We start from the raw sequence: 72,089 nt of genomic DNA, 5'->3' as shown, positions 1-72,089 counted from the left end.
TATTCAAAAGTTAAACTGCAGGGTACTTTTCCGTTTGTGAAGATTGAGATAAGGTGTGTGGCTCAGGCTATATGAAGACAGACTATCATCACCACTATTTTGGCGCAGCAGCCATTTTGAGTGTTTGCTTGTATGTATATCTGTTTATTTGTGTATGTTTGATATGTTGCAGAGCATCGCTTCTGGGATAGACTAAGCCCTTGCATAATTCCTACTAGTCATGAAATTGAAATAATTGCATTTGTAAGAGTTTTTCCAGCAAAGTCATATATTGCTGACCTTAGTTTCTCTTATCTGGTAGCTGCACCCAAAGGGCTAAGAGGTTTACTCCTTAAAGTCAAGCGGTTAAGAGGCCCACTGTGAGGTGGAATAGTGACCACTGCGCGTGTTGAACGCGGTCTTCCACTCGTCGCCACTGCGGATGCGAATCTGGTTATAGGCCCCCCGTAAATCAAGTTTAGAAAAAATCGTCGAGCCTTGCAGCCTTTCGAAGAGCTCGGGGATAAGAGGCAAAGGGTAGCGATTTTTGATGGTAATTTTATTTAGGCCACGGAAATCGATGCACGGTTGAAGTGTTCCATCCTTCTTTTTTACAAAAAAGAATCCTGCTCCGGCGGGAGAGGTGGATTTCCGGATGAAGCCTTTTTGAAGGTTCTCTGCGATATACTCGGCCATGGCCTACGTCTCAGACAAAGATAATGGATAAGACCTGGCTTTAGGAAAAGGGGCAACCGGAATTAAGTCAATCGGGCAGTCGATAGGGCGATGAGGGGGAAGCTCCTCGGATTTGGTCTTACTGAAGACGTCCAGGAACTCCGAATAAACGTCCGGCAGGGTGGTGTCTTGCGGGGGAAAGGTTTCCAAGATCGCCAATACCGCAGCGGACGGAGGAGGCAATTCCACATGGGGTAATCTCCATTGAACGGGGAACTCGGCAGTCCAATCGATAATAGGATTGTGAAGTTGTAGCCATGGTAAGCCCAGAATCAGTTGAACCGAAGGGGAATGGATGACATCAAAAGAAATGAGTTCCAAATGTCCATCCTTCATATAAAGTTCAATGGGAAGAGTCTGCAAGGAAATAAAGGCTGGCTGAAGAGGTCGACCATCGATAGCCTCCAACCCGACCGGAATGGCCTTCTCCCGGAGAGGAATGTTGTACTGGATAGCAAAAGCATGATTCATTAAATTCCCTCCGGATCCAGAATCGAGGAAGGCCAGAGCAGGGATTTGAACGCTTGCGTACTTAAGGAGGACAGGAAGTAAGATGCGCTTGGGGAGATCCTGTGTGGGAGAGGGGAAAGAAGAGATGGTACCCAGTGAGATCCCCTCATACCTCACTGGGTGTTGGTGTTTCCTGGCCTCAAGGGACAACGCGGCAAGATGTGCCCAGGAGATCCGCAATAGAAGCACAGGCCCTCGTTCCTCCGATGTAGTCGCTCCGTAGAAGAAAGTTGATGGCTGCCCAGTTGCATGGGTTCAGGAGCGTCCAATGCTAGTAAAGCAGGAGCAGGAGACCTGGAAGCAGAAGGCATAGAAACAGAAGTACGAGGACGTTGACGTTCAGCCCGCCTCTCCAAAAGTCATTGATCCACCCTGATGCATAAGGCGATTAAGGCCTCCAATGAGGATGGCCTCTCACGAGCTGCCAGTTAGTCCTTTAAGGATTCCAAAAGTCCCTGCCAGAAAGCCGTGGAAAGTGCCCCATCGTTCAAGTCAGTTTCAGCTGCGATTGTCCGGTACTCCAGAGCGTATCGTGCCACTGATCTCCAACCCTGCGAAATGTGGAACAAGGAGGAAGCAGCCATATCACTACGTCCAGATGTATCAAAGACTAAACGAAATTCTCTCCTAAAGTTGGGGAAGCTGTAAGTGAGTTCAGGTTTTAGCTCCCAGATTGGTGAAATCCAGACCAGGGCGTCCCCGGTGAGAAGGGAGAAAACATAAGTTACCTTGGTTTGGTCCATGGGGAAGCGAGAAGGTGACAGTTCAAATTGTATCTCGCACTGATTTAAAAACCCACGGCATGCAAGCGGGTCTCCAGCGTATTTACTAGGTGTAGTGATTAGCAACTCCGAAGAGCCTCTTCCTTCACAGGAGACACTAGGAGGGATAACGGAACTGGAGACATTAACCTGGGGAATCTGAGAGGTTAAGGTAGCAACCTGTTTGTTAAGAGCGGTAACCTGGTTGTCCAAAAAGGTAAAGTGTTTGGAGATAGTGGTTAGGGTATCTTCCACCTCAGGGGGTTCTGGGTCTGATGGGCTCTGCATAATGTTACGCTCGGCCTGCCCACAAGCCAGACGAGACCCCGGGACTGAGGTGAAAAGGAGAAATACCACACACCTAACAGTAAACGGGGGCACGGCCGGAGTGTTGAAGTCGCGTAGCTGGTCCAGGGAACAAAAATAGAAAAAGTTCAGTACTTGCCAACTCCAGCGTAGAAGGGTAAAGTCCGTAAGCCAATGGTCAAGGTGTAGGAAGAGCAGCATGGTAGAGTGTCCGTAAGCCTGGGTCGTGGAGCGGAGAAAGTAGCGTAGTAGGGGTCCGTAAGCCGAGTCCAAGGGATATAGAAGACTGCAAGGTAGAGAGTCCAAAGCCAAATCCAAGTGGGTCCAGAGAGCAGCGTGATCAAAGTCCAAAGCCAAAGGTCAAAATCCAGGGAGGTCAGCAGAGAATTCAGGGACAGGAACAGGAACTGAAACACAAGAGAGCCAAGCAGAAGCAGACAGCACCAAGGTACAGAAGCTATGCAGAGCAATGTGGTAATGGTGAGGGGAGACTAAATAGTGGGCTGGGACCTATCAGGGGAAAGGGAGGAGCGGAGGTGCGGCCCAAGGGAAGCCCTGATAGGGGAGAAGAGCCCGGGGGCAGACCTGGTGGAGCAGGGGCAGGAAAGCGCGCCGATCCGCGCGCCGCACTGGAGGAGGTGGTGTCAGGCTCCTGGCTCCAGAAAAGGGAAGTTTGGGTCCGCACGCGCCCGTAAGGGTGTCGAGTGCGACCCGGAAGTGCGGGAGCAGCCACGGGGGAGACACCGAGGACCGGGGAATGCCGCCGGGGACCAGAGGCAGCGGGGAGAAGAGGTAAGGAAGAGCTGGTAGCGGGAGTTCCTGCAGCGCGAGTCCTTATAACCTGACCCCGGCACTGAGGTGGGAAGGACTATGCCACACACCCACAGTAGTGGGGCGAGCCCAGAAGGTGGTTTGCAGCGTTGCTGGGTCTGGGTATGTAGAAAGGGTTAATTCAATACTTGCCGGGGTCCTTGGGTTGGAGAGGTACATATAGTTGAAGTCCTTAAGCCTGTGGTCTGGAGTTGGAGAGGTTCTCGTAGTCGTTATCCGTAAGTCAGGGGTCAAGAGCCAGAGATAATCCAAATGCAAAGCCAGGTCGGTACACGAGAGGTTAACTGCAGAGAACAAGACAAGACTGGGCTGGATAAGACAGGCACATGCAAAGGCAACGCAAGGTTATGTTCAGAAAGGTATGACAGGTATATCTTTTATAGGAGATAGGAACCAGTATGAGAGGGGGCGGAGCGGAGGCGGGGCCTCCGCAGATGCCAAGGATAGGCTGCAGGAGACAAGGGCTCATAGCTAAACTTGCCACACAGCTGGGGCTCGTTGCGCACCGTCATGCACGTGCACAGCGGAGGTGCGGTGCGTCCAAGGGGGCGGAGCTTTGCTCGGTGACCGTGCATAGAAGGTGCAGGTGCGCACGTGCTCTGTAACAGGAGCGGTGATGCGCGCATCAGCGGGGGGGCGGATCTTCGGCAGCTGCCGCTGCAGTACTATAGGTAAGTGAGGAGTGAGCGCGCCGCAAGGGACGCATTCCCCGATTCCTCACAGTACCCCCCCCCCCCTCTTGAGGATGGGACACCGGACGATCCAAGTACGGCTTCTGCGGATACCTGGCGTGGAACCGTCTAAGTAAGCCGGGAGCGTGGATCTGGTCAAATGGCACCCAAGAGCGCTCCTTCGGACCGAAGCCTTTCCAGTGCACTAGGAATTGTATCCTTCCTCTGCAATATCTGGTACAAAAAAATTAGAGAGGGATAGGGAGTGATCAACTAAGGTCCATACTAATTTAATGGAAATTCGGTAATTATCAAATGGGTGCAAAACTGTGAACTGAAGTGAATCAGGAAAAGTGGCGAGCACACAAGGCAGTGCACTCAAAGTAGAATTCACTTAGATGCACACCACATACATATAAAATATAACCTTTATTGACATTACATAAAACATATATTACCGATAATGTAGGTGTAACCAAGAATAAAATTAATTTGACGACTGTCTGTCATCTGATCTAGATATTTAGCCACTGAATAGCACGTTAAGCTAATAATCTAGGAGATACAAGGCAGATACAGCAGTGGTATAGGTAAACCACCTAGGACCAAAACCTAGTTTGCACCTAAGAATCCCATAAAATGATAGTACCAGGTAGGTGCATAAAGTTACAATCATAGGTAGGGAGCTCCCTTACTAAACAAATAGGGTATGGAAAGTCCTAATAACAGAACACTGCTCCTAATATGATGGTGATACTAGGTCAGATACACATAGTGAAGCAGAAAAGGTGAACTCCCTAATAGAGTAGAGTAGTCAAATCCAAAGCAGAGTTCAAGTTCAAGCCAGGGGAATCTAAACAAGAGCAGGGACTGGAAACAAAGCTGCAACAGACAAAGGAGCTAAGCATAGAGACTGCACACACAGGAGCTACAGGAAAGCTTTGCAGAGCAATGACTGAAGGGACAGAGTGGGGTTATAAAGGAAGGAGGACCAATGGGGATGAGGGGAGGAGCAGAGGGTTGAGTGAGAGTTTGCAGGGATAGGTCAGAGAGAGCAGGGGAGGAGACAGGGAGATAGTTAAGAGAAATGGCCTGTAATCCACGGGGGGCGGAGCTGATGTTCGGCGGAGGCCTATAACTGGATCGGGTGTGCACGCCTTCTGTAAGGCTGCCAGCAGGAACGTGTGCGCATCATGCAGAAGACGCGCACGTGACCCGAACGCGCGTCAGAGCGCGCAGACCGCGCCGCAGAGGAATGGCTGCGAGATGAGGCAGGGAAGGGGCAGGAGTGTATGGAAGAGGGGAAAAGAGGTGTCGTGGGAACAGGGGTGACGGGGACATGCTGAGAAGCACGAGTCCCCCGATCCGTTACAGTTTCCCCCACTTGAGGATCGGACTCCGGACGATCTTCCCAAGGTTTATGAGGGAATTTCCGACAGAACTGTGTGAGGAGCGTAGGGGCATGAATGTGGTGAGACGATATCCAAGAGCGTTCCTCCGGCCCATAACCTTTCCAATGTACAAGGAATTGTAATCTGCCTCTGGACCAGCGAGAGTCGAGTATGGAGTGGACTTCGTATTCTTGTTGTCCTTGGATGACGACAGGATTGGGTCTTTGATGGTGGTCTGGAAAGTGGGCATTTTGGATCACCGGTTTAAGCAAAGACACATGGAACACTGAAGGAATCCTCATGGTAGAAGGAAGTACAAGACGGTAGGTGACCGGGTTTATCCTCTCGAGGACCTTGAAAGGACCTAAGAATCTCTGGGCCAGTTTCTGGGATGGAGTCTTGAGCCTGATATTCTTAGAAGACAGCCACACTCTGTCTCTGGGTTTGAATACTGGGCCCGCCTGACGTCGCCGATCTGCTTTAGTTTTTTGTCTTTGCACAGAACCTTGCAAGGTTTTAGGATCTTTCTCCAAGAGTTCTGAAGACTGGAAACATGAGAATCCGCTGTGGGAACACCAGAAGGGAGGGAAGAAAGGGGAAGACTGCTGGGATGCAATCCGAAATTAATGAAAAACGGCGATTCTTGTGTGGACTCGTTTTTCAAGGAGTTAATAGCAAACTCAGCCCAGGGTAATTGATCCACCCAGTTGTCTTGAGATTCAGACACAAAGCATCTGAGATACTGTTCCAGGGTTTGATTCATTCTTTCCGTCTGCCCGTTGGTCTGAGGGTGATAACCCGAGGAAAACAGGGGGGATATCCCAAGTCTCTGAGAAAAAGCACGCCAAAACTTAGAAATGAATTGAGTACCTCTGTCCGAAACAATTGAAATAGGTACACCGTGTAATCTAAAAATGTCCTTAGAAAAAATGTCGGCCAAAGTAGCTGAATTAGGAAGACCCTTGAGGGGTATAAAGTGTGAATGCTTGGAAAATATATCTACTACAACGAGGATAGTATTCATCCCTTTAGAATTGGGAAGTTCCACAAAAAAGTCCATAGAGATACTGTATGCTTCCAAAGTTGCTCCGGAATAGGGAGAAGCATGAGGAGACTGGAAGGTTTGTGTCGGGCGGATTTGCTTTGGGCATAGACCGGACAAGCTCTGGTGAAATCGAAAATGTCCTTGTTCATCTTAAGCCACCAAAAAGTCAGTTTTATAATGTCTACTGTCCTCTTGAAGCCTGGATGACCGGCAGATCTTTAAGAATGTCCCCATAGAAGTATCTTATGGCGAAAACGCGGAGCTGCGTACAAGCGACCTTCTGGCACCCTAAATTTCCTGGGAATGTGAATCGGAGCTTTGTTAATTTCGTCCAAGATATCAAAGTTATTGGTGGAAATTACACATTTAGCGGGAAGGATTGTCTCTGAGGATGTGTTAGAGTCGTTTTCCGTAGAGAACTGGCGAGAAAGAGCGTCGGCCTTGATATTTTTGGTGCCAGGAATATAAGAAATAGTATAATTGAATCGAGAGAAGAACAGTGCCCATCGAGCCTAACGGGATCCTAAGCGACGCGCCCCCTCAATGTACAATACGTTTTTGTGATCGGGGAGGATGGCGATAGGTTCCTTGGTACCCTCAAGGATATGTCTCCATTCCTGGAGGGGCAATTTGATGGCCAGAAGTTCACGGTTCCCGACATCGTAATTTCTCTCAGCCGAAGAGAATTTCCGAGAGAAAAATCCACAAGGATAGAGTTTCTCCTGGGGGAGGATCTCTGAGACAGCACTGTACCAGCTCCTACATCAGAGGCACCTACTTCTAACGTAAAAGGAAGGGAAGTATCTGGATGCCATAGGATGGGTGCGGACACGAAGGCTTTTTTGAGGAATTCGAAGGCTTCGATGGCTTCGGGAGACCAAACAGTTGGATACGCACCTTTCTTGGTCAAAGCAGTGATTGGTAGTGCAATGGTAGAGAAGTTACGGATGAATTTCCGATAGTAATTGGCAAAGCCAAGGAAGCATTGTACGGCCTTGAGTGAATTCGGTAAGGGCCAGTCGAGTACAGACTTCAATTTCTCGGGATCCATGGTAAAGACTTTGTCAGAGATAATATAGCCCAGGAAGGCTGTGGAAGCCTGATGGAACAAACATTTCTCCCTTTTTGCGTAGAGGCGATTAGCACGAAGCCGAGAGAGAACCAGTTTGGTATGGCTAATGTGCTCCTCTACGTTTTTAGAGGAAATGAGGATGTCATCCAAATATACGATGATGAATGTTCCCAAAATGTCCCGGAAGAGATCATTCATGAGCTCTTGGAAAACAGCAGGGGCATTGCACAGGCCGAACGGCATCACTAAATATTCATAATGTCCCGAACGCGTGTTAAACACGGTTTTCCATTCGTCCCCTTCTCTTATTCGAATAAGATTGTAAGCTCCTCTTAAATCTAGTTTGGAGAGGCTCCTGGTAGACGGTCGAAGAGTTCAGAAATTAACGGGAGAGGGTATCGTTTTTTTACCGTAATTTTGTTCAGCCCAAGAAAGTCAATACAGGGTCTTAAAGAGCCATCCTTCTTCTTCACGAAGAAGAAGCCTGCCCCGGCGGGAGAGGTAGAGTTGCGGATGAACCCCTTTTCAAGATTCTCCTGGATATAAGACATAATCGCCTCTGTCTCAGGCACAGATAAGGGATACGACTTAGACTTAGGAAGTATAGTCCCAGGAATTAAATCAATAGGACAATCGTAAGGGCGATGGGGAGGTAATACCTCAGCCTTTACCTTATTGAAGACATGTAGGTACTCGTGATACACCGTCGGTAAAGCAGAGTGGTCAAATGAGGTGGTGTCCAGGCCAGCGAGCACCGCAACAGGAGGAGTAGCTGTCTTTTCAGAGGTAGCCGACCATTGGAGGGGTAACACATTGGTCCAATCAATACGTGGGTTGTGGAGTTGGAGCCATGGCAATCCCAGAATAACCTGGACAGTGGGGGAGTGGAAAACCTCGAAGACCATTACCTTGGTATGACCATCCGCGGTGGTCAAGGTAAGTGGGATAGACTCCCAAATGATGAAGGCTGATTGGAGCGGTCGACCGTCGATAGCCTCCAGGCCGATGGGCGACTTTTTCTTGACTAATGGGATTTGTTTTTTGTCAGCGAAGGTGTGATCAAGAAAATTACCCCCAGACCCGGAGTCGATGAACACTTCCACTTCTATTTGAAGACCAGGACCCGTCAGAGTTACAGGGAGCAATAATTTCTTCGGTAGTTCCATAGGGAGAGAGGGGCAAGGAGAGATAGGGCCCAGTAAAAGCCCCTCTACCTTTACTGGGCGTTCCCGTTTCCCGGTTTCAGACGGCAGTGACGTAGTCGGTGTTCTGAGGAGCCGCAATAATAGCAGAGACCTTCCTCACAACGTCGTGCTTTCTCAGCCACCTGAAGTTGCTGGCTAACGATTTGCATTGGTTCAGGGGCATCCAACGCAGGGAAGGAAAAAGGAGGAGACCTAGGAGAAACAAACGGAGACGGGAGAGAATGGGAACAGCGATGCTCGTGGCGTCTTTCTTGAGTGCGCTGATCCATCCGGATACTGAGAGCAATTATTTCCTCATGGGAAGACGGTCGAGCGTGGGCTGCTAGGTCGTCCTTAAGAGTCTCGGACAAAACGTGCCACTATGCTGCTGCGAGAGCTACATCGTTCCACTGGGTCTCTGCTGCGATGGTGCGGAACTCCACCGCGTATCTTGCAGCTGACCTACGAGCTTGAGAGAGATGGAACAAGGAAAAAGCAGCAGTCTCCGTACGCGCTGGTGTGTCAAACACTTGTTGAAACTTGCGCCGTAATTTGGGGTAATCTTGGGTTAGTTCAGGTTTGTGCTCCCAGAGAGGAGAAGCCCAAGCGAGTGCGTCACCAGTGAGTAGGGCATAGATGTAAGCCACCTTGGTACGACCAGTAGGGAAGAGGGACGGGGACATCTCGAATTGCACTTCGCACTGATTCAAGAAACCCCTGCACGCGAGGGGGTCCCCATCATACCGGTTGGGAGGTGGTATATGTGATCCCGGATTATTTATAGCTACTGGAGCCGGGGGTGACAGGGGTACTGGGGATTCCCGGAGAGATAATTTGGAAAGTTGCTGTGTAACAGTGGTAAATTGATTGCTTAAGAATTGCAAGTTTTCCACGGAAACACCTTGGCCCACCTAAGGGGAGTCTGCATTTGTTGGGCTCTGCATAATGTAATGCCTGTATGCCCGCAGACCTGGCCAGTCCCCAGTACTGAGGTGGGTAAGGGTATAACACGTACCCACAGCAGTGAGGGCGTGCCCGGAGTGTGGTAATGCGTTGCCGGGCCTGGTAAGAAAGGGTTAACGTATACATGCTGAGTCCGGGGTGCCAGAGGTCGGAGTGTGATGTCCAAGTGCCTGAGTTCAAGGATTGGAGAGAGCAGCGTAGTGATGTCCATAAGCCAGAGTTCAAGGGCAGGAGAAGGTAGAGTAGTGAAATCCAAAGCAGAGTTCAAGTTCAAGCCAGGGGAATCCAAACAAGAGCAGGGACAGGAAAGGGACAGAGGGGGTTATAAAAGAAGGAGGACCAATGGGGATGAGGGGAGGAGCAGAGGGTTGAGTGAGAATTTGCAGGGATCGGTCAGAGAGAGCAGGGGAGGAGACAGGGAGATAGTTAAGAGAAATGGCCTGTAAGCCACGGGGGGCGGAGCTGACGTTTGGGGGAGGCCTATAACTGGAGCGGGTGCACGCGCCTTCTGTAAGGCTGCCAGGCACGCGCACCGCGCGTGTCACAGGGCGTGAGCGGCGTACCGCCGGGGAGACGCTTGGCAGTGGAGGCGGAAGGGAAGGAGAGGCGGAGGAGCCAGGTAAGACAAGGGCTGGGGTCATAGAGGCACGCCGAGTAATGCGCGCAACAAGGGGAGTAAGGAGTGAGCGGGAACGTGTGCGCACCGTGTGGGAGACGCGCACGTGACCCGCACGCGCATCAGAGCGCGCAGACCGCGCAACAGAGGAACGGCTACGAGCGGGGGCAGGGAAGGGGCAGGAGTGTATGGAAGAGGGTAAGTGTTTAGGATACAAATCCAAATGGCAGTGCTCAGCATGAAGGATGCATTGTCAGGACGAGCTCACCACAAACGAGGCGGGACCGCGGTGCTGAGGTGGGATAGGATAAAACGCCACCCGCAGCCACGAGGGCGCGTCTTGAGTGTAGAGTGGTCTGGGAGTCCGAGTCGGGGAAGGAGAGGTTCGGATGGTCGAGGGTACTGTTCGCCAAGTCCGGGGTTAGAGAGAGGGACGTAATCATTTTACCGTTGCCGGGTTCGGGGTGCCAGAGGTGCGGAGAGTCGTATTGCCGTATGACGAGTTCGGGATGCCAGAGGTGCGGATAGTCATAGAGGACGCCGGTTCGGTACACGAGGAAGACTGCAAAACAAGACAGGACAAGACAGGACTACGGAGGCAGAGAGTGATGAGAACAACTGGTTCTATGCTCAGCCGACGAGTTAATGAAGCTGCAGGGTATATATATGCAAGAGGGTCCAATGGCAGAGTAGCAAGGTGGGGGTGTGTGAATGGGCCAGGCTGAGGCACGGATAGGTCTAGATGAGTTCCTGGAGGAGGGGCTATAGATCTTGGGTGACACAACGAGACTGTTAAAGACTAGGATAGCTGAGCATGTGAGACTCATTAAAAGGCAAGATAAAATACATCCGGTATCTAAACACTTTAGTCTCTGCCCGAACGGAGGTATAGCCAATTTTACTTTTTCAGCAATTGAGCATGTAGCGTGTCACCCAAGAGGAGGAGATAGGGTTAATAAACTTAATAGACAAGAAATATTTTGGATCCATACCCTGAACACATTTCAACCATCTGGTATAAACTTAGACTGGGAGCTAAAACATTTTTTGTCTACCTAGTTTCCCATATATATTCATTGTGTTCGAGACATGGATCTTTGCATTTAGATTGGTTATGTATATCCTATTACATCTCTAATAAATTGTTTATGTGGATATCAATGCATTAAGTTGTAACATTATTATAATTATAGAAGATGTGTTTTCATATCATTATTTTGGTATGTAACAATCATGAGATACTGTTCAATATCAGCGTCACCATTGTTGTGTGCATTCATTGAAGTTTTATAATAAGATATCAATGTATATATTATGTTGCAATATGGATTTTTTCTGTACACGCTCTCTAAAATATCAATGGGTTATTGTTGTGATTATTGAGTAGTTGCATATATAAAAACATCATTCTAAGATTATGTAGCTGCTTTAATGTTATAATGATTGGGATTCTGTGTGTTATACTTATGCAAGATATTTGGGATGAGCCAACAGAATGGTTATATGTTGCTTTAGTTCCACATGTATTTGTTTTTAAACTCTCTCTTTTTTTTGTATTATCAGTTTGTGTTGTAACAATATTCAGTTTTAATGTTGCTATTTTGTGACACATTGTGCTCGTTGTACACACTCATGAGCACCTCCTTCTGTCTCTAGATACAAGCCGATTTTTCTTGATTCTGATTGGTTCTCAGTCTATTGGCTGAGAACAGTCATGTGATGATTTATAGCCAATAGATATTAAGTCTATACTACTGCACTGTGATTGGGTCTCAGCCTATTGGCCGAGACTGGTCATGTGAGATATTCTGACCAATGTGGTGAGGGCTTTGTGTATTTAGAGTGAGAAGGAAGCAGAGAGTGATACTCTTTGATAAAGTTCTAGTATAGAACGAAATGCATCAGAGGTACACTATCATGTGGTAGCTCTTTTTTGTTTTTGACTATTAAAATTATTTAGTTTTTACGCGCCTGGTTGAAGTATTTTTTGTGGAGCAGCAGTGACCGCCGTTTCTTTTCACCATACCTGTGCCTTTAAGAGGCTGGTACGCCTCCGTGTGGCCGTGCCTCCGTGTGGCCGTGCCTGTGGATGCGTGAGCGTGCACACGCACCGAGCCGAAGGCAGAAGAAGAGGACTGACGTGCGCGCGCGCGCACAGGGGAAACGGAGCTCGGCGTCCTGGAGGAGAGATCCGTGTGAGATGCGGGAAGCCCTGGCAGGGCTGCAGGTAAGTGGGGAGCACGCCGAGAGCGGCGTGACTCCCCATTCGTTACAGTACCCCCCCCCTTCAGGGGCGACACCGGGCGTCCATGACATGGCTTGGAGGGATTCCTATGATGGAAAGCCTGGATGATTCGAGGTGCGTGAAGATCCCGGTGGTGAATCCATGAATGTTTCTCTGGTCCGAACCCCCTCCAGTGGACCAGGTATTGTACTCCTCCTCTGGAAATCCTAGAATCCAGGATAGACTGGACCTCGTACTCCTGTTGGCCTTGGATCAGAAGAGGAAGTGGAGGAGAAGTGGTCTTAGGAAAGCGAGGACTCTGAAATGCTGGTTTAAGCAAAGATACATGGAAGACTGAAGGAATCTTCATAGAGGGTGGAAGGCGCAGGCGATAATCCACAGGATTAATCCTCCTGACCACGGAAAAGGGACCGTGAACTTGGGTGCTAGCTTCATGGTAGGAACCTTTAGTCGTATATTCTTGGAAGAAAGCCAGACCCTGTCTCCTGGAGTGAACTCCGGGACCTGGCGTCGAAGGCGGTCTGCCTGGAGTTTCTGTCTCCCTGTGGCCACCTTTAAGTTCTCCTGAATCCTCCTCCATAAGTCTTTCAGCCGGGAGATGCGCTTGTCAACCGCTGATACTCCTGAGGATAGAGGGGAGAAGGGTAAACGAGAAGGATGAAAGCCACAATTTATAAAGAAGGGAGATTCTTGGGTGGAGTCATTGCGAAGGGAGTTAAGAGCAAACTCGGCCCAAGGAAGCAGATCCACCCAGTCATCCTGTGTATCGGTAATAAAACATCGAAGGTATTGTTCCAGGTTTTGGTTGGCCCTCTCCGTCTGCCCATTGGTCTGTGGGTGGTATCCCGAGAAGAATTGTAGTGAAATACCCAATTTTCGGGAAAAAGCTCGCCAAAATCTAGACACAAATTGGGACCCTCGATCAGAGACGATGGTTGAAGGCACTCCGTGAAGACGAAAAATCTCCTGGATAAAAACATCCGCAAGCCTGGAGAAATTCGGAAGACCCCTCAAGGGAACAAGGTGCGTCTGTTTGGAAAAACGATCAATTACGCAAGAATCGTATTCATCCCTTTGGAGTTTGGGAGCTCTACGATGAAGTCCATAGAAATATGGTTCCAGGGACGGTCTGGAATGGGTAAAGGAGGGGTACTTTGTTGCGAGCGCATATGCCACATGCTTTAACAAACTCCTCCACATCCTTAGCCCTCTCTGGCCACCAGAAGGTACGTTGAACAAGGTCATTGGTTTTCCGTATCCCTGGATGTCCTGCCGATTTAGAGGAATGGCACCACTCGAGAACCCTCTTGCGGTGTTGGGGTGCCGTGTAGAGTCTTCCCTCCGGAACCTTGAACACCATCGGAGCCTGTGATTGCTCGGATTGAATCTTGTCCATGATATCAAATGAGTTGGCGGACAGAATACATCTAGAGGGAATTATTGTCTCTAGCTGTTCTTCAGACTTGTCCTCTGCAAGGAACTGTCGAGACAGGGCGTCCGCCTTCAGATTTTTGGAGCCAGGAATGAAGGAGATGAGGAAATTGAACCGTGAAAAGAATAGTGCCCAGCGGGCCTGTCGAGAGCTCAAACGACGTGCCCCTTCTAAGTAGAGAAGGTTCTTATGGTCTGTGAGTATGGTTATGAGTGTCTCCGTTGCTCTCTAAGAAGTGTCTCCACTCTTCTAATGCCAATTTGATAGCCAAAAGCTCCCGGTTCCCGACATCGTAATTCCGTTCTGCGGACGAGAATTTCTTCGAAACGAAGGCACATGGGTGTAGTCTGGCTAAGGGAGAAGTCCTTTGGGACAGGACAGCCCCAGCCCCGATGTCAGAGGCATCTACCTCCAGGGTAAATGGAAGTTTAGGATCTAGGTGGGTGAGGATAGGGGCAGACACAAAAGCTTTTTTTAGAAGATTGAATGCCCGTATGGCGGTTTCAGACCATGATGAAGGATCTGCACCTTTCTTGGTGAGAGCAGTTATGGGAGATACCATAGAAGAAAAATTGCGAATAAAGCGCCGGTAATAGTTGGCAAAACCTAGAAAGCGTTGCACGGCTTTGAGGGTGGTCGGACGGGGCCAGTCCAAAATAGCCTTAAGTTTTTCTGGATCCATATTGAAGCCGGAGTCAGAGATAACGTATCCCAGAAATGCCACGGACGTGAGATGAAACTGGCATTTCTACAATTTCGCAAAGAGATGGTTCTCTCGGAGGCGTAACAGCACCTGTTGGACGTGTTTGATGTGTTCTTGAGTGGATTTAGAAAAAATTAGGATGTCATCTAGGTAGACGATAAGAAATTTGTTAAGAATGTCCCGAAAAATCTCATTGACGAAATCCTGAAAGACTGCGGGTGCGTTGCACAGACCGAACGGCATGACCAGGTATTCATAGTGGCCGTCATGGGTATTGTATTGTATTGTATTGTATGTCTTTATTTATATAGCGCCATTAGTGTACATAACGCTTCACAGTAGTAATACATGTGGTAATCAAATAAATAACAGATAATATAAATAACAGATCATGGGAATAAGTGCTTTAGACATAAAAGTAACATTTCGGAAGAGGAGTCCCTGCCCCGAGGAGCTTACAGTCTAATTGGTAGGTAGGGAGAACGTACAGAGACAGGAGGAGGGAGTTCTGGTAAGTGCGTCTGCAGGGGGCCAAGCATTATGTATCGTGTTTAGAATATCCACAGTGCTATTCATATGCTTCTTTAAGCAAGTGTGTCTTAAGGTGGGTCTTAAAGGTGGATAGAGAGGGTGCTAGTCGGGTACTGAGGGGAAGGGCATTCCAGAGGTGTGGGGCAGTTAGTGAAAAAGGTTTAAGGCGGGAGAGGGCTTTAGATACAAAGGGGGTAGAAAGAAGACATCCTTGAGAAGAACGCAAGAGTCTGGATGGTGCATACCGAGAAATTAGGGATGAGATGTAAGGAGGGGCAGAAGAATGTAAAGATTTAAAAGTGAGGAGAAGAATGGAGTGTGAGATGCGGGATTTGATCGGAAGCCAGGAGAGGGATTTCATGAGGGGAGATGCTGAGACAGATCTAGGAAAGAGTAGAGTGATTCTGGCAGCAGCATTTAGGATAGATTGTAGGGGAGACAGGTGAGAAGCAGGAAGGCCAGACAGCAGGAGGTTACAGTAATCAAGACGGGAGAGAATGAGGGCCTGAGTCAGAGTTTTAGCAGTCGAACAACAGAGGAAAGGGCGTATCTTAGTTATATTGCGGAGGAAAAAGCGACAAGTTTTAGAAATGTTTTGAATGTGAGGGGCGAATGTGAGAGAGGAGTCGAATGTGACCCCTAGGCAGCGTGCTTGGGCTACTGGGTGAATGATTGTAGTTCCAACAGTAATGTGGAAGGAGGTAGTAGGGCCAGGTTTGGGAGGAAGTATGAGGAGCTCTGTTTTAGCCATGTTGAGTTTAAGGCGTCGGAGGGCCATCCAGGATGATATAGCAGAGAGACATTCAGAAACTTTGGTTTGTACAGCAGGTGTAAGGTCAGGTGTTGAAAAGTATATTTGTGTGTCGTCGGCATACAGGTGATAATTAAACCCAAAAGACGTTATTAGGTCACCTAGAGAGAGTGTGTACAGAGAAAAGAGAAGAGGTCCCAGGACATTGACTGTCGACCCCTACAACCGGTGTTAAAAGCAGTCTTCCACTCGTCCCCCTCACGTATCCTTACTAAATTGTAGGCACCTCTTAAATCCAGTTTAGAAAAGATAGTAGCTCCCTGAAGACGGTCGAAGAGTTCCGGTATCAAGGGCAGCGGGTAGCGGTTCTTGCGCGTGATGTTATTCAAACCCCGGTAATCGATGCATGGACGAAGAGAACCGTCCTTCTTTTTTACGAAAAAGAAGCCTGCTCCGACTGGGGAGTAAGACTTTCGGATTAAACCCCTCTCTAAATTCTCTGCAATATAAGTGTTCATGGCATTTAGTCTCTGGGAGAGAGAGAGGATAGGATCGTCCTCTGGGAAGAGGTGCCCCAGGTAGTAGGTCAATCGGGCAGTCGAAAGGACGGTGCGGAGGTAGAACCTCGGAACGTGCTTTGTCGAACACATCGCGGAATTCCAAATACACAGAAGGTAGGGAGTCAACCTTCTCTGGCAGGGTAGACAACCCACCAATCTTCTGGAAAATCCTGGTACATGTCTTGGCACATGGAGCACCCCACTGGATGGGTTCCCGATCCGTCCAGTCGATGCGAGGATTATGGACTTGCAGCCAAGGAAGACCCAAAATCAGCTAAAGAGAGGGAGTGTGGATAACATTGAGGGTAATGATCTCCGCATGAACGTCGGCGACCTGTAGTAGAAGAGGCACCGTCTGTAGCGTGATGAATGCCGGTTGTAGGGGTCGACAGTCAATGGCCTCCAAACCTACTGGCGTCCTTCTACTGATAAGTCGAATATTGTTCCGTCTAGCAAAGCTTTGATCTATGAAATTGCTTGCAGAACCGGAGTCTATAAATGCCCGTGCTTGAGTCTGAAACCCTTCTCCAGACAGTGTTACTGGCAACTGTATCTGGATGGGAAGGACGTCTTTGATGATGGGAGAAAGGGTCAGTATTCCCAACGAGACTCTCCGGGATCTCATTGGGAGTTGGCGTTTCCCGGCTTGTGGGGACACTGGAGTAGTACGTGACCGGAATTGCCACAATACATGCAGAGACCGGCATTGCGCCGACGTTGTTTCTCGGCAGAAGACAGCTTGTTACCTCCCAACTGCATTAGTTCCGGGGCGCCCCCGGATGGGGGTGTTGGAGACACGAACGATGGAGCAAGAGGCCTTGAAACCCGTTGACGGTAACGAGAACGTTCAGTCCTCCGCTCCTGCAGACGCTGATCCACCCGAACGCACAGATCGATCAAATCCTCTAGGTCAGTGGGACGTTCCCGCGCCCCGAGCTCATCCTTTAGGGATTCGGACAGGCCTTGCCAAAACGCTGAAGATAGTGCTTCATTGTTCCATCCTGTCTCAGCAGCAAGTGTGCGGAACTCCACAGTGTACCGGGCGACGGAACGATCTGCCTGGGTTATGTGATGAAGAGAGGATGCTGCCGTTAATTGCCGTGCAGGGGTGTCGAAGACTCTTCGGAACTCATGGACGAAGAGGTCGATGTCCTGTGTGATGGGTCCTTGTTGTTCCCAGATGGGAGAAGCCCATGCCAGCGCCTCGTCGGTGAGAAGAGCCACGATATAGCCGACCCTAGAGACGGAATAGACAAAAACGAGAGGGCGAGAGTCGGAATTGGATGAGGCATTGATTAAGGAAGCCCCTACATCCTTGGGTATCCCCAGCATAGTGTTTGGGAGCAGGAATACGGGGTTCCAAAGCAAACGGAGGTGCTGGAAAGGCTGTTGCGAAGGCTGTGGAAGCCGTGGGTGAAGGTTCCCGACTGGAAGCTCGGACTTGAACGATAAGGGAATGAAGGCTCTGCTGAAACATATCCATCCGCCTATCAGCTTGTTCCAGATAAGTCTCTAGCCTGGTGAAGAGATTCGTGTGGGAATTTAAAGTACGCTCCACCTCAGCGGGGTCCATGTTTGTAGGGCTGAGCATAATGTCAGGACGAGCTCACCACAAACGAGGCGGGACCGCGGTGCTGAGGTGGGATAGGATAAACCGCCACCCACAGCCACGAGGGCGCGTCTTGAGTGTAGAGTGGTCTGGGAGTCCGAGTCAGGGCAGGAGAGGTTCGGATGGTCGAGGGTACTGTTCGCCAAGTCCGGGGTTAGAGAGAGGGACGTAATCATTTTACCGTTGCCGGGTTCGGGGTGCCAGAGGTGCGGAGAGTCGTATTGCCGTATGACGAGTTCGGGATGCCAGAGGTGCGGATAGTCGTAGAGGACGCCGGTTCAGTACACGAGGAAGACTGCAAAACAAGACAGGACAAGACAGGACTACGGAGGCAGAGAGTGATGAGAACAACTGGTTCTATGCTCAGCCGACGAGTTAATGAAGCTGCAGGGTATATATAGGCAAGAGGGTCCAATGGCAGAGTAGCAAGGTGTGGGTGTGTGAATGGGCCAGGCTGAGGCACGGATAGGTCTAGATGAGTTCCTGGAGGAGGGGCTATAGATCCTAGAAGAACTGGTATATTGGATTGCAGCATTAGAAATAGATACTGTGCCCTTAAGAGGCTGGTACGCCTCCGTGTGGCCGTGCCTGTGGATGCGTGAGCGTGCACACGCCCCGAGCCGAAGGCAGAAGAATAGGACTGACGTGCGTGCGTGCGCGCACAGGGGAAACGGAGCTTGGCGTCCTGGAGGAGAGATCCGTGTGAGACGCGGGAAGCCCTGGCAGGGCTGCAGGTAAGTGGGGAGCACGCGACTCCCCATTCGTTACATGCATATAGTAACAATGGATTTTTTGAAGATGACACATATCGCGTGATTAAAAAGCGAAATAATGCTGAGAGAGATATTGGACCCAGTGCAATAGAAAACAATGAGACTTCAATGATTCATAATTGTCCATAAGGTGGAGACAAATATCAGCATAAGCATAAAGCAGTCTCGTGCAATCTCGTGCAGTACTCCACCAGACAGAGTTTCTCACCTGTAGCACTGTTTCTGGTCAGCAACTCTCCCTGTATTATGGGGGAGAAACAATACTCACATGCAGCCACTTCTTGTGTGTGCGTGCATCACGCAGTGGGGTATAAGGAGAAGAGAAATCCTAGGATCGATGCGGAGCACAGCTGAAGGAGGGGACCAGCAGCAACGTATGGAGTTAAAACAAACATTTATTTGAACATGGTAAACAGGGAAAAGAAACACCTCTGACGCGTTTCAGGCAAAAGCACCCTTTATCATTATCATCTTTGATAAAGGGCGCTTTTGCCTGAAACGCATCAGAGGTGTTTCTTTTCCCTGTTTACCATGTTCAAATAAATTTTTGTTTTAACTCCATACGTTGGTGCTGGTCCCCTCCTTCAGCTGTGCTCCGCATCGATCCTAGGATTTCTCTTCTGTGTATGGAAGAGGGGAATAGAGGTGTCGTGGGAACAGGGGTGACGGGGACACGCTGAGAAATGCGAGTCCCCCGATCCGTTACACCAGCAATGTTAGATGATAAAGGAAGAGAATTAGGGGTAGCCATAATTGATGAAAAAGGGCGACTCTTGGGTGGACTCATTCCTGAGAGAATTGTGTGCAAACTCAGCCCAGGGTAATAGATCAGCCCAATTGTCTTGAGTCTCGGAAACAAAATATCTAAGATACTGTTCCAGTGATTGGTTTACCCTTTCTGTCTGTCCATTCGTTAGCAGGGGGTACCCAGAAGAAAAAAAGATGTGAAATATTGAGTCTTTGAGAAAACGCCCGCCAAAATTTTGACACAAATTGTGATACCCGGTCAGATACGATAGAAATTGGAACCCCATGTACACGAAATATCTCCTTGATATAGACCTCAGCAAGAGTAGCAGAATTGGGAAGACCCTTGAGGGGTATAAAATGGGCCTGCTTTGAAAAACAATCCACGATGACCAGGATGGTATTCATACCATTTGAAATAGGTACAGTGGCGGCCGCCTTTAGTCTAAATCAGATAGATCCGTGATTTTCAGATTATCCCGGTTATGTGCGGTTTTGTGTCGTTTTCGCCCGGAGTGAACTGCGTTATTTTCACGCTCGTGATATTAGCATTTTATTCTCGCTGTCTGCAATACTGCAATGCCGTGTAAAAACTCAGGGGGGCGTTTGGGAGCTGTTGTTTTGGAGGTCTAATACCTTCACGGTTCAACCTACATCAGTACACAGTCTGTGTGTGCGCGCGTGCAGTAATTGTAAATTTGCATATTTAAAGTATACATGCATTTGCAGTGCTGTTCTTCAGTACAGTATGTCTCATTTGAAATTTGTTGAAACGCATAGGCGTGTACTGTACTGTAACAGTGTCACATTTCAGCATATACAGCGCTCTCCCCTCGCTCAGGATAATTACACTGGCGACACACTTTATTCGAGCTCGGCTAGTCCCACGAATTCGGGTATACCCGGGTGTATTGAGGTTTGTGACTGTTTTCTACCCGAGTGCATTGAGGTTTTTTCCAGGCAGGGATTGAAGCATTTTATTCCCGCTGGCTGCAATACTGCACAGTATATATATATATACTGCATTACAATTCATGAATTTATGCCATCTGGTAGACACGCGATGCATTGCAGCCTATTAAATCCTAATCATTATCATTTAACAGATCAGCCGCCTGTCAGCCAGGCATGAACCCAGGCTGGGAAGGCAAACGCAACGGGGCTTGTCAGAGGTGAGGAGCGGCGCATTCCAGGTATCTGCCAGGTACATACTGGGTATTTGCTCGAATAAAGTGTGTCGGTGCAGTAACTGCACTGCAGGGTATTTAAACTTCTTATCTTCTGTGCAATGCAGTACATCTCTCCCACACCATTCCTTGGAACGTGTGTCTGGTTTCAATCACATTCCTGCTTGACAGCAGGAATTTACTGCGCATGCGCCTGTAACTTCGCCCGCGCCTGTAACTTCGCCCACCACTTGAGTGAGAATTTTTTTTTATTGAAATTTTTTTTTTTTTTTTCTCCACAAGCCTGCAAAAACCATCTTACTGTATTACGATATTCAATCTGTGCTGTACAGTAGCTTTTGTCTGCGACCCTGTGCGTTTGACTGCACATGGTTGATTTGTGTGCTTTTTACGTACTGTATTTGGGGGTGTATTATTATGATGAACTGCATTTTGAAATTAAAGTATGTCTTTAACTTTGAACTTCATGCGGCTGTCTTTAATTTTTGGAATCTTGCCATTGTGTTTTTAATCCGTCCATAGCCGAGCTTCAAAGCCTCACTGCGCCTGCGTGTAATCCTTGTTCATATGGGAGCTATTTAGCTGCTTAGCTGCTTACTGCGCATGAGTCACCCAACCCCCCTCTCCACAGAGTCATTCGACAGACACCTGCACAGAGTCATTCATTTTCTGAAGTTAGTCATTGTGTTTTTAATCCGTCCCTAGTCGATCATCAATTGACTCACTGCGTCTGCGTGTACTCTAAGCCTCTTTGAGATGGGAGCTAGATGCTTACTGCGCATGAGTCACCCAACCCCCCCTCTCCACAGAGTCATTCATTTTCTGAAGTTAGTCATTGTGTTTTTAATCCGTCCCTGGCCAAGCGTCAATCACCTCACTGCGCCTGCGTGTACTCTAAGCCTCTTTGAGATGGGAGCTAGCTGCTTACTGCGCATGAGTCAATCTCCACAGAGTCATTCATTTTCTGAAGTTAGTCATTGTGTTTTTAATCCGTCCCTGGCCGAGCATCAATCGCCTCACTGCGCCTGCGTGTACTCTAAGCCTCTTTGAGATGGGAGCTAGCTGATTACTGCACATGACTCACCCAACCCCCCCCCCCAACCCTTTGAGGCTTTGTTTATGGTAACGCTTTGGAAAATCCCTTCTCGAATTTGAAATGTAAATCTGATTTGCAAAGCATTGTGAGAATTGAGAGTAAAAAAAAACAATTAACTGATTCATGTTGTTTTGTCATTCATTCTTATACTGTAGGGGTTGGGGGGGCGGGGGTGTGGTTGTTGTCAATGATTATGATTACCAGGAATGTGAATAAATATTTAATTTATTTCATCAGGAAAAAAAAAAATACAAATATAAAAATAATCATGAATAATACATAATGCAGTCTTTATTAAGTTCTTCTGGCAGATTGAAATTGGATAAACATTTAGAAAACATTTGTAAAACATGGAGAAACATGAATTATGCACATTTATAAGAATATTATGTAATAATATATATACACTGTAATGTATAATATATGCATACTGTATATATATATATATTGTGGCAGGACGGCCTCGCGGCTGGGTCAGTAAGACGCTAGACACGATGGGAAACGTTCAACTATAGTGGTTTATTAGCCACAACCAAAATAAAGTACGGGTGCACTGTCCCTTTAAAAAACTACTTTCTAGAAAATAAAGCCTGTTCCCGTTAGGGAAACTAACTCACTTCTTGAGCCCTTACTAACAGGACAGCCAGCTAATCTGGTCATGCCCAAAACATATGCAATACAAAGTATAACCAATAAGTGTAATAATAAAGTCTTATCTGTAATGCAGCTCCAACAGCAAACAGGAACACGGTTCCGGGGAGCTGGCTGTGTCCAGCTCGCAACAATCTGTATCTTTATCTTTATCCTGGGTTGGGGTCCCAGCTGGTCCCAGCAGCAAAGCTCCTCGCAGGACTGGGGGACCAGAGCAGCAGCAGCTACGGCTTCCTAGCCGGGAGAGTTCTCTCCACCCTCACGTGGAAAAACAGGCTCACCTTCTGTAACCAACTTCCTGCTTTTTAAACCTGCAGTCTCTCAGGCCTCCTGCTTAATTAGGCTGCAGGTGTATGCTGATCTCCAACTGTAGGTTAACTGGTTTATTGATGGAAAGTACACACAACCTCCATTCCAGCTTACTGTCACAATATATATATTGACTCTGTCACAATATATATATTGTGATGCCAACACCACATTGCAGTCTCTTTTGTCCCAAATGAGGCAGGAAACACTGTATTTCTCTATACTTGGGGTTTATTTACAGTGATAAATAATATGAATAGGCCCACCGTCCCTTTGAGAAAAACCAAATAATAAAATCAAATCCTATTTCCTTTAGGAAAGCTAACTACACATTTCAGCAGCAACCCTTACTAACCCTGCTGCCAGCTAAGCCAGTTGTCAGCCCCAAAACATGTACATTGCATACAAAGTCTCTGCAGATAATAACAAAGCGCTTGCCTTATCTTTAGTCCTTTAAGGTCCTCTGCAACCAGACATCACTGCTTCAGCACAGCTCTCTCAGCAGTGTCTCTCAGACTTCTTTTACTAGCCTCCATTAGCTGGGGAGCTCCTCTGTCTCATCCCTGCTCTGGGATAAACTGTCTCTCTGTGCCTTGCAGCTTCCAGCCTTTTAAAGCACTTCCTGACTATTCAGAACAGGTTGATTAGCTTCATTAGTTATCACCTGAATAGCCTTTCCAAGGAGTATTAAATTAACTCTTTGTGGTGAAAAAGTCCAATAGCTTCCCCATTCAGCCCCTAGAGGACAGCGATGGCACCACATATCCCTCACCCCAGCGAAACATTATCCTGTGAGCGACCTGTGCACTATTCCTGTGCACCCACCTCTTTGTCAGACTTCGGCCCTTCCCTCCCCCCTTTTTTTTTCTTGCCTTCCAATTTAGGCATTTTCTTTTTGGGGTAATTGCCAGGCCATCTGGGCCTGAAGACTGGTACCTGTCTTGTACCGGCCTGAGTCTAGGGTTGAAGCTCCGCCTTTGTTGTGTCCCCTTTTTCAAATGTTCCTGAGCATCCTGCCTCCTATCAGCTATCTCTGCCTTCTTCCTCTTGTGCTCAGAGTCTCCCTTACCCTGTAGATGATCCTTGACCTCAGTTAGCTCATGGCGTTCACTCACCAGTGCTTGTTTGGCCTTTTCTTGTGAAGACAGCAACTCCGCTTTAGCGTTGATGGCTTTTGGACCTTTTCCATCAGCGTACTTTTAGGGTTGGTTTTCACATCATTTATCTTCAGAACTTCAATTTGGGTGGGGGTCTTACTAACCCCAAATGCACACCATGATGCCTCTCTATGACAGTCGGCAGACTCGTAGGCTTTGGCCTTTCTTCCTTGTCCCCTTAACTTACTCAGTTGGGAGTGTTGCTGGACAACCTGTGAGGTCTTTCTCATCTTACGAACATGGACACTCTTCAGTCCCATTCTCAACTGTCTCTTCACAGCGGCTGCCTTCCTGTCAATGAATCCACTTTGGGTCCCATGAGTATTGCAGTACAACTGGCTTCTTACTGTGCTACTATGTCGCACCTTGGTCTTCCCATTCCGTGCCTTGTGGAAAATAGACTGTAGCACTGCAACGGTATTGCAGTCACACTTCCTGGTGCGACTCACTTGCTTTATCTCTACCGCCCTCTTTTCCATGGACCGCTTCTGTGACCCAAGTGTCTGTCTTAGGGTGGTAACCTCTTTCTCCAACTTCAGCTGAGAAACCTCCTGATGGGCAGCATTAGAGTCCAACGTAGCATCCTGCTCAGTCTTCAGAGCCTTGAGTATCTCGTCCAGGTCACGCTTTTGTTTCTCCGCCATCTTGCGGCCAGCACGCTCAGACTCCAGGTCCTTCCTCAGGTCATGAAGCTATCCTTCCGCATTTCTTTTTTTACTCAGTGCAGCTGCCAGTTCATCTTCTTTGGCGTTGAGTCGCGACTCCACATCTCCTAGCAGGTTCAGCGCAAGGCTTAAATCTGTTTCTTTTCCTCTATTTCTGACCTGCAACTGCCTGTGCTCCTCCCAGACCTTGTCCAGCTCCAGCTGCAGTCGGTCCCTCTCATTGGCCGTGTGGTCCAGCAGCTTGCGGGTATCAGCCATCTCGATTTCATAGCGCAATGTCAGGCAAGCCACCTGACGGACGGTCACCTCCTCCCTCTCGGCGAGTTGTATTTTGCGCTCAGGACTTCTGCGTCTGCAGGACTTCAGTTTGATCCTGCACGTCCCCTCTCAGGGCCCTCACCTCTTCACGGTGCTTGCTCTGGGCTTGCGTCAGCACCTCCTTCATCTTTTGGAGCTCTGCAGTTTTTGTTGCCAGTATCGCCGCTGCTTCTGTTTTCCCGGCTTCTTTCTCCTTGGCATACTGACTCATGGAGATGGAGCTGCCTCTCTGCTCCTCCAGTTCTTGCTCCAGTCTCTGGACCTTCTCACGCTCCCTCTCATACAGAATCACCTGGCTTTCAATCTCCGCCCCCAGCGATGCTCCTGTGGCGTACAGCGTGGCCCTCAGCTCCTCATGCTCGTCTGTGGGGACATACTGGGTACTCAGCCGTTCCTGTAGCACTCGCTGCTTCTCCTTGGCTGCTTGCAGACTTGCATGTTGCTCTTGCAGCTGGCTCTGCCATAGGTGCGCTGCTTGATTGTGCTGCTCCAGGGAGACATGTTGCATCCTCTCTGCATTCTGCAGTGCTTCCTGCACCTCTAGCTTTTCCTGGTTCAATTGCTTCTCCCCTTTCCCTGCTTGGTGAAGCTTCTTAGCATCTTTACTGATCTGGTCAGTCAAGTCTGAATTTTTCTGTCCCAGGCTTGTCTTTGCTCTTTTTACCTTTTCTAAACGAATAAGGATCTCTTCCTCAGAATCCTTCAATTCAGAGACCTCATGGCGTGAGAGTTCCAGCTCTGTTTTGAGCGCGCGAGCCTCTTGGTGAGAAATTTCTAAGTCTGTGATGAAGTTCTGCACATCTTTCTGGGACATTTCATAGCATAGTCTCCAGTCAGGACTTGTTCTCTCTGGTTCGCTCGGCTCTCTGCACACGGTGGTAGCGGCAGCCTCTGTCATCTCTAGGCGTGTCGTCGTTCCCGTGACTATTGCGCCAAACACTCTGGGCTGTAACTTCTGCTTTAAGGTAGCAATACTGGGCACACATTCTCTCTCATCATCACCGTCATCATCATCATCATCATCATCAACGTCATCGTCATCCTGCCTGAAGGGGCAGTCTTTGGTATGGTTCAGCTTTTCACACCATAAACAGCTCCTTTTGTGGGATCACGCCAGGATACCCATTCCTGAAAGGACATTGTTTTGTGTGGCCAGGCATATTACACATAAAACAGATTGTTTCCTCCATTTTCTACCTTCAGGTGTATTCTTCACCTTGATCTACTGGAGGAGCTATTTCATTTACACACAGCACTTGCTAGCTGCAAATTCACTCGCTTCAGCAAAAAGCATCAATGTTACATACAGCACTGCAATCCTTTTCATAACCGACCGGCAGACTTTACACTTTCTTCAGAAAAAAAAAATGTTTTTTTTTTTTTCTGCTTGAGTTTAGCACCTTAACAAATCTTCTGACCTCTGGGTGCTATTGCATCAACACTTCACACATCCTCTGTGCATGCTGTAAGCACAGCTGATCACTCATAGTGGGACAGGCTTTGCTTGCTTTTTACTTCAGTTGGGTGGCCATTTTAAATCCCCGCATTTATGTTCAAACCCACAGTTTCCGCTGCTTGGTGCCTTAGGGACTGCCCGCATTCTCCACCATATTGTGATGCCGACACCACATTCCAGTCTCTTTTGTCCCAAATGAGGCAGGAAACACTGTATTTCTCTATACTTGGGGTTTGTTTACAGTGATAAATAATATGAATAGGCCCACCGTCCCTTTGAGAAAAACCAAATAATAAAATCAAATCCTATTTCCTTTAGGAAAGCTAACTACACATTTCAGCAGCAACCCTTACTAACCCGGCTGCCAGCTAAGCCAGTTGTCAGCCCCAAAACATGTACATTGCATACAAAGTCTCTGCAGATAATAACAAAGCGCTTGCCTTATCTTTAGTCCTTTAAGGTCCTCTGCAACCAGACGTCACTGCTTCAGCACAGCTATCTCAGCAGTGTCTCTCAGACTTCTTTTACCAGCCTCCATTAGCTGGGGAGCTCCTCTGTCTCATCCCTGCTCTGGGATAAACTGTCTCTCTGTGTCTTGCAGCTTCCAGCCTTTTAACGCACTTCCTGACTATTCAGAACAGGTTGGTTAGCTTCATTAGTTATCACCTGAATAGCCTTTCCAAGGAGGATTAAATTAACTCTTTGTGGTGAAAAAGTCCAGTAGCTTCCCCATTCAGCCCCTAGAGGACAGCGATGGCACCACAATATATATACAGTACACTGTACATAGTAATATTATTTTTTCCGTCGTTATCTTGTTCCTCATTCCGTGTACAGTACAGTAGTTCATTGAGAGAGGAGAGGTTTTGTGTACATCAATACTGCTATTTATATACTGTACATTTGACTGTACAAACAGATTAGACAGGACACAACACCCCACCTCCCCCCAGGCCACCCTTTTATTCCTGAAACGACAAGAAAACAAAAAATTAGTGCAGTTACTGTATGTGCGTACTGTAGTATGGCATTGTGTGATATGTAGTACTACTTTAGATGGCTGGTGCTGATTATTTGAAAAGAAAAAAAATTACCAATTAGTAGGCAGTTACTGTACTACTGTCAAACTAGTCTACTGTATACTGGAACTACTGTATACTCTGACTACTGTTAAATACAACTGTATGTAACCTGATGGCTGGTGCTGCTCTCTCTGTAAAGAAAAAACTGTAACTACTGTACTGTATACTCTGACTATTGGGTAAGAAGATACAGTGGCATACTTACCTGTATCATACTGTACAGTACTTACAATACTACTGCACAGTACTACTTTCTTGATGCTTGCCCATTACGCGCGATCACAATGGGCAACACAGTCGCAATATGGTCTATATATTTATTATAGCGTTCCACGGTGAGTACATCGTTCCAAAAACTCATTATGCCTTTCAACAACTCGTCCTTTTTGGAGGGTTTCGCCACTTTCCGGATATGATCCTTCAGCTGATGCCAGACCATTTCGATCGGATTGAAGTCTGGCGATCTGTCATTGGAAAAAAAGGACAATTAGTTTAAGAGATACAGTACACAGTAAAAACAGTGGGGGAAAAAATGAGACACTGTCTACTGCACTTAATCTGCTGGCGTCTTCACCCAGTTGATACCGCGCTCAAGGATATGCGCTGTTGACGCGGTGTGCTTCGGATCGTTGTCCTGGTAGAAGTTGTGACCATTGGGGAACTCGCGTGTGATATATTGCACTATCTCAGGGACAATGTTGTCTTGGAAGAAAGTTTTATTCATTATTCCTATAGCAAGAAAAGAAAAGTGCTCAAAAAACTGCACAATAGTACAGTACAGTGCATACAGTAAGGTTACACTAGTAAAGTACAGTGCATAAGGCTACATTATATTTGATATATTTTACCTTCAAAGATGACAATGCATCCTGGTCTACGCTTAGAGATGGCACCCCACACATGCAGCTTCACGGGTGTGTTTTGGCCGCGGCTTCAAAGATATGCGGCCTTTTTTGTGGAATGCAAAGCTTGCAAATCTCTCCAGCGACACAGTAGACTCACCAGAAATTCCGACAAATGAAATCAGTAGTCTTCTTAAAACCTGGATGACCTGCAGATTTAGAGGAGTGACCCCAAGACAGGACCTCTGGAACAAATTTGGATGGTACAAAGAGTTTGTTGTCGGGAACGACCAAGTCCTTGGGAATGCGTCTCTGGGAGTGCAAAATCTTGTCAAGACTCTTGAAAGTAGACGTGGCGAGAATCCTATCATGTGGAAGGATAGTCTCCAACGATTCCTCTGGCCTCTCTTCAGAAGAATGTATACGGGAGAGTGCGTCTGCCTTTACGTTCTTGGTCCCGGGAATATACACTGGCGACCAACTTTATTCTTACTTGGCTAGCTCCGCGAATTTCAGAAGATCCCGGTGATGTGCGGTTTTGTGTCGTTTTCTCCCGGGGTGTATAGCGTTATTTTCGCGGCTGTGATTTAAGCATTTTATTCCCGCTGGCTGCAATACTGCAATGCCGTGTAAAAATGCATGGGGGCGTTTGCGAGCTGTTGTCTCTGAAGTCTAATACCTTCGCGGTTCAACCTGCAGTACACAGTCTGTGCGTGCGTGCGCGCGCAGTAATAGTAAAATTGCATATTTAATTTATTTTAAAGTACAGTACTGTACATGCTCGGACCCTGTTGGGGTGAAGTGAGGGGGTTCCTAACATCTGGGGGAAAATCAATTTTAATTCTATGGTGAGTACTGTCTTGTTGCCGTATTATTTTGGTGGGGCTGGATGGGTACTTCTTTAAGGGGCTGACCATTACTGTACATTAAAACTTTTCTTTTTTTTCCTCAGAAAAGAAAACGGCTAATGGGGGGATTTCGATGGATAATATTGTACTGTATGCTGATGTTTTCCGGCCGTACAGTATACTGTGTAATAAACCCTGAATAAATAAAACTATGCATTTATTCTACTGTACATACAGTATTCAGTATCGTTTCATTATGTGTCTTCCACAGTATACTGTACAGTGGTATACAGTGCCTAACATCTATGGGCAAAAAGAATTGTATTCCTAGGTGCCCTAGAACAGAAGTTCCCACGCCAATTGCCCGTGAACTTGACCGCGGCCCTAAGTAGTTCCCACGCCAATTGCGCGAATATAATGTAAAATAACCCGTTCTGTGGGTCTGAGCGGGTTGAAATTTACCTGGTCCCCATGCGGGAGGACCCTTGCCATAGTGGCAAAATATCAGCTCCAAGACCCCCGGAACCGGAGGTACCAAAAGACAGTTTAAAAGCACATTACCAAAGTGGCTTTTTTTCTGCCATGCAAGTCAATGGCAGAAACCTGAATTTTAACATCACCCTGACTCCGTTCTGTTGCCACGAGAGGGTCGCAATTTGCCATGCAATCCTGCCGCAACTAGGACTACATGGTGACCGAATATGAGCCCTCTAGGTCGAACAGAACCGGAGTTCTGGGTTCCAGGTTTCTGCTCATTGTGACTTAGCCGCTTCAAAGCTTTCTCCGCCATTTGCACTCAATGGTAGGACCCTCCTCGCCGGTGTGACCCTTTCTCGCCGCCATTACTGCTGGGACCCTGTTGGGGTCAAGTGAAGAGGTTCCTAACATCTAGGGGCAAAATGAATTTTATTTCTAGGCGCCCTAGAACAGAAGTTCCCACGCCAATTGACCTAGTTCCCACGCCAATTGCCGTAGTTCCTACGCCAATTGCGCGACCAGCCAGTTAAAAAACCGTGCAGCAAGCCGCTACAGTACATTTGTTACACTGGCAAAGGAGCAGATGGAAACAATGTGAGGCAATTCAACATGGTCTTTTATTGGTGGAGTCAGTACAAAAACATTTATTTAAATATTGAAACATTTAAAGTGCACAAAGAAACATTTTTGGTGCATGGGGCACAGGGAGTTAAAGTGACTTGCTTTTTATGTACTGTATTTGGGGGTTGTCTTTTTGGGGGTTTATTCATCAAATTATTATGATGAACTGCCTTTTGAAATTACACTGCTATTAACTACAGTATTTCAGCCACACAGCTCCAGAGTTTTTAATCCCTCCCTAGCCAAGCGTCAATCGGCTGAGTCACCCTAGCCTACAGTACCATCCCCCTCTCTCCACTGGGTCGTTGATCTGCTGCATATTGCCATTGTGTTCTTAATCCGCCCATAGCCGAGCTACAAACACTCAGCACGCCTGCTTCTAATCACACCATCCCCCTCCCCCATCACTTAGAGGCCTGTTGTTTGAACGGTAATGCTTTCAAAAATCAACATGGTCTTTTATTGGTGGAGTCAGTACAAAAACATTTATTTACAAATACTGTACAATGTTGAAACATTTAAAGTGCACAACAATTCTAACCATCCATACACAATAATACATTCTGCAGCATTTATTAAATTCTTCTGCCTGCCACAAAACATTTTTGGTGCATGGGGCACAGGGAGTTAAAGTGACTTGCTTTTTACAATACAATATTGAAACATTTAAAGTGCACAAAGAAACATTTTTGGTGCATGGGGCACAGGGAGTTAAAGTGACTTGCTTTTTTTAACCATCCATACACAATAATACATTCTGCAGCCTTTATTAAATTCTTCTGCCTGCCACAAAATATTTTTGGTGCATGGGGCCACAGGGAGTTAAAGTGACCTGCTTTTTATGTACTGTATTTTGGGGTTGTCTTTGGGGGTTTATTCATCAAATTATTATGATGAACTGCCTTTTGAAATTACACTGCTGTTAACTATTTCAGCCACACACCTCCAGAGTTTTTAATCCCTCCCTAGCCAAGCATATTGCCATTGTGTTCTTAATCCACCCATAGCCGAGCTACAAACACAGTACGCCTGCGTCTAATCACACCATCCCCCTCCCCCAACCCTTAGAGGCCTGTTGTTTGAACGGTAATGCTTTCGAAAATCCCCTCTCGAATTTGAAATGTAAATCTGATGTGCACAGCACTGTGAGAATTGAGAGTACACTGAGACAGTATTTCATCAGGGTGTGAAAATATTTGTCAGTCACTATGGTTTACAGTCACATGTTTTTAAAACAATGCAGTACATTCTTTAATATCTTTAAAATAAAAATATATAAATCCTGTATACAGTAGAGGCAACTCTTATTCTAACAAAAACCAGTGGCAATTCCCCAAAAAAACCAGGAAACACCCAGGTACATTCTGAATGCATGCCTTAAACTTTCCTAAAACTAGCCCCAGCATTTCTGCATTGATTAATGGCCTATCAGATTAACAGCGGGGGTCCCTGGAAGTCCCATTCAAACTGAATTGGACTGCCAGGGATCCCTGCTGTGTTAATCCTATGGGTCGTTAGTCAATGCAGAAATGCCTTAAACGTGCCTCAAACTAGCCCAGAACATACCCAGCACATACCCAGCACATACCCAGAATGTAACCCGGCTAGTTTACGACAAATGTTAGAATAAACGTTGCCTCTACTGTATACTGTAAGTACATATAATGTAAAATAACCCGTTCTGTGGGTCTGAGCGGGTTGAAATTTACCTGGTCCCCATGCGGGAGGACCCTTGCCATAGTGGCAAAATATCAGCCTTCCAAGACCCCCGGTACCGGAGGTACCAAATGACAGTTTAAAAGCACATTACCAAAGTGGGTTTTTTTCTGCCATGCAAGTCAATGGCAGAAACCTGAACTTTAACATCACCCTGACTCCGTTCTGTTGCCACGAGAGGGTCGCAATTTGCCATGCAATCCTTCCGCAACTAGGACTACATGGTGATCGAATATGAGCCCTCTAGGTCGAACAGAACCGGAGTTCTGGGTTCCAGGTTTCTGCTCATTGTGACTTAGCCGCTTCAAAGCTTTCTCCACCATTTGCGCTCAATGGTAGGACCCTCCTCGCCGGTGTGACCCTTTCTCGCCGCCATTACTGCTGGGACCCTGTTGGGGTCAAGTGAAGAGGTTCCAAACATCTAGGGGCAAAATGAATTTTATTTCTAGGCGCCCTAGAACAGAAGTTCCCACGCCAATTGACCTAGTTCCCACACCAATTGCCGTAGTTCCTACGCCAATTGCGCGACCAGCCAGTTAAAAAACCGTGCAGCAAGCCGCTACAGTACATTTGTTACACTGGCAAAGGAGCAGATGAAACAATGTGAGGCAATTCAACATGGTCTTTTATTGGTGGAGTCAGTACAAAAACATTTATTTACAATATTGAAACATTTAAAGTGCACAAAGAAACATTTTTGGTGCATGGGGCACAGGGAGTTAAAGTGACTTGCTTTTTATGTACTGTATTTGGGGGTTGTCTTTGGGGGTTTATTCATCAAATTATTATGATGAACTGCCTTTTGAAATTACACTGCTGTTAACTACAGTATTTCAGCCACACACCTCCAGAGTTTTTAATCCCTCCCTAGCCAAGCGTCAATCGGCTGAGTCACCCTAGCCTTCAGTACCATCCCCCTCTCTCCACTGGGTCGTTGATCTGCTGCATATTGCCATTGTGTTCTTAATCCGCCCATAGCCAAGCTACAAACACTCAGCACGCCTGCTTCTAATCACACCATCCCCCTCCCCCAACCCTTAGAGGCCTGTTGTTTGAACGGTAATGCTTTGAAAAATCAACATGGTCTTTTATTGGTGGAGTCAGTACAAAAACATTTATTTACAAATACTGTACAATGTTGAAACATTTAAAGTGCACAATAATTCTAAACATCCATACACAATAATACATTCTGCAGCCTTTATTAAATTCTTCTGCCTGCCACAAAACATTTTTGGTGCATGGGGCACAGGGAGTTAAAGTGACTTGCTTTTTACAATACAATATTGAAACATTTAAAGTGCACAAAGAAACATTTTTTGTGCATGGGGCACAGGGAGTTAAAGTGACTTGCTTTTTTTTAACCATCCATACACAATAATACATTCTGCAGCCTTTATTAAATTCTTTTTGCCTGCCACAAAACATTTTTGGTACATGGGGCACAGGGAGTTAAAGTGACTTGCTTTTTATGTACTGTATTTGGGGGTTGTCTTTTGGGGTTTATTCATCAAATTATTATGATGAACTGCCTTTTGAAATTACACTGCTGTTAACTATTTCAGCCACACACCTCCAGAGTTTTTAATCCCTCCCTAGCCAAGCATATTGCCATTGTGTTCTTAATCCGCCCATAGCTGAGCTACAAACACAGTACGCCTGCGTCTAATCACACCATCCCCCTCCCCCAACCCTTAGAGGCCTGTTGTTTGAACGGTAATGCTTTCGAAAATCCCCTCTCGAATTTGAAATGTAAATCTGATGTGCACAGCACTGTGAGAATTGAGAGTACACTGAGACAGTATTTCATCAGGGTGTGAAAATATTTGTCAGTCACTATGGTTTACAGTCACATGTTTTTAATACAATGCAGTACATTCTTTAATATCTTTAAAATAAAAATATATAAATCCTGGTAAAATATTTTATAAATAAATAAATAAAATAATTCATTGGTGCACTGTAGGGGTGGCTGTCAATGATTATGATTCGCAGGAAAGTGAATAAATATTTATTTTATTTTATCAGGAACCAAAAAATACAAATATAAAAATAATCAGGAATAATACATACAGTAATGCAGTCTTCTTTATTAAGTTATTTTGGCAGCTTGAAATTGGATAACCATTTGGAAAACCTTTGTAAAACATGGGGAAACATGAGTAATGCACATTTACAGTATAAGAATATTATTTAATACTACAGTATATACAGTACAGTACTGTAATGTACTGTATAATATACTGCACTGTATATACTGTATAGTAAAATTAATTTTTCTTTAGTCTTCATCTTTTCCTCATTCTGTCTGCAGTACAGTAGTTCATTGAGAGAGGAGAGGTTTTGTGTACATCATTGCTGCTGTTTATATACTGTACATTTGACTGTACAAGCAGATTTGACTGGAAACAACGCCCCCATCCCCCTAGGCCATCGTTTTTCCTGGAACGACAAGAAAACAAAAAAATTGTGCAGTTACTGTACTGTATTATGGCTGAACTACTGTAGGTGGCTGGTGCAGCTTTGTCTGGAAAGAAAAAAATGGGGCAGTTACTGTAGTAGGCAGTTACTGTAGTACTGTCAAACTAGTGTACTGTATATTGTACTAGAACTACTGTATACTCTGACTACTGTTAAATTCTATGTACTGTAACCTGATGGCTGATGCTGCTCTCTCTGTAAAGAAAAAATTAACTACTGTATACAGTACTAGTACTCTTACTATCTGGAAAGAAAAAATCTTTGCCATACTTATCTGTAACATACTGTACTTACAATACTACAGCACAGTACTACTTTCCTGATGCTTGCCCATTACGCGCGATGACAATGGGCAACACAGTGGCAATATGGTTTATATATTTATTGCAGCGTTCCACGGTGAGTACATCGTTCCAAAAACTCAGTATGCCTTTCAACAACTCGTCCTTTTTGGAGGGTTTCACCTCTTTCCGGATATGGTCCTTCAGCTGATGCCAGACCATTTCGATCGGATTGAAGTCTGGCGACCTGTCATTGGAAACAAAGGACAATTGGTTTAAGAGCTAAAAACAGTGGGGAACAAAAATGGGACACGGTCTACTGCACTTTCTCCGCTGGCGTCTTCACCCAGTTGATGCCGCGCTCAAGGATATGCGCCGTTGACGCAGTGTGCTTGGGATCGTTGTCCTGGTAGAAGCGGTGACCATGGGGAAAGTCGCGTGTGATGTATTGCACTATCTCGGGCACAATGTTGTCTTGGAAGAAAGCTTTATTCATGATTCCTATAGCAAGAAAATAAAAGTGCTCAAAAAACTGCACAATAGTACAGTACAGTGCATACGGTAAGGCAACACTAGTCAAGTACAGTGCATTAGGCGACATTATATTTGATAAATTTTACCTTCAAAGATGACAATGCATCCCGGTCCATGCCTAGAAATGGCACCCTTCACATGCAGCTTCACAGGGTGTTTTGGCCGCGGCTTCAAAGATAAGCGGCCTTTTTTGTGGAACGCAAATCGTGCAAATCTCTCCAGCGACACAGTAGACTCATCAGTGAAGATGCAATCCTGGAAAGTCTCCCCGCTGTCGATCCATGCCTGGGCCTGGAGCACTCTTTTGATTTTGTTTGCGTCCCGTATCATGGGGTACACTCTGTAATGACAAGGAATAAAAAAAAATTGCGGCACAGTGCAGTACAGTTTGCGAAACAACACTTTTACCTCCTGTACTGTCCAGTACTAACCTCACACGTCCATATTTCCATCCAATGCTGCGTCTCATCTTCTTTATGCTGCTCTCGGATACTGTCAGATTATGCTTTTCCTGCAGAGTGTATTTGACCCTTAATGCACTCCTCTCATCATTCTCCTCACTTATTTTGTCCACCAGAACAGTTGTCTCCCTACAATGTAAAGAAATTATATTGTTTTATTAATATGCAGCAATATAAAATGTATATAAATGTAATGTAATATACAGTACATTAAATATAAATAGACAAAATATATACTGTATACTGTATATACCGTTGTAAGATTAATTGAAATATACAAAAAATGTATACTGCTGTACTATAAATATAAATAGACAAAATATATATACTGTTGTACTATAAATATAAATATACAAAATAAATATACTGTTGTAATATAAATATAAATATACAGTACATCCTATTCAGTATATACCATTGTAAGATTAATTGAAATATATAAAAAAATGTATACTGCTGTACTATAAATATAAATAGACAAAATATATATACTGTTGTACTATAAATATAAATATACAAAATAAATATACTGTTGTAATATAAATATAAATATACAGTACATCCTATTCAATATATACCGTTGTAAGATGAATTGAAATATACAAAAAATGTATACTGCTGTACTATACTATAAATATAAATAGACAAACTACTGTACAGTATGTTGTAATATAAATCAATAGAAATAACAACAGTATTACAGTAGATACAGAACTGTACTGTAGATGTACAGTACAGTTTTCTATATTTTTTTTGTTAAGTTTTATACTGTAAATATAATTACGCGTTTGTTACCCTTGGTGCCTTTTTCCGGTCTCTGTTTTTTCCTTGTGCATGATAGCTCACGGTGGTTAATGGCACAACGAGGTCAGAAGTAGCTAACCAGCGTTGGATAGCAGCAATTCGGTGTCCGCTCCTGTACATCTCCTTAATTTGCATGCTGAGATCCTTTGAAATCTTTTTAACAGGCATTGCTGCGAGTGGAAAGAAATACAAACACAAGAATGTATATTCGATGTTTAGTCGATGTGTATTCAATGTGCAGTGAATCCACAAAATGGATGGTGTATTTATACGGTAATGACTCACATTAGAGTACGCCCACTTTCAACACCTGTACCTGGCCGCCATGCATAAAAGGTCACATACTTTGCATAGGCCACCACTCCAGGATCTTTATCTGAACTTGCCCTTGTCCAGATACTGTACTGCATTGTGCCACCTGCTTCCATGGAGCATCCCCGTTTCTATGGACGCAAGAACCCACTCACCTCTGCCGTGCCTGTCATGCTGAAAAAGCGAAAGGCGGTTGCCGTTTCCACGCCAAGGGCAAAGCGACATGCTAAGGCCAATAAAGAAAACCTTCTGCTGGCCCCAAAGGTTAAGGGTTTTCTTAGGCGTAAGCCTCATTATGTGAAGAAGATATACGGTAATACTCTCTCATCGCAAAATGAATGGCAGCCAACCCATCGGACCCGCAGACCACTTCCCATATGCTTCGACGACTCTGCTGTAGCTGTCCCGGAAATCTTCATCCCGTCTTCTCCACCACCATCTTCTCCGGTTCCATCTGACGACACTGCCGCCTCTGAAATCCACGGGTCACTTTCTCCTTTGATCTTAGACGACTCTGCTTCTTGCCCGGAAATCCAAAGGTCACCTTCTCCATCCCTCTTCGACGCTACCGCTTCTCCTCTACCGGGTATCCACAGGTCACCTCCTCCACTCACCATCGATGCCGCTTCTCTCCATGGAACCCCCATCTCATCCTCCGTTGCACCCATCCCCCCAGATGTCCAGCCGCCATGCACAAGAAGCAGCTCGTTGGACCGGATGCTGAATGGGATAAGTGTGGATTTCCCCGGGAATTCTATTGTGCTAGCAAAGATAGATCTGCTTCTGGAGACCATGTTAAATGTGGAGCAACGGATGCTACAAATGGAGCAATGGATGGATCAACGGATGGAGAAGATAGAGGCTGACATTGCGGGCATACATTATTTGCTCGGTGCTAATGCCCCTGTTTCCCCGACGCCGGAGCAGGAGGGTGACATGGATGTGATGAATGGGACCTTCGACCCCCTTCCATCACCAAGCGCCCCCCCTCCACCACAAGATGTAGTGTAAATGTATGCCGTTGAGGAGGACATGACAACCCCATCAAGACCACGCCAGGAGACAACACGGCGACCACGACCAGAGGAAAGCTTCCTCCCTGACATCCTACCATCGCCCATCGCCACAAGCACACCCGCTCACAAAAGACCTACACCCGCTCGCATCGAAACAGTGCCCGACATCACCCTGCGCGATCTGACAGCGACGCTTAGGGAGAAGTATAGGTTGATGAGTGCTGGTGCACCCCACAAGTATGCCTTGATCATTTTTAAGCACCATGTTCCCTACACGTTGTACTGCGAGTGGGTGTTCAAAGGGAACTACGATGGGAATCGCGTAAAAAAGGCCCTTCCTGCCAATTTAAGGAAAAACATTGTGGAAGAATTGTGGCGCTTTTATACAGTTACAGATCCTGTAATGAAAGGCGTTAGAGACTGCATTAATGGCGTTTTGCACCTTGCAAGGAATCGGCCATGGATGGACAATGTGGAGGACTGTCAGTGAGACCATACTGTTGTGCTGAACTGTATTGTACTCTCCATGTTTTGCCCTACAGTACCTGCTGTACTTAAACAAAGGAGATGTTGTTGTGTGTTTTTTTTCACAGGACATGCACAACTCCAGTTTTCAATGTTTTAAATGTTGCCCTGAAAACCTGCCCTGTTTGCTGCCCTCTAGGACTGAACTGGTGCAGGTCTGACTGACAGTGTTGCGCACCATCCCACTGTACTGTACTGTATACAGTACAGTACTGGGTTTCTTAAAATGTCACTTTAACTCCCTTTGCCCCATGCACCAAAAATGTTTCTTTGTGCACTTTAAATGTTTCAAGGGTCCTCCCGCATGGGGACCAGGTAAATTTCAACCCGCTCAGAGCCACAGAACGGGTTATTTTACATTATATGTACTTACAGTATATACAGGATTTATATATTTTTATTTTAAAGATATTAAAGAATGTACTGCATTGTATTAAAAACATGTGACTGTAAACCACAGTGACTGACAAATATTTTCACACCCTGATGAAATACTGTCTCGGTGTACTCTCAATTCTCACAGTGCTGTGCACATCAGATTTACATTTCAAATTCGAGAGGGGATTTTCGAAAGCATTACCGTTCAAACAACAGGCCTCTAAGGATTGGGGGAGGGGGGTGGTGTGATTAGACGCAGGCGTACTGTGTTTGTAGCTCGGCTATGGGCGGATTAAGAACACAATGGTAATATGCTTGGCTAGGGAGGGATTAAAAACTCTGGAGGTGTGTGGCTGAAATAGTTAACAGCAGTGTAATTTCAAAAGGCAGTTCATCATAATAATTTGATGAATAAACCCCCAAAGACAACCCCCAAATACAGTACATAAAAAGCAAGTTACTTTAACTCCCTGTGCCCCATGCACCAAAAATGTTTTGTGGCAGGCAGAAGAATTTAATAAAGGCTGCAGAATGTATTATTGTGTATGGATGGTTAAAAAAAGCAAGTCACTTTAACTCCCTTTGCCCCATGCACCAAAAATGTTTCTTTGTGCACTTTAAATGTTTCAATATTTAAATAAATGTTTTTGTACTGACTCCACCAATAAAAGACCATGTTGAATTGCCTCACATTGTTTCCATCTGCTCCTTTGCCAGTGTAACAAATGTACTGTAGCGGCTTGATGCACGTTTTTTTAACTGGCTGGTCGCGCAATTGGCGTAGGAACTACGGCAATTGGCGTGGGAACTAGGTCAATTGGCGTGGGAACTTCTGTTCTAGGGCGCCTAGAAATAAAATTCATTTTGCCCCTAGATGTTAGGAACCTCTTCACTTGACCCCAACAGGGTCCAAGCAGTAATGGCGGCGAGAAAGGGTCACACCGGCGAGGAGGGTCCTACCATTGAGCGCAAATGGCGGAGAAAGCTTTGAAGCGGCTAAGTCACAATGAGCAGAAACCTGGAACCCAGAACTCCGGTTCTGTTCGACCTAGAGGGCTCATATTCGGTCACCATGTAGTCCTAGTTGCGGCAGGATTGCATGGCAAATTGCGACCCTCTCGTGGCAACAGAATGGAGTCAGGGTGATGTTAAAGTTCAGGTTTCTGCCATTGACTTGCATGGCAGAAAAAAAGCCACTTTGGTAATGTGCTTTTAAACTGTCTGTTGGTACCTCCGGTTCCGGGGGTCTTGGAAGGCTGATATTTTGCCACTATGGCAAGGGTCCTCCCGTATGAGGACCAGGTAAATTTCAACCCGCTCAGACCTATAGAACGGGTTATTTTACATTATATTCGCGCAATTGGCGTGGGAACTACATAGGGCCGCGGTCAAGTTCACGGGCAATTGGCGTGGGAACTTCTGTTCTAGGGCACCTAGGAATACAATTCTTTTTGCCCATAGATGTTAGGCACTGTATACCACTGTACAGTATACTGTGGAAGACACATAATGACACGATACTGAACAATTAGAATAAATGCATAGTTTTATTTATTCGGGTTTATTACACAGTATACTGTACGGCCGGAAAACATCAGCATACAGTACAATATTATCCATTGAAATCCCCCCATTAGCCGTTTTCTTTTCTGAGAAAAAACAAAAAGAAAAGTTTTAATGTACAGTACAGTACAGTAATGGTCAGTACAGTAATGGTCAGTAAAGAAGTACCCAGCCAGCCCCACCAAAATAATATGGCAACAAGACAGTACTCACCATTGAATTTCCCATTCAGCTAGCGCCAGCGCCGGTCCACTGCCAGTCCAGCTTTCTTCATCGTCCACGTCGATAGTTGGCAGCGGGACTAGTCCACCTGTAGTCAGCAGGTGAGGCTGGAAATCGCTTAGGTACATGCAAGCTTCATCAAAACTGCACGCCAAATCCAGCTCAGCCTCAGGCTCAGGGTTGTCACTGACAGTGGGACCGTCATTGGAAGCCAATGCTGGTGCTGGTGCATTGCTTGGCAGCGACTGTCGCTTCTTAGTTGGTTTTAACACGACCCTTTGCCTTTTGCCGCCTCCATGATCGATATGGGAAAAACCCGGTGATACACACCAATACCCTCCAACAAATTGGGGCTCAATACGGTGAAAACAGGGGTCACTACATAACCTTTTCCTTACTGCACGCTTCCACGTATGAGGAGTTGGCGAAAATTTGTAAAAGTCATATTTTTCGATAAAATACTGATAGATTTGAGCAACTGTTGCCATCTTATCCTCTGTTGCATTAATTGCGGCCCATATCAAATACGCGTAACTTCTGTCAGGTTTTTGGAAAGCGGGCTGCACTTGAACACTCATGGCGGGTGGGTCTCTGGAGAATAGTGTAGCACAAACTGAAACTGGTCTTTGTCTTTCTTTAATATGAAAAGCCTAAATTGATACATTTTGGCAACTCTTCCTTCAGTCTTAAGGCCAAGGCCAAGTTACAATGGCACACTGTGGTGCAGTATCTTTTTTAAACGAAACACCTGCAAGCCGACACATTACTGATTCGGCGCATTACAAATCATTCACGCGTTAAGACTCTCACATTGAACAAGGCATGTGACACAGTTCTGGGCACTTGTGGACACGCCTTCATGCTTCACTCGTTCCCTGACTAGGTCCTGTGTATGTCCAAGTGAGATACCCCATGCGTGAGATGACGCACCACCACGCGTTGACGCTTGACGCTCCGATCACGTGATCAATGCGGAAGTGCCGCGATTGGCACAGAGGTGCAGGTAATTCATATAAATAACACTCCAGGGGGGTAAGTATTTTATTCACCTTGAGAAAGGACTTGTTATAGTCCGAAACGCGTTGGTGTGTATCTTTTTTGTATCTGACCCATTAAACAAGCCTGCACTGTGGGAACGCATCCTTGCATTTTTTGGCATAGCCTTGTGGATCTAGTGCTCCGTTTTCTCCCCTCCTTTGCTACATTTGCTCTTCAACAGGCGGAGGCACAGTTAACCCGTGGACACCTGGACACCTGAGAACACACTTTTCATCGTGGACACCTTCCCATGTGAGTCTCTCCAGGATAGTTCTGGACTTTATTTATTATGATTGTTCCTTTCATATAGATGCTTACTACTCAAACATCCTTACTACCGTGCATTGTGGGATTGTAGTGTTTACATGCATCTTCTGGACATTTCATATGTATATCCTTTATTGGGTTAATCCACTTTTCTACAATCAAGACACGTGTAGTATTTGCTGTATTCTTTAGAGCACCATACAACGTTTTCATCATTGTATCTGTGTTGTGGGGTGGCTCGAATCAGCAACACAATATTTTTCAAGCAAGGTGCGTTTTTTCCCCATAGCTTTTTGTAGTTTGTTGTACATACAACATTTATTATAGACTACACAATGGATCAGAACTCGATAGAAACTGACTTGGAGACTGATACGGACATTTCTGTGCAATTCGCTTTCAACTGCTCAGACAATTCCCAGCGAGTTAAGAAAGCTCAACAGGTTTTTGACAACACCCTAGAGCTTGACTGTGAGGATGTGTCAGATTTGAAAATTCATTTTTCTAAATTAGAAAAAACATTATCCAGCAAAATACGATTATGGTAGGATATTATCTCGCTACAAAACTATGCAACAACACAAAGAATACCAAGGGGGTTACGAATCAAGAAATCTCCTACGTTTGGTTTCATTAACCAAGAGTTTGAGGCCAAATGGAAGGAGACACTCAATACATGCTCTTTTACACTTATTGATTTAATCATAAAGGCCAAAACAAAGGAAAAATCATTATTGGATGAAGAAATTACATCCTTACAAAAGAATCTCTCCCAATATAAAAAAAATGGAGGGCTTTGATGATCTTGATCTGGCTTTATCAAACAATATAAAGAGCATGGAAAAAGAAGTTATGTCCAAAAAACAAGTTAAATTTGAGAGGGACAAACAAGACTATGGGCCTCATGCAGTAAGCGTTGATAAGGGAATTATCGCCATTTTATAGGCAAAATTGGGTTTGAGATTCAGTAAGCGCCGATAAGTGCTTGATTTCGCCAGGTTTCGGAGCCGATTATTTTGTTATGGCCATTCGCCTGCCGATAAGCCTGTTTTCGCCACTGATCGCCACTTTTTTAAATCGGCTGGATTCAACAAAAAAAAACAGCTTATCGGGCCTGATCGGCACTACGAAATTGAGATGTTATGGCCAATTTCTCCCGCCAACTAAAGTTGGCAGTTTGGAGGGGAGAACGATCGCTAAGGCTGCCGCAACGGCACTTAGAAAAAAAAAACTTCTGTACATCAATGGAGTCAATGGAGCGGGGACGTATAACAGTATAGTACTGTTTACGTTTCATTGCTCACAATACAAACGTCATTTGCATTACAGTGTGGGGGCATTCCCTGCATTGTGTCACAGCTGACGTGTATTATTTGCATAACATTATACTTTTACATGTTTGCAGCATTTGCGGGTCACATTACTCATCATGTGATGATGTGCCAAGGGAAAATACTATACTCAACTCTTAAAGGAGAACCTCACATCATATCACACATTTTATTGAACTGAGCGACAATTATTTACATGATGTTACACATGTCACACATGTCACACATACACAGTATATTCATGTTCCTTTACATTACACAATGCTTGTAATGTTTCACGCATCTTTAAACGTACATGTACATCTAAATTCTCATGTTTACATCTACGTTTGGTCCTCCCTATTTTCATGACGTCACTTATTGGACGATCAATCACATTGCATGTTTACATTGTAACCGTTGCATTACAAGCACTTCAACCTAACTTATACACACATGTACAGTAATTCATCATTGGGACACCTTGTAAACTCATTCTCTAGCAACTATCCTCCTTACAGAAATGCATGCATATGCAAACGACTATTCATTGTTGTCAACATGTCACAATAACATGGCTAATTACACATGTTACACAAAACTTTTCCCACGTCAATCTCAGCCTTTTTGTCTAATTACATGACTGACTGTTGCGTTCAGAAGTTTTACATGCATTGCACATGCAACTATTTATTTGCAAGCAATGTTTCTACAAAGCTTCACGTCACATCATTGGCAAATATCATCATTCCCTGCAGAATACACACAACAAATACTTATAACAACAACTGCACACAGCTTGCCACAGAAGTACTTTATTATGTTAATGTAACACCTTGCATTTTACTATGTCACCTGACATCATCACATACCTATTTAAAGGACGCCCATTACCTGATCATTCACAGCTACTCATTTCAAAATGTTGAGATTGTTTAGGAGACGGAGGAACATTCTTTTCTATGACATGCTTGATGATGAAGACAATCATATAGGGCAAGGGAGGGACACACCGAGGGACAGTGACAGGGACAGTCACGCGGATACGACAGGGACAGGCCGAGGGACAGGTAGAGGGACAGGAGATCAGAGGAGAAGACAGAGGAGACAAGTTGTGCCTCGTCCGCGTCTGTACAGGGAGAGAACCCTGTTAGATGGGATGAGTGAGGAGGAGATTGTAAGTCGCTATCGTTTGAGTTCAGCAGCAATCTTAGCTCTTTATCAGGAGATAAGGGGAGATTTAGATTTTTTCACAGCCAGAGGTCGTGCAGTCCCTGGGCTTGTTAAAATGCTGTGCTCATTACATTATCTTGCTTCCGCGTCATACCAGACAACTGTGGGCATAGTGGGCGGGGTCTCGCAATCTACATTCTCGCGGGCCTTGACCCAGTTTCTCTATGCACTCAATAGACGCGCTAGGAATTATATTCATTTTCCTACAGAGGCGACAGAGTGGCTGGAAGTCAGGACTGGCTTTTATAATATAGCAGGGATACCATGTGTGCTGGGTGCAATCGATTGCACACATGTTGCTTTGATTGCACCTAGTCAGAGTGAGCATGTGTACCGCAATCGTAAGCACTACCATTCACTCAATGTACAGGTGGTATGTGATGCGACGATGAGGATAATGCATGTGGTACCCAAATTCCCTGGTTCCAGTCACGATTCCTCCATCCTGAGGAACTCTTCAGTCTTCCATGCGTTCGAAGAGGGACATTTTGAACATGGTTGGCTGCTGGGTGAGTACACATTTACATGTTCTAACACAAAACACATTTTTATTTAGGAATGTTGGCATTGTACAATTTGATCACTAATGTCAGCTTATGTGTGCTCCATTCATTATAGGTGACTCAGGATACGGAATTAGGCCGTGGCTCTTGACTCCGGTGCTAAACCCTCAAACTGAAGCAGAGGACAGGTACAATGCAGCCCATATATCTACAAGATCTGTTATAGAGAGGACATTTGGCCTACTCAAGACCAGATTTAGGTGTCTGGACAGAACTGGTGGGGCTCTTCTATACAAGCCTCAAAAAGTGTCTGATATTATCCTTGCCTGTTGCATTTTGCACAATGTTGCACTCAGGCACAATGTACAATCAGACCTAGCTGAGCCTTTGGTAGACGAGCATCCCACCCATGTAGCTGCTGAAAATGAACAAACAGCCAGTGGTGGCCAGACATGCCAGAATCTCATCAATTCATTTTTTTCTTGTAAGTACAAACATATATGTTCCAAGTTCTACTTTTATACTTACATTATGTTATCTTAACAATAATGTTTTTTTATATACCCTTCTGGTAGGACACAGATGAATATGGGTTGCACACCTTTCTTCTCTCTGCTGTGTGCACAAAGGGATGTGGCACCGGTATGTTATTGTTGCACAGGTTATATAATCCCTCTTCAATTTTACTTTAGTTGTGTGTATGTGAATACAACTGGGGTAACAAAGCACTAATATTTTAGCATTGTGTTGTTCCTTATGCTAACACAATACACATATTATGCCCATACTCATTCATGCTTCTAGTATGCTTACATACAATGTTATTGGTGCAGTGTAACATGTACATCCATATGATGTGTACACCAGCCTGATTTACATTTTGAATGTCATGAAATATACATGGTGTTGCACATTTAACACCAAATACACACTTTGCTGTGTTGTTTACGGTACTGAAGATGGCATGTCAATGTTTGCAATTTATATATTGTTCCTTTGCATTATAGGTATATCTCCAGTATGACTGATCATGGTATGTATATTTGCTGACATCTCTCATAAGATGTGCCTACCTCAATCTTCCTATAATTATTTGAAGTAAAAACCCAACATATTGCTTTTAACACAAATGTAACATACATGTACTTTCTGTATCATGTATATGCATTTAGCTACTCTTGAGCTTTCATGTGCATTGTATTAGAAAATGATTACTCACATTTCATCACATTTTATGTATGTTTCCTTATAAATTCCATTAATGTAATATAGAGGTGTTTGGAGACAAGGGGATAACTGTACTTATTTGTTTACTTACGGGAGCTCATTCATGACGGATGAAATTGACTGATCATAACACTCCATGCATGAATGCCTGTAATCACAACAATGCGTACTACATCTTATATTTAGCAATGTAGGTGTTTTTTAATGCTAAGAATTAATAGTCAACATTAATTTACATTTGTGACATGTGTATGTATAAGTCACACGTGTGTGGATGTGTCCTACATGTACCAAGTGTAAAACTGTTAACAGAGAAGACAAATTTGTCACTAATGTTACTGTCATTTAGCATTTATAATTTACCAATATGACAATGTTGGTAATATTTTTGCAATATAAATCACGTCACTTCATCATTATCATGATGATAATTATCAAGTATTGTCACAATTGTAACGTCAATCACGTGCACATTAGCATAGACACACTTTGTAAGACAACTGTTTGTGTCTGTATCAATTTGTGTAGGATCCATGTATAACACCGACAAATGATAACACCAGCTTTATTATGGTAGCTTATATCATCATATTGACTATACTATGTATTTTTAGAACGTTTAATAAACACAGTAAACTATAGTTAGTTAGGTTAATGAAATATACACAGAAACGTACTTCATTACATGATGTTGATGTCATAATCAGAACATCATGCATTGTAGGGGACCACAACATCTGGCCAATAACATTATTTGCTACAGTCCCAAACCATTTTATCAACATACCCATGTAACAAGAGATTTTTAACAAGAAATGGCTAGTTGGTTGTAAGTGTCCTTTACATTGGGAGAAGGAGTGGCTCAGTGAGTAAAGACACACACTGGCACTGAGATTTTGAAGCAGGGGAGTCTGGTTCAATTCCCAGTGTCGGCTCCTTGTGACCTTGGGCAAGTCACTTTATCTCCCTGTGCCTCAGGCGGCAAAAAATAAATTGTAAGTTCCACGGGCCAGGGACCTCAGCCTGAAAAATGTGTCTGTAAAGCGCTGTGTACAACTAGCAGCGCTATACATGAACATGCTCATATTATAATTATTATTATTATTATTATTATTATTATTATTATTGTTACATAGTTTCGACAGTCATACGTTCCATTACACAATAGAATTCACAAATGTGTTAGCAGAGTGGGAATGGTTGTTATATATAAAACACACCATGCCATAAAATGATAGTAGTCATTAAAGAACACTCAATAAAAATTCATGAGGCACTATTTTGCAACATCATTATGTTAATTAAGTGCTTATGCAATATAGGCATAAGGGTATCACATTTTTAATTGTTTGTTAATTTGCGCTGCAAGCAATATAAAATTAGTTCCATATGTAGTATAGTAGTCGGTGGCTCCTCCTCACAATCATCTCATATAAAGGTAGACTCTTCTGAAATCATACATTGATCCGATTGTATCTTCCCCGACATCTCTGAAATACAGCAAACACATGATGGTCAAATATGGCACCTTACTATATATGTATCCGTGACAACGCATTACACAGCTCTATATGATTGTGTACATACACACGTCACTCACTTATATGTTAGAAGTACAAGTGTACATCAGTATGTAATGTTTCTTTAAATTTGTAGCAGGCATAACTATGTATATGATGTGAACGTTGCCTGTATACTGAAAAATGTGCGCGCACATCTTAGTGTGCGCACGCACTTCACGCTTGGCTGCACTAACTGTTAGCGCATGCGCAAAACAAAGCGTACGTTGTGCGTTCAATACATCTTGAAAATACCATTAAACATAAAATCTTTATTTCAAATACAATGAATACGAAACTACATTCGTTCTAAACGAGTACATCTGTATTCTTTTTAAACAGACGTGTTTGGACAGAAAGGACGGCCGATAACACAATGCGCAAATGCAATACGTGTGACGTCATGTTAAACCAGCGTGAAACGCACGCTAACACTCCTCCCACTCAATTAACATTCAGCTAACGCCCAGTTGACGCCTACAAACACTGAGCCGCACACATGACACACTGCAGTTACCGTTACTATAACAAAACATGACAGCCAATATGCTTTGAGGCGCGCACGTCGCTTGGGGGCGGGACTTACATCCGTAATCCTTTTTAAGGACGCCTTGGGCCATGACAAGGGTCCCACGTCATACGTGGTGGACCCGCTTTTAAATGTTGCATGATAACAAAACAGGTATGTGTTAGAGTTATGTTAAAATGTTGCTAATATGGTTAAAGGGATAGGAAAGTACGTATATTTATTCCGTCAGCAATGTGTACTACTCTTTCAGGTTATACTGCACCGACACACTTTATTCGAGCAAATACCCGGTATGTACCTGGCAGATACCTGGAATGCGCCGCTCCTCACCTCTGACAAGCCCCGTTGCATTTGCCTTCCCAGCCTGGGTTCATGCCTGGCTGACGGGCGGCTGATCTGTTAAATGATAATGATTAGGATTTAATAGGCTGCAATGCTTCGCGTGTCTACCAGATGGCATAAATTCATGAATTGTAATGCAGTATATATATATGTACTGTGCAGTATTGCAGCCAGCGGGAATAAAATGCTTCAATCCCTGCCGGAAAATAACTCAATGCACTCGGGCAGAAAACAGTCACAAACCTCAATACACCCGGGTATACCCGAATTCGTGGGACTAGCCGAGCTCGAATAAAGTGTGTCGCCAGTGTACTATATTGTATTCGGCAACAATTTCTTTGTGATCGCTACATGTTATGCAGTCTGCAATGTTACGCTGTATCCACGCATTGAAAGGGAAAATGGTGGTTAAAAAAAAAAAAAAAAAAAAACATTTAAACGCACAGTCAACGCATAACGGTTGTTATATTTACCATTCTTCTAGAATTAACTGTTCGTCTGGCTGCAACTGGTCGCTCCAGAAATGCAAGGCATTTTCATCCACGCTTGACCCACCCGCTGAATCCAGTATGACACACATCTCCTCCATGAAGCGCTCATAGGAATCGCCACTGCTTTCTTCAAACAATTGGTCGGGAGATAGGTTCATTTCTTCTGGTTCCCATTCCAATGCATTTTCAGCTGAAAGGCTTGGTACATAATCATAGTACTTTTGTTGTTGTACAATGTGGGTTTCAGGAATGGAGGGTGCAGATATTGCAGCAGGTATCGATTCACACGGAACAGTAGTAGCGGATCCATTGCTATTGGCATTAGGAATAAATATGCCTTTCACAACAATATATGTGCCCTCTTTCAGGGTAAAATGCTTTTCCTTTGCAATCTTCCAGAAACCATAGGTGTGTTCTAGCTTATCCTGCACACGTTCAAAAAAGTCATTAGTTGATAAAGTGAATCTTATTGAGGAATTAAAATTCCGCGCATGCCTACGGTCTTGGTAATAAGGATATTTAGCTCGAATCAAATCATAGATTTGACGTGTGCTTGCTTTGTGTCCGCGACTGTTTAAAATTGCTTCTGAAACCATGTACTTATAACCTAAGAGGGGATTCATATTGTTAACGAATTCATCAGCCATGTCAGAGTAGCACAAAAGATGTGTGCAGTTCTGTCTTCTTTGCTCATCAAAATGATTCTGCTCAATGGCTAACAAATTCCTGTGTTTCGTTTTCAAGGTCTACAAAAGTAACTACTTTTACTCCTTATTTCAAACGCCAATTGGATGTGTCCTTTTAATTGGTTTAAGTTTTGTGGTTAGTGATAGGCGAATGTGGGAAAAACATGTATCATTTTTTTATCTCGTTTGTGAAAACATTCCTACACTTATTTCAGTAACATTGAGTTTTCTAGAAAAATAACAAAGAGCACTGTGTGAAAATAGTGCTTAGACAGCCATATCAGTAAATACACACACCTGCAAAATGAAATGTTTTTTTCCCACATACATTTCTGTGTGTATTTGAAATTCTGGTTAACTACCTGTCTGCATGAGTTTAAATACGTGTGTATCTATATATATATAAATATATCTCTCTCATAAAAATATATATATATATATAAAGTGTATATTGTACTATATGTATAGTGTGTGTGTGTGTGTGTGTGTGTGTATATATGTATATGTATATATATATATATATATATATATATATATATATATATATTATGTGACAAACGGCTTACTCCGGGGCTCCGCCGTCTGTCCGGGACTGTTAGAACACGGTCTTTTAGGGTAGGTTAAATGATGAGACGTCACGTACTGTTCCTTTAAACAGGCTATGCCTGGTTTATTCAGTCCCAGGCACTGAGACTGCCACAGTTTAAACAGAAAACAAAGCCAAACAAAAAGCTGCTCGTCTGAGCGATAACTTAAACTTAGATGTCCCTGACTCAGAGTTGGAAGTGGCTTGTCCACTTCCACCAACAAAATAAGTACCTTTGCAGTCTTTAGACAAACTAACAGAATGAATGAAGCGATTTGGGAAAAGAGGCTTTCTCACCCCTCTGCAGTTCAGCAGCCTTCCAGGCTCTTGGGCGGGGCCCAGAGGAAACAGGAAACAGGTCTTATATACCTGAACTCTAATCAGCATGACAGGTGACAGAAAACAGGCACCAGACAAACTGTGGAATGGAGTGCCTGTACCACGAGGCTGCCCTGTTCAGCTTAGACAGGACAGAAACTGTTCAGTATCCTGGGAGCCCTGTATATGGAGTTTATTACCAACCCCTGGTTTCTGTCACATATCCTCCCCCCCAGCTCAGACCTCGAGGGGTGAGCGACCATGGATATTAGGGAGTGCATCCTTGACAACCCGTCGGCATTGCCATGTTTGTGCCCCGACCTGTGTTCCACAGAAAATTTAAAGGGCTGTAGGCTTAGGAACCACCTGGTCACCCTAGCGTTCTTCTCCCTATTTTGACACATCCAGGTAAGGGGTGCATGATCTGTGACCAATCGGAACTTTCTCCCCAACAGATAATACTTGAGTGTCTCTACAGCCCACTTTATTGCGAGACACTCTTTCTCGACTATGGAGTAATTTTTCTCCTGGGGATTTAGTTTCCTACTTAAATAAAGGATGGGGTGCTCCTCCCCTTGAGACTCCTGGGAGAGTACCGCCCCCAGCCCTACCTCAGATGCGTCGGTTTGGACTACGAACTCTTTGGAGAAGTCAGGTGTGACCAACACTGGTTGGGCACAGAGAGCTTCTTTCAGGCTTCTAAAGGCCTGTTCGGCTTCGGGGGACCACTTTACCATTAGCGGTCCTCTTGCTTTTGTGAGGTCGGTTAGTGGGGTTGCCTTAGTTGCAAAATTGGGAATAAACCTCCTATAGTAGCCAATTAACCCCAAAAAGGTCCTTACTTGTTTTTTTGTGACTGGCCTTGGCCAATTTTGTATCGCCTCTACTTTGAGTGTTTGTGGTTTGAGTAACCCTCTACCAATAGAATACCCCAGATACTTGGCCTCCTCCAGACCAATAGTGCATTTAGCGGGGTTAGCAGTTAGTCCAGCAGACCGAACTGCGTCGAGCACAGCTTGGACCTTTGGAAGGTGGGACTGCCAATCTTCACTATGGATTACCACATCATCCAGGTAGGCGGCAGCGTACCGAACATGTGGTTTTAAAATTTTATCCATCATTCTTTGGAATGTGGCGGGAGCTCCATGTAAGCCAAAAGGCAGCACCTTATATTGAAAGAGGCCGTCTGGGGTTGAGAAGGCTGTTTTTTCTTTTGCCCTTTCTGTGAGGGGAACCTGCCAGTACCCTTTTGTTAGGTCTAGGGTTGTGAGATATCGGGCTTTGCCCAGTCTCTCTACAAGTTCATCCACCCTGGGCATAGGATAAGTATCAAATTTTGACACCGCGTTTAGTTTCCGGTAGTCATTACAAAACCTTGTTGTACCGTCTGGCTTTGGGACTAAAACTATAGGGCTGTTCCACCCACTTTGGGATTCCTCAATTACGCCTAGTTTTAGCATTTTTTTAACCTCTAAACTTATAGCCTCTCTCTTGGCCTCTGGGATTCGGTACGGTTTAAGGTTAACTCGGACCCCCGGTTCAGAGACTATGTCATGTTTAATTACGTTAGTTTTACCTGGCTGTGTAGAGAAGATTTCTTTGTTCCTTCTCACTAAACTCTGGACCTCTCGTTTCTGATGCACGGACAGTGTTTCAGCTATGCTAACCTCTGGGTCAGTTTCTTGATTCTCTGACGGACCTGGGGGTACTAGGGTTAACAAGACCTCTCTATCTTTCCAGGGCTTGAGTAGGTTTATATGGTAAATTTGCTCAGGTTTCCTCCTACCTGGCTGCCTTACCCTATAATTTACTTCTCCCACTCTTTCCAAGACCTCATATGGCCCATGCCATTTAGCAAGGAATTTACTCTCCACGGTGGGAACCAGAACTAGTACCCTATCACCTGGAAAAAAAATTCTGACCCTAGCACCCTTATTATACGTATTCCTTTGTGCTTCTTGAGCTTTCTCCATGTGTTCCCTCACTATGGGTAGGACTGCAGCAATGCGGTCCTGCATTTGGGCAACATGCTCTATTACACTTCTGTAAGGGGTAACCTCGTGTTCCCAAGTTTCTTTGGCTATATCCAGTAAGCCCCTTGGATGTCGGCCATACAATAGTTCAAACGGGGAGAAGCCTGTGGATGACTGGGGAACTTCCCTAATGGCAAATAACAGGTATGGTAACAAACAGTCCCAGTTTTTCCCATCCTTATCGACCGCCCGGCGTAACATGCTCTTTAAGGTTTTATTGAACCTTTCCACTAAACCATCTGTTTGTGGATGATAGACTGAGGTTCTGAGATGCTTGATTTTTAGGAGTTTACATAGCTCTTTTGTTACTTGGGACATAAATGGTGTTCCCTGGTCAGATAAGATCTCTTTAGGAATTCCGACCCGGGAAAACAGAAGTACTAACTCTTTTGCTATGTTTTTAGCAGAGGTGCTACGTAGGGGAACTGCCTCCGGATATCGGGTAGCATAATCTAATATTACCAATATATGCTGATGTCCCCTAGCAGACTTTATTAGGGGTCCTACTAGATCCATAGCAATCCGGTCAAATGGTACCTCTATTATGGGAAGGGGTACCAATGGGCTGCGGTATGCTTTGAACGGGGCGGTGATCTGACATTCTGGGCATGAGGAACAATAGTTTGTAATTTCTGCGAGAACCCCAGGCCAATAAAAGCTTCGGAGAACCTTTTCTTTTGTCTTTTCCACCCCTAGGTGTCCCCCCAATGGATGACTATGTGCGAGGTGTAATACTACGTTACGGAATGTCCGTGGTACCAACAATTGTTTAGTTGTAACTGATTTTCTTTTATCAACCCGATATACTAGGTCGTTCTCTACCTCGAAGTAGGGGTAAGCAAGTGACCTATCTGGTTGGCCATGAGTACTATTCTGGTCCCGTATATTTCCCCTTGCTACCGCTAATGTGGGGTCCTCCCACTGGGCCTTCTTAAAACTCCCAGGACTGACCTCTAGGTCAGCGAGGGTCTTATCCTGTACTGGGGTGGTAAGTGCCTGATCAACATCTTGATTTGGGGTATTCCCTACCAAAGTAGTGATGGGGAAGGGAATTTCACAGCACTCCTCCTTTTCCCCCTTCTTATTTGGGCCCTCGTCAACCTCCATTTCTGAAAAAGGGAAAGGATTTGTTTCTTCTAACACTTCGTTATGGTCTGCTATTGAACTCTGGGCGCTATTCTGAGCTGGGGACCACATTTTTAGAAAATGGGGAAAGTCGGTCCCTATTAACACATCATGTGCCAGTTTGGGTACAACACCCACCTTGAAATCTAAAGAACCAAATTCTGTTTCAAAAAAAACATCAACAGTGGAATATTCATGATTATCCCCATGTATACAACAAATTGCCACTCTTTGTGAACTGTTTACCTGTTTCTTCTTAATGGGCAATAGGTATTCGGACACTAGTGTGACCATACTCCCAGAGTCAAGAAGTGCCCGAACCCTCTTACCATTAACCTTTACAAATGCCCACAGATGGTTATTCAAGGGGTCCTCTGGGCTAGGGCCCATACATTGGGACAACAGCGAATAAGGTTCCACGCTGTTGCATTGCATGGGCTCATCATTTAGTGGGCAGATTTTTGCTGTGTGGCCCCTCTCATGACAATTTACACATTTAGGTACATAGTCTGTGTCCCACTTAGAGCCTTTTCCCGGCTCCCCATGTTGGCTATTGCCCTTAGTGTGCGAACCACTGTTGCTGGAGCGGCGTGAAGGTGGTCGCCGCTCTTCAGCGCCCCTTAACCCCGGTACCCTTTTACCGTCTCTGGAAGAGTCCTGGAACCTCGGATAGTGGGGTTGCTCCACGACTGTGGGTTGCGGGTGCTCTTCTGCTGCACTGTACCTTTCTACAAGGGCCACAAGCTCATCCGCATTGTGGGGGTCACTCCGACTGACCCAACGGCGTAAGGCAGAGGGAAGTTTCCTCAAGAACTGGTCCATGACCAACCGTTCCACGATGTGGCTTGCTGAGTTGATCTCGGGTTGTAGCCACTTCCGGGCGAGGTGGATGAGGTCATACATCTGGCTTCGGGTGGCTTTATCCATCGTGAAGGACCATGCGTGAAACCTTTGGGCACGAACAGCCGTGGTTACGCCGAGGCGGGCGAGGATCTCGAACTTCAATTTTGCATAGACGTTAGCTTCGGCTGGCTCTAGATCAAAGTAAGCCTTCTGGGGTTCGCCGCTTAGGAAGGGTGCGATTAGACCAGCCCACTCAGCTTCTGGCCATCCCTCTCTCTGTGCCGTGCGTTCAAACGTGAGAAGATAGGCTTCCACATCATCCGAGGGTCCCATCTTCTGAAGGTAGTGGCTTGCCCTGGTCATTTTCGGAACTGGGGCTGCCTCTGCCAGTGGAAGGTTACTGATAGTCCCCCTCAGGATCTCGAGTTCCTGCTGTAAGCCCTGAGCGAACCGCTTTTGCTCCTCTCTCAGCAGGCGGTTTGTCTCTTGCTGGTTTGCATTAGTCTCTTGCTGGGCTATTAACAGCTGTCGCTGGGTTTCACTCGCCTGTTGCTGGGCTTCATTCGCGTCTTTCTGGACAGCGACATTGCGTACCAGCGCACTCACCACGTCTTCCATCTTGTTTGGAGAGAGAGAAAAAAAAACCTTCTTTTTTTTTTTTTTTTTTTTTTTTTTAAAGTTCTTTAACCCCCAGACCTTTCAGTGTTCTGCCCGCATTCTCCACCATATGTGACAAACGGCTTACTCCGGGGCTCCGCCGTCTGTCCGGGACTGTTAGAACACGGTCTTTTAGGGTAGGTTAAATGATGAGACGTCACGTACTGTTCCTTTAAACAGGCTATGCCTGGTTTATTCAGTCCCAGGCACTGAGACTGCCACAGTTTAAACAGAAAACAAAGCCAAACAAAAAGCTGCTCGTCTGAGCGATAACTTAAACTTAGATGTCCCTGACTCAGAGTTGGAAGTGGCTTGTCCACTTCCACCAACAAAATAAGTACCTTTGCAGTCTTTAGACAAACTAACAGAATGAATGAAGCGATTTGGGAAAAGAGGCTTTCTCACCCCTCTGCAGTTCAGCAGCCTTCCAGGCTCTTGGGCGGGGCCCAGAGGAAACAGGAAACAGGTCTTATATACCTGAACTCTAATCAGCATGACAGGTGACAGAAAACAGGCACCAGACAAACTGTGGAATGGAGTGCCTGTACCACGAGGCTGCCCTGTTCAGCTTAGACAGGACAGAAACTGTTCAGTATCCTGGGAGCCCTGTATATGGAGTTTATTACCAACCCCTGGTTTCTGTCACAATATATATATATATATATATATAATGTATCTTTTTTTTTTTTATATATTGCAGGAGTACACACAACATATTGATGGCAGTAAGTAGGCCTTGTATGAAACCTATTTAAATGGTGATAAACATGAGTGAATTAAGTAATAAACATTTGTTTGCACCCAATAATGTTAGAGGCTCACACTTAGTATAGTTGTCAAACATTAGGCCTGTATTATTAAAATAGTGTGTTTTCACAAGGAAGCATGAAGTGTATGTTTTTTGTAAATACATCTATACCAGTTTAGATAGTACTATATATACACACACACACACACACACACACAGTGTGTGTCTGTGTGTGTGTGTGTGCATATATCAATACATACTACATATATATTAGTATCAATTCAGAGATGTTCTTGAAACAAGAACACATAAATGATTAAAGGACAACATTACAATGGCCACCAAAGGTAAGTAATATTTAACACAAAATCCTGCTGTACACGTACAAGAAAGATGTTTGCAGTTAAATAGGTGCTTTTATAATTGCATGAAAATAATATGCACATGCAATGATTACATCAATTAACACACCCAAATGCAATGTTTTGCTGCAAAGTCAATGGCAGCTTCTCTAAACTTAGCAACTGGCTCCTGGTGGACAATTACTGAACAGACGATTAAAACATAAATATTTATAACACTATTCATTAATTAGGAGTGTTAACATTTCCAAAACTTCACGTGTACAAGAACATACTTGAAAGTTTGGAAACAACACAGTCTTCAGCATACATACAATAGTAATTAGATAATCTGAAGTCAACAAAACAAGGCCAAAGACATATTTTCTGAATTATAACATTTATTTTTTTTGTTCCTTTTGCGAGCGAGTAACAGGCCTGCTTGTTGTCTCTTGAATTTTCCTTTTTCTTTTGCCACCAACTTTAGGCACAACAGAGCCACTTTGAGTGGCCTCTGGCACTTCACGGGCAGGGCTTGTGGCCAGTGACTCACCTACAGGGCTTTTGGGCAGTGACTGTTCACCTACGGGGCTTGTGGCCAATGACTCATCTACAGGGCTTGTGGCCAGTGACTCACCTACAGGGCTTTTGGGCAGTGATTCACCTACAGGGCTTTTGGGCAGCGATTCACCTACAGGGCTTTTGGGCAGCGATTCACCTACAGGGCTTTTGGGCAGCGATTCACCTACAGGGCTTTTGGGCAGTGACTCACCTACAGGGCTTTTGGGCAGTGACTCACCTACAGGGCTTTTGGGTAGTGACTGTTCACGGACAGGGCTTGTGCCCACTGACACATGTGAGCAAGTTGGTAGACACTGCACAAGTGATGGTTGGTCTGTTTCATGTGTGTCTTGTTTTGTTTTTGTCGCCTCCTTTGTAGGTGTCTGCTGCTGAATTTGTACAGATGGCAGCGGTAGGATGTCATCAGGAACCTGCACAGCAATGTCTGCTACTTGACCGGTAACATTTGGGCCTGGTGAATGAATATCAGATGAATGTGGTGAAAACTGACCTGCATGAACAGATCCTGCCTGTGAGGTGTTGAATTGTGGTACATTAGTCATTCTCCAGTAATTAGCTTGTGTTTGCTGAACAACTAATGCTTCGAATGAGGTGTTGATTTTTTGCAACTGTTTAGGCACTTCAATGAAGACTCTGTGGAGATGTGCCAATTGTGAAACTGTTTCTTCCTGCAGTGCAATCATCCTTTCCAGCACTGTCATCAGGTCAGAATGGCGACGATTTTCTGCTTCCACAATTTTTCCCTCAGAAGCTACAATTGCATCATATGTGGTATTTGCTGGACGTTTTGGCGGTAAAACAGTTTCAATTGGAACCTCTTCATGGTCACTTGCTTGTATTTGTGTGTCTATGGCGGCGGCGGCGGCATCATCATCATCATCATCATCATCATCAAAATCCTCTTCATCATGTTCTACAAATAAATGTACACATTATTAAATGGCATGTTAATCTCTGCTGTGTTACTATGTAATTGTACTGTGTCATAAGTAACAACTAACATGTTTCCATACGTTTTATAACCTCACATTAAAAACTACCTTGACTTAAGAATAATGTTTGGACTCAGTATGAAATATGAGTGAATGAAAACTTGCTGTAAACTCACAACTCCTACATGATAGTTAACATCACTAACACAATACAAGTTGCCTTACACTTCATTTTCACTGACACTAAGTAATCCTATTTAAAGAAGATGTGCAAAACAAATAATGAACATGACAACATAACATATAGAAGAGCACATATTATATGGCCACCAACTGATACACTCACCTTCTAGGTGTGTTGAGCTGGCTGACCCAGGTGAAGACACTTGTTCAGTCTCAGGTGACACATGTCCTTCAGGGGCAACTATATATAACAATAACATAAGTTTTACATTTACATGTGTAAATATTGAACAAACAGTTATTGTATGTTCTGTATTTATGAGTACCTAACAGCATCATTTCCTTAACCCAAAATGTGTGTGTGAAAGTGAACATAAATAGTTGTAATAACAATGTACATGCCTGTGTACTTAGAACTTTTGAGTTCCCTAACATAAAACATACTATGTTCCTGCAGTAATGCGTGAGGATAAATAGATAAAATTTGTACATAAAAATCATATGTTGTGTAGTGATATCAGTATCATAATGTACATAACTATCATGAGATGACCATTCACAATGGTTATCATGAAGGTGGTCATATTGCAAAAAGTGTTGTTTTTGGTAGAGGATATGTGTGGTACATTAATATAAGATGTGGCACACATGAATGTGGCTGTGACTAAACAAGACAACACATGCAGTGTGTGATAATGTGTCGTTGATAGTAGTAGTTCAACTATAGATATGAGTGAACTAATGTGTGACGTACGGTTTGATAAGTAATGAGTTGTTGGGGCATTTAGTAGCTAAAGTGAAGCTTTCAAATGAGTGTGATTAACTTCAGTTGTGCTAGTCAGGTTGTAAGAACGGTATTCCCTTCCCCAAAAAGCCTAATCAGCCACACCTTTCAATTACTTGAAACAGGTGAAAATGGTGTGAACTAAGTTGACCCTAAAATGAGGCTGTAATTAGTGTGTGTGCTGAACCCCACCCCCTCTGTTGAAGTGTATGCTGTGATGAGATATTAATTGCAGCTGCTTTAACACAACGGTAGATGAGCTAAATAGTCGTGTGCAGTTTTTAAGTTATGAAAACAATGACATAAAATATGATACGTGTGCCTCATTATGCTGTCTGTATATGACTTAAAGCAAAAATGGACCTTTTCATAAACAACTATAGATGTGTTAGTGCAAGTGATGTTTGTAGGCCGTTGCATGCAATATATTTGATGCATGCTTAAAATAGGCAGTAATGTCATGTTTGTCGGAGTAAAATAAATAAAATACACAATAATATTATACATATTTCTGTTCTGTACCTGTAGCTAGTAATAATTTCTCATTAACATGTGTTACACATGTGTACTACCCTGTTGTTCCCCATCTTCGCCCACCATCAATTGCTTCCACTGCAGCAATGCATTTTGGGAATTCACATGTAAATGAGCACGCAATGGCACGTGCTATATTAGTTACTGCTTTTAGTAGGACTACAACATATATGTCTATTTTGAGATATATATATATACAGAATCAGACATATACATATATAGATGCAGGTATGCTTATATTGTGAAGACAGTATAAAAAGCAGTGTAACTATGCAAAATAACAGTAAGCAACGACACGCCTAGTACAGTAATATTTCTCACCTGGTGGAAATTGTGAGGGGGTAAATTCCTATATCACGGTCACCAGGTAAGCCTTCCACGACGACGGGAAGTAATTTTGCCCGAAGCAGCTCCTCCAATGGACTTAATATGAGACGTTGTGGTGTCGGCCCACCTCCAGTGCCAGTAGCATGCACGCGTTGGTGTTGTATTTTCTTTTTCAATTTGGACCTAATATCATCAAATCTCTTGTGACAATTCCGCTTGTCCCTCACATGATTCCCACACGCATTGACACCAATGACTATTGTGTCCCACATTTCTTTTCTGCTTGCTGAACTTGTCCGCCCTTGAAAAACATATAAAATATATGAGGTAAATGATTAATAATAGAAGCACCAGTTTCCTACACTGCTAGCTGTTCCAAGAGATAGCAAACATGCTGTTTTATGTGTAATATGTGAAGCACATGAGCATTCACTACTAAACCTATACATGTAAGCAAGGTTGCATTCATATTGTATGCAGTTATGGCAAATTGACCGCCTGTGTTTAGTTGTCCTTGTAAGGCATGATAAAAAGCTGTGTTTCCAGACTAATTAACATAGAAAGATATTCTGAACCCATATTTGCATATGAACAAAACTCAGATGACCTAGGATCACATGTATTTGAATAATAAATGTAAAGGTACACTTACCTAGTAAATGTCCATATATACTGTCATAGTGCTCCAGAATGCCAGTGACAAGAGCTGTATTTTCCTGGTCATTGAAGCGAGGATTACGTGGCTTCTCCACACGTTTCTTCCGAGCAGGTTTAGGGTCAGAGCTTGGCTGGTGCTGACTGGACTCTCCTTCTTCCAATGGAAGAGCCTCCAAAAGCTGCCCACCAGCAAGCACGCCACCACCATCCACCCCATCAGCAACTGCGCCACCAGCAGCACTCACAGCACCAGCACTCCCACTCCTAGCACCAGCACTCCCACTCCTAGCACCAGCACTCCCACTCCTAGCAACAGCACTCCCACTCCCAGCAACAGCACTCCCACTCCCAGCAACAACACTCCCACTCACAGCAACAGCACTCCCACTCACAGCAACAGCACTCCCACTCCCAACAACAACACTCCCACTCCCAGCAACACCACTCCCACTCCCAGCAACACCACTCGGTGCACCAGCAACATCACTCCCCTGAACAGTACGTTCACTCCGACGCGTACTCGCACGAGTAGCACTCCCACTCCCACCAGCATCACTCTTCCCACGCTTTGCGGGCATACTTCCAGCACTCACAAAAAACATACAACTAATGTACAGCCAATCACACGAAACACTTCCACATATAAAACAAGACAAAGATGTAAACAAAACAACAATGGACAAAGCTCACCCAATACACAACAAGTCTCTCCGTCAATATGCAAATGTTCAATCAGCCAGCTCTGTGCGTCTCTCTCTCTCTCACTCCCAACAACACAGAGAATGATTAGCAGTACACGTTGCCTTTAAATATGGCGCGCAATCAAATACATGCTTGTTTCGCCTGATTCAGCAAGATTTGTGATTGGGCAACCTAACAGCACCCCGCCACGCACGCCGATACACCTGTGTGTGATCGGATAATCATCGTGAGAGTGGGCGGATTTGTTTTCGGGTTGATTTTGAATGTATTCGGCACTTACTGCATACGGAGAGGAAAAATCGCCAATAACATGACTAATCGGTAAGATTGCCGATTTCACATAATCGACGCTTACTGCATGAGGCCCTATATCCGGAATCAGGTATATGTTTGGCAGAGACCTCCCCGCCCTAAGAATTTTAATTTTTCAACACCTCACAAATCCAATCAAGCCAGGGGACAGCCGCAACAAAAGTCTATTTTGAAGAAGAACATATCCTTCACACAGTCTACCAGTGCAGAATCTGAAGGTTCAGATGTGGAGAATTTTCCCAGACGTATGTTGTCTAATGATAGAGATAATTCCAATCCTGACCACCCCACAGAGAGGCAAAGTGGATATCAGGGGGGTGCATCCTCCAATCAAAATCTTTATGGGGAATCAGAATATGAGTCCAGGACCTTCTTCGGGTCAAAAAACAGGGTCAGTACAGACACACAAGGAGGAGCCAAAAAAGGAAACACAAAAAATCCCCAGAAAAGAAAGAAGAACTTCTAATTGACCAAACTGGGGTTATCAATCTTTCCGATATTGTCCTTAACCAGGCTGAACTATCGGTCCTTGACAAAGGTCTAAAGTTTGCTCCCTGTAATGACTTTCAATTATTTGAAACTGTTATTGACCTTCACAAATACATACGCAAATTGACTCTAAAAAGATTTTTTAGTAAGGATGATACCAATCTAACAGTATCTGTTGACACTGACCCTCTTTCTCCTGTTTCTAATATTACAGATTGTGCTCATTATGTCAAGCAGTTTACCTTTAAAGAGCATTGTTGTGCACAGGATTTGGTTGATTTGATTATTGAAAATACTGATGATACAGATGTCCCTTCCTCCTTTTTAGGTAGACGACCATCGGGCTTCAGAAAAAAATCTGTTTTTTATCCAGCACACATGAAAGGCAACTGTCTGGCTACTTTTAGAGCAACTCATAGAACGAGATCTATCTCTCCTATCCAGAGGTTACTCATTCTCTCTCTCACCATTGCACCATAGAATTGATAACCTTACTGTCTTAGAGAGGGCTGCACTCAATACACTAAAGGCCAATAGCTCACTGGTTGTAAAGGGAGCGGACAAAGGAGGGGCTATTGTGGTCCTTAACAAAAAGGATTACAAACTTGAGGCCCTTCGGCAACTAAATGACCAATCATCCTATGTTCTCCTGAGAGGAGACCCCACTGATACATTTGTAAGGGAGCTAAGATCACTCTTGGATGAGGGCTCCATGTTGGGTGCCCTTGATTCCAGCGAGCTGGAGGCCTTGTTTCGTCCCTATCCCATTATACCTATCTTTCACCATCTCCCAAAGATTCACAAGACTTTGGTCTCCCCTCCAGGGAGGCCAATTGTCTCCAGCATTGGATCTTTGGGAGATGGTGTATCAAGATATGTTGATCATTTCTTACAAAACATGGTGCAAGCATTACCTTCACACATAAAGGATAGTGGAGATCTTCAGAATCAACTTCGCCTCATCAGATGGGAAAGTAACTATATTTGGTTGAGCCTTGACATAACATCTCTGTATACAGTTATACTGCATGAACATGGGATGGCAGCTGTCAGGTTTTATTTACAACATTCAGATTTACCACCAGCACAGAGCACTTTTATTTTGAATGCGATACAATTTTTGTTAACTCACAACTATTTTATGTTCGACGGGGATTTTTTTCTACAAACACGTGGTACCGCTATGGGGACAAGCTTTGCCCCCTCCTACGCAAACTTGTTCCTAGGTTGGTGGGAGTCGGTCCACGTGTTTGGGGAAAAAAATCCCTTTAGACACCTTATCACCTTTTACAAACGCTACATTGACGATCTTATCTTTATTTGGAATGGGGATGAACACTCACTCTTATTATTTATTGAGCACCTTAATGATAATCACTTAAATCTAAAATTCACGGCAAATTATGACTTTCACCATATTCACTTCTTAGATTTATTTTTATTTATTGATATGCACAAAAATATCACTACCACTGTTTATCGGAAATCAAACTCACGTAATACACTGCTACGTGCTGACAGCTGCCATCCTAAATCACTCATTAGTGGCATTCCAAAAGGCCAACTAATACGATTAAAAAGAATCTGTACAAAAAATGAAGATTTTCTCATACAATCCCTTGACCTGATGAGGCGTTTTGAAGCTAGGGGATACAATAAGAAAGATCTTAATAAAGCATTTGAAGAAGTCAATTTGATGAGTAGAGAGGATCTCCTGGACAGGAGTAAAAATAGAAAAATGAAACATTCCCAATCACCATACTTTATTGTTCAACACAGTAATCAAGCAATGACTATCAAACACATAGTCAAGAAACATTGGGCAGTGCTGGCAGCAGATCCAATACTACACTCTATTTATGAGGAGGGTCCTAGATTCGTGTTTCGGAGGGCAAAAACAATAGCTAACTATGTCTCTGCAAGCATGTTCTCTTCGGAGTCAGTACCTGTCAAAAGTTTACCCATGGGTAACCATAGGTGTTCAAAATGTAAAATTTGTAAATTTATGAATCAAACTACTGAATTCAGTTCATTTAAAACTAAAAACAAATTTCGGTTGAAACATTTCATTAACTGTGACACCACACACGTGGTGTACCTGCTCAAATGTGGCTGTGGCAAGCAATATGTTGGCCGCACTATAAGATGTCTCAAAGTTCGTATATTAGAACATCTGCGCCTTATTGCAAAAAAAGATACCAGTCACCCAGTGTCCAATCATTTCACACAATGTAGCTTGGGCAATATTAACAATCTAACCTGCCAAGGTATAGAACATGTACCATTCCCCATGAGAGGGGGCAATAGGTTGAATGTTCTGAACAAGAGAGAACTATATTGGATTTTCACCTTACAGACACGGATCCCTCACGGTTTAAATTCCGATTGGGATGTAGGGTCTCTCTTGTTCGACACATAGAACCTGTTCCAATACTTAATATGTATGTTCCTTCGAGTGTTGTTGCTCAGATATGATTGTCCGAGAATAATGTTGAAACATTATGGAATTGATTTTCAGGGATTGTGCATAAAATATAAATATGTTAATTTTCCTTTATGCAATATATTTGTGCCATATAATAGAGACATTGCACAACCCTGATAATTATTACATATTTTAAATACTATCTCACAGATTGTCCCTCCTACAGAGTGACCAAAATCAATTTGCAAAGTATTGATGTCCAACTAGTTTTATATTAGATCTTATTACTTAATGCACAATATGTACATAACCTTATTCGAATCAAGATCAGGATTGTACAATTCTCATTAACAATTTGTCACTCATTCAGTCCTATGTCAGTTTCCTCAGGGGCATTGGGGTTGTTTTAAAAGCAAATCTAAATTAGTGAATATATTTTGTATGTTTTCTTGCCATATATAAATACATATACTAAGTGTAATCACTCAACCCCATGCACACCCATCGTTACCACGATATTTTGATAACAATACCCAATATCAAAGGTTGTTCATTTAATTAATGTTAAACAGTTATTGTTTTTTTAAATGTTTGTCTTTTTATAACACTTGTTATGTCTTTTTAATTTTTCATTAAGTTTACCTTGATGTTCCCCCTTTGGAGTGTGTGTATCTAATAAAGTTTTTTCTAAGTTTTTTTCAATTACACCTCCCAATCATCCCTCATCTGGCGTGACGTGATGACGTCACACCCATTCACGCGTTAAGACTCTCACATTGAACAAGGCATGTGACACAGTTCAGGGCACTTGTGGACACGCCTTCATGCTTCACTCGTTCCCTGACTAGGTCCTGTGTATGTCCAAGTGAGATACCCCATGCGTGAGATGACGCACCACCACGCGTTGACGCTTGACGCTCCGATCACGTGATCAATGCGGAAGTGCCGCGATTGGCACAGAGGTGCAGGTAAATCATATAAATAACACTCCAGGGGGGTAAGTATTTTATTCACCTTGAGAAAGGACTTGTTATAGTCCGAAACGCGTTGGTGTGTATCTTTTTTGTATCTGACCCATTAAACAAGCCTGCACTGTGGGAACGCATCCTTGCATTTTTTGGCATAGCCTTGTGGATCTAGTGCTCCGTTTTCTCCCCTCCTTTGCTTAATTAACACATCAACCGCATGTCAGCCGGGCATGCGCCTGGCTGGGAAGGCAAAAGGAGCCCGGCATGCTCCGGGTGAACAGTGTGGCATTCCAGGAACATGCCAGGTACAAGCCGGTGATTAGTAAGAATAAAGTCTGCCGCAGCAGTAGGACAGGTGAAAATCAAATCGAGAAAAAAAAAGAGCCCAACGAGCCTGTCATGGACCAAGGCGTCGAGCGTTCTCTATGTAAAGAAGGTTCTTGTGGTCCGTGAGAATAGTAAATGGCTCTTTTGACCCCTCCAGCAGGTGTCTCCACTCTTGAAGAGCCATCTTCACGGACAGAAGTTCCCTGTTACCCACGTTATAGTTCCTCTCGGCAGACGAGAATTTCTTGGAAAAATATGCACAAGGATGTAACTTATCTTGGGGCGTGGGTCTCTGGGAAAGAACGGCACCCACGCCGCAATCAGAAGCGTCGACCTCCAGGACGAAGGGAAGTTCGATGTTGCTATGACGGAGAATAGGTGCGGATATAAAGGTTTCCTTGAGTGTCTCGAAGGCGGAGATAGCCTCGGGTGACCAAGCAGAAGGATCAGCTCCTTTTTTGGTTAGCGCAGTGAGGGGTGCCACAATGATGGAAAAACTCCGTATAAACTTACGATAGTAATTAGCGAACCCTAAAAAATGTTGTATGGCCTTGAGAGAGTTGGGTCTTGGCCATTCAGTGACTGCTTGAAGTTTACCGGAGTCCATCATAAACCCCTCATCGGAAATGATATACCACAGGAACGGAGTAGAGGTCGTATGAAAGGTGCACTTCTCCAGTTTGGCGTACAAATGGTGTTCACGGAGACGGGAAAGGACGTAGGAGGTGTGGCGTATATGGTCCTGGAGATCTTTGGAAAAAATCAGGATATCATCCAAGTATACAATAACAAAAATATTGAGTACCTTACGAAAGACGTCGTTGATGAAATCCTGGAAGACAGCGGGAGCATTACATAAGCCGAAAGGCATTACTAGATATTCGTAGTGTCCACTACGCGTGTTGAAGGCCGTCTTCCATTCATCCCCCTTCCTGATGTGCACCAGGTTATAGGCACCACGTAGATCCAACTTGGAAAAAATCTTGGCCCCCTGTAATTTATCGAACAGTTCGGTAATAAGGGGAAGGGGGTAACGATTTTTAATAGTGATGTGGTTTAAACCCCTGTAGTCGATGCAAGGCCTCAACGACCCGTCCTTTTTCTTGACGAAGAAAAACCCAGCCCCTGCTGGGGAATTGGAGTGACGAATAAAGCCTTTCTTGAGATTCTCCTGGATATATTCATCCATAGCGTGAGATTCTGGTAACGACAAGGGGTAGGTCTTGGACTTGGGTAGGGAGTAACCAGGAACTAGATCGATTGGACAATCGTAAATCCTGTGTGGCGGCAAGAGGTCTGACTGTACCTTATTGAAAACGTCCCGGAATTGATGGTAAACGGAAGGTAGAATAACTTCGGGAACAGAGGTATTGGCCAGCAGTTGATGAGTCTCGCCTGACCTCGGCCTCCAGGAAATGGGGGCAGAGGAAGTCCAGTCAATGAGAGGATTGTTAAGCTGTAGCCAGGGAAGACCAAGGGTGATGGGTATCCCAGGAGCGTGAATGGCATCGAGAACTTAGATCTCCTTGTGCAGATGTGAGGACAGAAGCAAGGGAGTCGTCTCTAAGGAGATGTGGGCCGGGGTAAGAGGACGTCCATCGATACCGACGAGTGCGATGGGAACCTTCTTTCTCACGAGTGGTATGCGGTTTAACCTGGCGAATTCAAGATCCACAAAGTTTCCTCCAGCTCCTGAGTCAATGAAAGCGGCGGTAGAAGTCTTGAACTTATCGCCTGAAAGGGAGACTGGAAATGTAAGTTTCTTAGGGAGTTCACCTTTAGAAAGGGGACGTGGAGACATTACACCCAGAGAGAGCCCCTCTGTACTCACTGGGTGTTCCCGTCCCGGACGCAGTGGACACTCCCGAACCAGATGTTCCATGGATCCGCAGTAGAAACACAATCCCCCGGCGTGGCGGAACTGCCGTATCGGTGTGCGGATGTATTGTACTAATTGCATTGGCTCTGGCAACTCCAGTGCAGGAATGTTGCTGGGAGTACTGGAGAATGGAACTTGAAAGTTATGGACGCGAGTGCGCTGACGCTCTGAGCGGCGTACCTGGATACGTTGATCCACTCGGACAGCCAAATCAATGAGGACCTCCAATTTATCCGGCCTGGATTGGCGAGAGAGTACATCCTTGATGGGTTATGCCAGGCCTTGCCAGAACACGGAGACGAGAGCCTCTTGTCCCCAGTTAGTCTCGGCTGCTAGAATCCGGAATTCCACAGCATACTGCGTCACCATTCGCCGTCCCTGAGTGATCTGCAGGAGAGAAACAGATGCCATCTCCCGACGAGCGGAAGAATCGAATACTTGTTGAAACTCGGCTTTAAATGCCGGGTAATCTTGGGCAAGGTCAGAACGTCGCTCCCAAACCGGGGAAGCCCAAGCCAGGGCGCTGCCAGTGAGGAGGTTAAAAATGTAGGCTACCTTCTTGCGATCAGTATTGTAGAGATGGGGAGCCATTTCAAACTGCACCTCACACTGGTTAAGGAAACCCCTACAATCTTGCGGTTCACCTGCATAAGGCTTGGGTGGAGGAATCCTTACATCTGAGCTGCTAACTGCGCTTGCGGAGTGGGGGCTTACATCTGACGGGGTCGCGGTCGGTACCCTGTCTGAGAGTACTGCAACCTGGCGTGTAAGTGTCACAATTTGATCCGCCATGGCCTGGTTATGCTGAAGCAGATTAGAGAGAAACTGTTGAAGTTTGGTCTGGTCTGCGTCTTGTCGGCTCGACATAATGTTACGCCGGTGCTGCCCGCAGACCAGACCCGTCCCCTGTGCTGAGGTGGGACGTAGGGATACACGCACCCGCAGCAAAGGGAGCGCGTCCGGAGTGTGGTGTTAGTGTTTCCAGGCCAGGTATAGTAATGAAGACAATACTTGCCGGTACCGGTAGTAGAGGAGGAGTAGTTATTGCCGTTGCCAAGATCAAGGATAGGAGAGTTGCGGATGATCGAAGGTATAAGCCGTGTTACAGGGATGCCAGAAGTCACGAAGTCTAAGTAGAGCCGAAGTCGAGAGCCATAGGGGGTAGTCGTCCAATCCGCGTCAATACCTGAGGAGTCACTGAAAGAGTAGTCAAATGCTTCCATACAGAACTATGTCGAGCAACGAGTGATGGGAAGCACAGGCATAATAAAGCTGGGCAGGCCAATGGGAAAAGGGGGCAGGCCTGGAGGACTGCAAGGAGTCCTCCCTGATAGGAGGGAGGTGTTACAGCCCAGCTGAGTGTAATCATTGATTTGCATGGAACTGTGTGATGCTTGGGGGTGACGCCTCACTGCAGGAGCAGTGGTTAAAAGTGCTCTGTTAGGCATGTGCTCTGTAAGCTGGGAATGCATGCTCATAACGTCTGAGGCTGGCGTGCGTGTAGGTGTGCGTGCAGGAGGGCGTGGGTGTGCCCGGCGCTGAGCAGAGGAATCGCCGAGGGGAGTGATCCCGCAACGGCGGCAGGGGCGAGGAGCCGTGGAGGACGGTAAGGCAGGATTGTTTTGTGGGTCCAGGGGCTCCCTGCGGAGAGGGGGTGCTCTGTGTGGGAAGAGAGGAGAACGCCGATTCCTGACACCCTGCGGCCTCCCCACCTCTCTAATGGGCCCTTCCCTTTCCCTGTGCTTGTGAGGAGATCACAAGCGTGACATTATGTCCAGCCGAACAAACGAACCCCCAGAGGTGGCCCCGCCTTTCTCCATGTTCCATGCCATGTTCGTGTCCATGTTCCTAGTTCCTGAGGCCTGCTGCTAGCTCCATGCAGAGGCCCGTTCCTGTACCTCTGTAACATTGGGAGATTCTATAGTCCCCCCTAGTCTAGTAAGGATCGTTTTGAGTCCGATCCTGAAGGGGGGGATACTGTAAGGAATCAGGGAACACGCCCCCTGCAGCGTGCTCCCTCCTTACCTGCCGCATCTCAGTTCCCGCTCTCCTTATAGAGCATGCACGCACCCGCGGTTCCCTACTCGTACCACGGAGCCCGGCCACCCCCGGTCATGTCACACATTCTCTCACGCGTGGCGCGTACACGTGACGGCGTGCGCTGCCCTCCAGCTACGAGTCAAGCTTCACGCCCCCTTGTGGCGTATTCTCTACCCATGCCTAGTTTCTCTGATGTCTCTCTGTATGGCATGCGCCATCCTCTAGCTGCGAGTCAAGATTCCCTGTTGATTCTCTGTGTGGCGGGCGCTGCCTCTAGCTGCGAGTCTTCCTTCCTATGCATCGCTGCCCCTTAGTCTCTTGGATCGCTCGGAGTTCGATCCTTAAGAGGGGGGTACTGCAACAATGCGCGGAACACGCCCCCTGCGGCGTGTTCCTTCCTTACCTATTTACTTCTGATCGCCGCCCTCTAGCTGCGAGTCAAGATCCTGTGTCTTTAAGGATTCTGAAACAAGCAACTCCCTCTTGCTTTCTGGCAAACCCTGCCCTCTTCCTCTTGACAGGAAGTAAGCCTCTCTTTGACTTTCTCTCTGCTATTAGTCTTTTGCTGCCTGCCCTGGTGCCTGCTAGTACTCATCGCATACTGTTCCTGCCTGGACCTCCTTGGGACCTTTACTTATCTCCTGTGGATTCCGGAAGACTGGGATAGTCACTCTTATATTACTGAGGTTAGTTTACCGTCGGATAGTGTAGGTACCTGCTTAGTAGGGTTCACCTTGACGTGGTAGCAGACTTATAATTCCTTGGCCAATGGATTAGACTAAGAACCCTTATGTTATGTTTAGTTTCGCTGCACCTTGCTGTTTCTGGCACTATGCCTTTAAGGAGGCTGGACGTCCTCCAAGAAGCAATCCTTCTCTGGATGTTACCTTGTGCTCTGGACTCCATGCCCATGTTCCTGGTTTCCATTTTCAGACTCCCGTGCTGAAGCGTTGGCTTCCCACAAACCCATCCTTGGTGCCTGAGAACACGCGCACTCACGCTCTGCTGTCAGAGCATGCGCGCACATGCAGCAGGATCAGTCGTGTCTCTGAGCTTGGCTCTGCACCTCCGGATGCGTCGCACATTCTCATGTGCGCGGCGCGGTCACGTGACTACGTGCGCCGATCCCCAGCTGCGCGGCAACTTACTCCCTTCGTATCCCCTGCGGCCTCCCCACCTCACTAACGGGCCCTTCCCTGTCCCTGCGCTTGTGAGGAGAGCAAAAGCGTGACAATATGGTAATGACTCACGTTAGAGTACTCCCACTTTCAACCCCTGTACCTGGTCGCCATGCATAAAAGGTTACACACTTTGCATAGCCCACCACTCCATGATCTTTATCTGAACTTGCCTTTGTCCAGATACTGCATTGTGTCACCTGCTTCCATGGAGCAACCCCGATTCTACGGACGCAGGAACACACTCGCCTCTGCTGTGCCTGTCAAGCAGAACAAGCGAAAGGCGGTTGCCGTTTCCACGCCAAGGCAAAAGCGACAGGCTAAGGCCAATAAAGAAAACCTTCTGCTGACCCCAAAGGCTAAGGGTTTTCATAGACGTCAGCCTTATTATGTCAAGAAGATATACAGTGATGTACTCTCGACGCAAAACGATTGGCAGCCAACCCATCGAACGCACAGACCACTTCCTCACATACGCTTCGATGACTCTGCCGCCGCTGTCGCGGAAATCTTCAGCCCTTCTTCTCCACCCCTCGTCCTTGACGCTGCCGCCGCCCTCACGGAAACCCACAGGCCATCTTCTCCAGTTCTATCCGACGACGCTGCCTCTGAAATCCACGGGTTACTTTCTCCTTTGCTCTTAGACGACTCTGTTTCCCACCCGGAAATCCAAAGGTCACCTTCTCCATCCCTCTTCGATGACGCTGCCGCTTCTCCTCTACCGGATATCCACAGGTCACTTCCTCCACTCTTCTTCGACGTCGCTGCCGTTTCTCTCCATGGAACCCCCATCTCATCCTCCGTTGCAACCATCCACCCAGATGTTCACACGCCATGCACAAGAAGCAGCTCGTTAGACCGGATGCTGAATGGGATAACTGTGGATCTCCCCGGGAATTCTATTGTGCTTGCAAAGATAGATCTGCTTCTGGAGACAATGCTAAATGAGGAGCAACAGATGCTACATAAGGATCAACGGATGATACATATGGATCAATGGATGCTAGATATGTATCAACGGATGGATCGACGGATGGAGAAGATAGAGGCTGACATAGCGGGCATACATTATTTGCTCGGTGTTAATGCACCTATTTCCCCGACGCTGGAGCAGGGGGGTGACATGGATGTGATGAATAGGACCTTCGACCCCCCCTCCATCACCAAGCGCACCCCCTCCACCAGAAGATGTAGTGCACATGTATGCTGTTGAGGAGGACATGACAACCCCATCAAGACCACGCCAGGAGAAAACATGGTGACCAAGACCGGAGGAAAGCTTCCTTCCAGACAACCTACCATCGCCCATCGCCTCAAGCACACCCGCTCCCAAAATACCTACATTCGCTCGGATCGATACGGTGCCCGACATCACCCTGTGCGATCTGCCACCGGCGCTCAGGGAGAAGTATAGGGTGATGAGTGCTGGTGCACCCCACAAGTATGCCTTGTTACTTTTTAGAAGAATGAAAATGTGTGGTGCTCTAAAAGAAACCTCAAAAAATTCTTGCAAAAAA

Source organism: Ascaphus truei, chromosome 16, assembly GCF_040206685.1.
Source record: "Ascaphus truei isolate aAscTru1 chromosome 16, aAscTru1.hap1, whole genome shotgun sequence".
Lineage (NCBI taxonomy): Eukaryota > Metazoa > Chordata > Amphibia > Anura > Ascaphidae > Ascaphus > Ascaphus truei.
Note: the sequence above shows the minus strand (reverse complement) of the source record.